The following is a 72,089-nucleotide window of genomic DNA, read 5'->3' as shown; positions in this document are numbered from 1 at the left end:
ATTTTAACCGGGTTAGAATGTTAAGAGTAACAAACTTACATTTTTCTTGTTTATACTCAAGAACATCTAATTAGTTCTTTTGCAATTACATCAGAGGAGCAGAAACAAGCACTCACAGAAGTGGTAAGTTCAGCCACTGTGTTGAAAACAATAAACCCTGTTGCAGTCAAACCAGAGAAGGGCCAAAAGGGGAGCCTGAGACCCCCTCCTCACCTGACCGTAACAGGGATTCTTCAAAAAAGGTAACGGTAGTCTGGTTTTTCTTCTTCTTCTGGCAGGTCAATATGCCAATTCCAACTTCCTCTTTTAGTCCATAAACCAGTTGCCCTTTAATAGTTCAAAATGAAACTGAACTTTTTCCAGGCAATTCCCATATTTCTCATAAATTCTGTCTTATCACAACACAACGCCCTGCCATATTTAATTGAAATCATGTGACTTCCAGTAAAAAATGTGTTCACTGGTCAACCTTTTGTTGACCTTCCTTTTGAGAAAACACCCAAAATTCAGCCTCTTCAGTTTTAAAATATAGATTCTGGATGAATCAGTGTTCATGAAATCCATTTCAGTTTCTTCAAAAAATATAGATTATCAAGTTTTAGCAAAAAATGGAAACCCACATAATACCTCCGCCCTTGGAGAAATGAAATGCCACTTTTGAATGTGTTTCATTACCACGTATGAAAATCAGAATTTGAAGACTTTTGTTAAAATACATTCTCACACTCATTCACTCCTTACTTGTAGTTAATACAGTTTTGCTTTATACCATTTTTACTCGTATAACTCAAACAAAGTTAGATTCGCGGCAAAGCATCTGCAATAACATTATTTTTACCCGCAATGTGAATAACCTCTAAGTGATAGGGCTGCAACAGTAAACTCCATCAGAATATTGTGTTTTAAATTTTTCCACAAAGTTAGCCAAATCAGCCAATTTCAACCTTCCAAACAGAGCCCACCCACCCCAGCCCCAACCCCCACCACCCCCAGTTGTTTCATGTGTTCCCTCCAAGTATCATTATAGACCAGCACACCAGCAAGGTAGACTACACAGTTGGGAACACTGGCTATCACTGGGTTCACTAGTTTCTGAGAAGTTTCTGCAGTACCCTCTAACCTGTATGGTGTCACTTGGCACTGGACAAAAGTTGATATTTCTTTAGCTCAGGGTGTTAAAGGACCTTACCAGTATGCCTTTAATAAGTCTATCTTTGTAAGAAACATGACACTGCCCACTCTGTCAATACAGTCTTCCAAGCGAGGGATTGGGTAGGAGTCTGCTTTTATTACTGCATTAATTTTTCTGTAGTCTATGCAAAGTCTAGTTGAACTGTCTGGTATAGGCTCTAATACCAACGGTGAACTCCAGCTGCTTTGACTGGGTTCAATTAGGTGGTTTTCCAGCATATATTGGATTTCTGCTTTTACTTGGGCCTGTTTGTCTGGATTTAAGTGATAAGAATGCTGTTTTACAGGAACGGATGCTAAGACCCGAACATTTCAACCAGGGAATGAAGTGTTGGTATTAATTCCCCTACGTCCATATCATGGGCTGAATTTTACCTGATTCTTTTATTTTTCCTTTTTTAATTATGATTATCCCACTTACAATTGAACGTTGTCGGCGTTGGGTTTAAAATCCCAGACGAGCCCCCAATTAATATGTTATGATCAAGGCAGGAGGAGATGACTGTTAATTCAGTTCCACTTCTCCACAGGTTAAAGCCTATCAGTAAATTTTACCACCTACTGTAACAGTCAATTAGATATTCTATTTGTCCCCAGAATAAAGCACAACAAAGTTTCTTTAGTAAACAAAAAAAAATTATCCATTTATTATAAACCCAGTCTCAACCAATAATGAGGTATACATGTGAATTTTAATATTAAAGCCCCTTATTTTTCCTAGCCCTCGCACACACACTCAATTACATGAACGGTTAACCAGGAAAAAAAGGAATTTTCAGTTACAGCTGTTACAAAGAAATAGAAGGTATTTTTTAAAATGACTTTGATGGAATAAAAGATATGGAAGTCCTTTGATTTGGCGAAGTGTTCCAAAGCCGAATAGGTGGCTGCCATTAGGAGTCTTTCCAGGTGATGGTGATGAACAGTCTGCTTGGGTAGGCATTCAGAGAAATTCAACTACAGAAGGCTTCCCCTCTGTCTCTCTCTCTCAAACACAGTAGCAGCTTAAGCCTTGAGGCAGAGCAGCTCTTCAGTTTTCTGGTATCAGAGAAGCAAGTCAGAAATTGTGTACTGGACCCCAGCGAGAACTCCAAAACTGTTACTGCAATTGAGGACAATGTATCAAGGACATGACCATCCAGGAACTGAATTCTATATATTGCCAACCCTACTTCAACCATTCCCCTAATTCTTTCTTCCCCTCTATATCGATTTGTGTGTGTGTTTCTCTCGTGTGTATGCTAGCGTGGTTTTGTCGCGTGTTTTAGTAATTTTTAACCAAGTTAGAGTGATAAGACTGATAAACCTACATCTTTCTTGTTTAAATGTAAGAAAACCTGTCTGATTGGTTCATTTGCAATTACTATTAGAGTGCAGTGAGCAAAGGACTCACTGAGGGGAAAAGCTAAAATCTCTTGTGTTTTAAAAGTTAAACCCTGTTACGGCCAAACCAGGAAGGGGCAAGAGGGGAACATGAGACCCCCTCCTCACCTAGTCATAACAACTGTATTTAAATTCCATTTATTCTGGACTGTAATTCAACCACCAAATCTGTTTTATTTCTGTAATTTATTTGTGTGAATGTGTGTCTTTCGTGTGAATGTGTGCATGACTGAATAGCATATTTTTAGTATTTTAACCGGGTTAGAATGTTAAGAGTAACAAACTTACATTTTTCTTGTTTATACTCAAGAACATCTAATTAGTTCTTTTGCAATTACATCAGAGGAGCAGAAACAAGCACTCACAGAATTGGTAAGTTCAGCCACTGTGTTGAAAACAATAAACCCTGTTGCAGTCAAACCAGAGAAGGGCCAAAAGGGGAGCCTGAGACCCCCTCCTCACCTGACCGTAACAGGGATTCTTCAAAAAAGGTAACGGTGGTCTGGTTTTTCTTCTTCTTCTGGCAGGTCAATATGCCAATTCCAACTTCCTCTTTTAGTCCATAAACTAGTTGCCCTTTAATAGTTCAAAATGAAACTGAACTTTTTCCAGGCAATTCCCATATTTCTCATAAATTCTGTCTTATCACAACACAACGCCCTGCCATATTTAATTGAAATCATGTGACTTCCAGTAAAAAATGTGTTCACTGGTCAACCTTTTGTTGACCTTCCTTTTGAGAAAACACCCAAAATTCAGCCTCTTCAGTTTTAAAATATAGATTCTGGATGAATCAGTGTTCATGAAATCCATTTCAGTTTCTTCAAAAAATATAGATTATCAAGTTTTAGCAAAAAATGGAAACCCACATAATACCTCCGCCCTTGGAGAAATGAAATGCCACTTTTGAATGTGTTTCATTACCACGTATGAAAATCAGAATTTGAAGACTTTTGTTAAAATACATTCTCACACTCATTCACTCCTTACTTGTAGTTAATACAGTTTTGCTTTATACCATTTTTACTCGTATAACTCAAACAAAGTTAGATTCGCGGCAAAGCATCTGCAATAACATTATTTTTACCCGCAATGTGAATAACCTCTAAGTGATAGGGCTGCAACAGTAAACTCCATCAGAATATTGGGTTTTAAATTTTTCCACAAAGTTAGCCAAATCAGCCAATTTCAACCTTCCAAACAGAGCCCACCCACCCCACCCCCGACCCCCACCACCCCCAGTTGTTTCATGTGTTCCTTCCAAGTATCATTATAGATCAGCACACCAGCAAGGTAAACTACACAGTTGGGAACACTGGCTATCACTGGGTTCACTAGTTTCTGAGAAGTTTCTGCAGTACCCTCTAACCTGTATGGTATCACTTGGCACTGGACAAAAGTTGATATTTCTTTAGCTCAGGGTGTTAAAGGACCTTACCAGTATGCCTTTAAAAGTCTATCTTTGTAAGAAACATGACACTGCCCACTCTGTCAATACAGTCTTCCAAGCGAGGGATTGGGTAGGAGTCTGCTTTTGTTACTGCATTAATTTTTCTGTAGTCTATGCAAAGTCTAGTTGAACTGTCTGGTATAGGCTCTAATACCAACGGTGAACTCCAGCTGCTTTGACTGGGTTCAATTAGGTGGTTTTCCAGCATATATTGGATTTCTGCTTTTACTTGGGCCTGTTTGTCTGGATTTAAGTGATAAGAATGCTGTTTTACAGGAACGGATGCTAAGACCCGAACATTTCAACCAGGGAATGAAGTGTTGGTATTAATTCCCCTACGTCCATATCATGGGCTGAATTTTACCTGATTCTTTTATTTTTCCTTTTTTAATTATGATTATCCCACTTACAATTGAACGTTGTCGGCGTTGGGTTTAAAATCCCAGACGAGCCCCCAATTAATATGTTATGATCAAGGCAGGAGGAGATGACTGTTAATTCAGTTCCACTTCTCCACAGGTTAAAGCCTATCAGTAAATTTTACCACCTACTGTAACAGTCAATTAGATATTCTATTTGTCCCCAGAATAAAGCACAACAAAGTTTCTTTAGTAAACAAAAAAAATTATCCATTTATTATAAACCCAGTCTCAACCAATAATGAGGTAAATATACATGTGAATTTTAATATTAAAGCCCCTTATTTTTCCTAGCCCTCGCACACACACTCAATTACATGAACGGTTAACCAGGAAAAAAAGGAATTTTCAGTTACAGCTGTTACAAAGAAATAGAAGGTATTTTTTAAAATGACTTTGATGGAATAAAAGATATGGAAGTCCTTTGATTTGGCGAAGTGTTCCAAAGGCGAATAGGTGGCTGCCATTAGGAGTCTTTCCAGGTGATGGTGATGAACAGTCTGCTTGGGTAGGCATTCAGAGAAATTCAACTACAGAAGGCTTCCCCTCTGTCTCTCTCTCTCAAACAAAGTCCCAGGGACCCACAGTAGCAGCTTAAGCCTTGAGGCAGAGCAGCTCTTCAGTTTTCTGGTATCAGAGAAGCAAGTCAGAAATTGTGTACTGGACCCCAGCGAGAACTCCAAAACTGTTACTGCAATTGAGGACAATGTATCAAGGACATGACCATCCAGGAACTGAATTCTATATATTGCCAACCCTACTTCAACCATTCCCCTAATTCTTTCTTCCCCTCTATATCGATTTGTGTGTGTGTTTCTCTCGTGTGTATGCTAGTGTGGTTTTGTCGCGTGTTTTAGTAATTTTTAACCAAGTTAGAGTGATAAGACTGATAAACCTACATCTTTCTTGTTTAAATGTAAGAAAACCTGTCTGATTGGTTCATTTGCAATTACTATTAGAGTGCAGTGAGCAAAGGACTCACTGAGGGGAAAAGCTAAAATCTCTTGTGTTTTAAAAGTTAAACCCTGTTACGGCCAAACCAGGAAGGGGCAAGAGGGGAACATGAGACCCCCTCCTCACCTCGTCATAACAACTGTATTTAAATTCCATTTATTCTGGACTGTAATTCAACCACCAAATCTGTTTTATTTCTGTAATTTATTTGTGTGAATGTGTGTCTTTCGTGTGAATGTGTGCATGACTGAATAGCATATTTTTAGTATTTTAACCGGGTTAGAATGTTAAGAGTAACAAACTTACATTTTTCTTGTTTATACTCAAGAACATCTAATTAGTTCTTTTGCAATTACATCAGAGGAGCAGAAACAAGCACTCACAGAAGTGGTAAGTTCAGCCACTGTGTTGAAAACAATAAACCCTGTTGCAGTCAAACCAGAGAAGGGCCAAAAGGGGAGCCTGAGACCCCCTCCTCACCTGACCGTAACAGGGATTCTTCAAAAAAGGTAACGGTAGTCTGGTTTTTCTTCTTCTTCTGGCAGGTCAATATGCCAATTCCAACTTCCTCTTTTAGTCCATAAACCAGTTGCCCTTTAATAGTTCAAAATGAAACTGAACTTTTTCCAGGCAATTCCCATATTTCTCATAAATTCTGTCTTATCACAACACAACGCCCTGCCATATTTAATTGAAATCATGTGACTTCCAGTAAAAAATGTGTTCACTGGTCAACCTTTTGTTGACCTTCCTTTTGAGAAAACACCCAAAATTCAGCCTCTTCAGTTTTAAAATATAGATTCTGGATGAATCAGTGTTCATGAAATCCATTTCAGTTTCTTCAAAAAATATAGATTATCAAGTTTTAGCAAAAAATGGAAACCCACATAATACCTCCGCCCTTGGAGAAATGAAATGCCACTTTTGAATGTGTTTCATTACCACGTATGAAAATCAGAATTTGAAGACTTTTGTTAAAATACATTCTCACACTCATTCACTCCTTACTTGTAGTTAATACAGTTTTGCTTTATACCATTTTTACTCGTATAACTCAAACAAAGTTAGATTCGCGGCAAAGCATCTGCAATAACATTATTTTTACCCGCAATGTGAATAACCTCTAAGTGATAGGGCTGCAACAGTAAACTCCATCAGAATATTGGGTTTTAAATTTTTCCACAAAGTTAGCCAAATCAGCCAATTTCAACCTTCCAAACAGAGCCCACCCACCCCACCCCCAACCCCCGCCACCCCCAGTTGTTTCATGTGTTCCTTCCAAGTATCATTATAGACCAGCACACCAGCAAGGTAAACTACACAGTTGGGAACACTGGCTATCACTGGGTTCACTAGTTTCTGAGAAGTTTCTGCAGTACCCTCTAACCTGTATGGTATCACTTGGCACTGGACAAAAGTTGATATTTCTTTAGCTCAGGGTGTTAAAGGACCTTACCAGTATGCCTTTAATAAGTCTATCTTTGTAAGAAACATGACACTGCCCACTCTGTCAATACAGTCTTCCAAGCGAGGGATTGGGTAGGAGTCTGCTTTTGTTACTGCATTAATTTTTCTGTAGTCTATGCAAAGTCTAGTTGAACTGTCTGGTATAGGCTCTAATACCAACGGTGAATTCCAGCTGCTTTGACTGGGTTCAATTAGGTGGTTTTCCAGCATATATTGGATTTCTGCTTTTACTTGGGCCTGTTTGTCTGGATTTAAGTGATAAGAATGCTGTTTTACAGGAACGGATGCTAAGACCCGAACATTTCAACCAGGGAATGAAGTGTTGGTATTAATTCCCCTACGTCCATATCATGGGCTGAATTTTACCTGATTCTTTTATTTTTCCTTTTTTAATTATGATTATCCCACTTACAATTGAACGTTGTCGGCGTTGGGTTTAAAATCCCAGACGAGCCCCCAATTAATATGTTATGATCAAGGCAGGAGGAGATGACTGTTAATTCAGTTCCACTTCTCCACAGGTTAAAGCCTATCAGTAAATTTTACCACCTACTGTAACAGTCAATTAGATATTCTATTTGTCCCCAGAATAAAGCACAACAAAGTTTCTTTAGTAAACAAAAAAAAATTATCCATTTATTATAAACCCAGTCTCAACCAATAATGAGGTATACATGTGAATTTTAATATTAAAGCCCCTTATTTTTCCTAGCCCTCGCACACACACTCAATTACATGAACGGTTAACCAGGAAAAAAAGGAATTTTCAGTTACAGCTGTTACAAAGAAATAGAAGGTATTTTTTAAAATGACTTTGATGGAATAAAAGATATGGAAGTCCTTTGATTTGGCGAAGTGTTCCAAAGCCGAATAGGTGGCTGCCATTAGGAGTCTTTCCAGGTGATGGTGATGAACAGTCTGCTTGGGTAGGCATTCAGAGAAATTCAACTACAGAAGGCTTCCCCTCTGTCTCTCTCTCTCAAACAAAGTCCCAGGGACCCACAGTAGCAGCTTAAGCCTTGAGGCAGAGCAGCTCTTCAGTTTTCTGGTATCAGAGAAGCAAGTCAGAAATTGTGTACTGGACCCCAGCGAGAACTCCAAAACTGTTACTGCAATTGAGGACAATGTATCAAGGACATGACCATCCAGGAACTGAATTCTATATATTGCCAACCCTACTTCAACCATTCCCCTAATTCTTTCTTCCCCTCTATATCGATTTGTGTGTGTGTTTCTCTCGTGTGTATGCTAGTGTGGTTTTGTCGCGTGTTTTAGTAATTTTTAACCAAGTTAGAGTGATAAGACTGATAAACCTACATCTTTCTTGTTTAAATGTAAGAAAACCTGTCTGATTGGTTCATTTGCAATTACTATTAGAGTGCAGTGAGCAAAGGACTCACTGAGGGGAAAAGCTAAAATCTCTTGTGTTTTAAAAGTTAAACCCTGTTACGGCCAAACCAGGAAGGGGCAAGAGGGGAACATGAGACCCCCTCCTCACCTAGTCATAACAACTGTTTTTAAATTCCATTTATTCTGGACTGTAATTCAACCACCAAATCTGTTTTATTTCTGTAATTTATTTGTGTGAATGTGTGTCTTTCGTGTGAATGTGTGCATGACTGAATAGCATATTTTTAGTATTTTAACCGGGTTAGAATGTTAAGAGTAACAAACTTACATTTTTCTTGTTTATACTCAAGAACATCTAATTAGTTCTTTTGCAATTACATCAGAGGAGCAGAAACAAGCACTCACAGAAGTGGTAAGTTCAGCCACTGTGTTGAAAACAATAAACCCTGTTGCAGTCAAACCAGAGAAGGGCCAAAAGGGGAGCCTGAGACCCCCTCCTCACCTGACCGTAACAGGGATTCTTCAAAAAAGGTAACGGTAGTCTGGTTTTTCTTCTTCTTCTGGCAGGTCAATATGCCAATTCCAACTTCCTCTTTTAGTCCATAAACCAGTTGCCCTTTAATAGTTCAAAATGAAACTGAACTTTTTCCAGGCAATTCCCATATTTCTCATAAATTCTGTCTTATCACAACACAACGCCCTGCCATATTTAATTGAAATCATGTGACTTCCAGTAAAAAATGTGTTCACTGGTCAACCTTTTGTTGACCTTCCTTTTGAGAAAACACCCAAAATTCAGCCTCTTCAGTTTTAAAATATAGATTCTGGATGAATCAGTGTTCATGAAATCCATTTCAGTTTCTTCAAAAAATATAGATTATCAAGTTTTAGCAAAAAATGGAAACCCACATAATACCTCCGCCCTTGGAGAAATGAAATGCCACTTTTGAATGTGTTTCATTACCACGTATGAAAATCAGAATTTGAAGACTTTTGTTAAAATATATTCTCACACTCATTCACTCCTTACTTGTAGTTAATACAGTTTTGCTTTATACCATTTTTACTCGTATAACTCAAACAAAGTTAGATTCGCGGCAAAGCATCTGCAATAACATTATTTTTACCCGCAATGTGAATAACCTCTAAGTGATAGGGCTGCAACAGTAAACTCCATCAGAATATTGGGTTTTAAATTTTTCCACAAAGTTAGCCAAATCAGCCAATTTCAACCTTCCAAACAGAGCCCACCCACCCCACCCCCAACCCCCGCCACCCCCAGTTGTTTCATGTGTTCCTTCCAAGTATCATTATAGACCAGCACACCAGCAAGGTAAACTACACAGTTGGGAACACTGGCTATCACTGGGTTCACTAGTTTCTGAGAAGTTTCTGCAGTACCCTCTAACCTGTATGGTATCACTTGGCACTGGACAAAAGTTGATATTTCTTTAGCTCAGGGTGTTAAAGGACCTTACCAGTATGCCTTTAATAAGTCTATCTTTGTAAGAAACATGACACTGCCCACTCTGTCAATACAGTCTTCCAAGCGAGGGATTGGGTAGGAGTCTGCTTTTGTTACTGCATTAATTTTTCTGTAGTCTATGCAAAGTCTAGTTGAACTGTCTGGTATAGGCTCTAATACCAACGGTGAACTCCAGCTGCTTTGACTGGGTTCAATTAGGTGGTTTTCCAGCATATATTGGATTTCTGCTTTTACTTGGGCCTGTTTGTCTGGATTTAAGTGATAAGAATGCTGTTTTACAGGAACGGATGCTAAGACCCGAACATTTCAACCAGGGAATGAAGTGTTGGTATTAATTCCCCTACGTCCATATCATGGGCTGAATTTTACCTGATTCTTTTATTTTTCCTTTTTTAATTATGATTATCCCACTTACAATTGAACGTTGTCGGCGTTGAGTTTAAAATCCCAGACGAGCCCCCAATTAATATGTTATGATCAAGGCAGGAGGAGATGACTGTTAATTCAGTTCCACTTCTCCACAGGTTAAAGCCTATCAGTAAATTTTACCACCTACTGAAACAGTCAATTAGATATTCTATTTGTCCCCAGAATAAAGCACAACAAAGTTTCTTTAGTAAACAAAAAAAATTATCCATTTATTATAAACCCAGTCTCAACCAATAATGAGGTAAATATACATGTGAATTTTAATATTAAAGCCCCTTATTTTTCCTAGCCCTCGCACACACACTCAATTACATGAACAGTTAACCAGGAAAAAAAGGAATTTTCAGTTACAGCTGTTACAAAGAAATAGAAGGTATTTTTTAAAATGACTTTGATGGAATAAAAGATATGGAAGTCCTTTGATTTGGCGAAGTGTTCCAAAGGCGAATAGGTGGCTGCCATTAGGAGTCTTTCCAGGTGATGGTGATGAACAGTCTGCTTGGGTAGGCATTCAGAGAAATTCAACTACAGAAGGCTTCACATAGGTCTTCCATCAGTTATCAGCAACAAGGATCTTCTTAGGTCTTACAGCAGCAGTATAACAGTAAAGGTTTCTTCAGATACAGGAGGAAATATGGCAACACACTTGACATGCAGACTTACTTCAAACACAGGAGGCAACGGTACAATTTCATACAGGATTTGCTTTTCAAGAGCAGTGTCATGAAAATCCTAAATGTCACAGGGGAAATATTAATTTCATTGGTGGGAACCTTACACTAAACTTTTAATGGAACGTCTTAGAAGTAACTTTTTTTTAAAAAAATGGCAGCCAAGATGTCCACTGCAATTTGCATTTGAAACACCAGGAGATCAAACTGGAGATGAACAGACTCACCAAGCCTGGCTAGAGCAATAGCTTGCTCTCTGATTGAATTGCCTAGAATTGCTTTATCAACATTGGCTATCTGCACCCATTGACTTTCGGGAGGCAACCCCCTCCAGGTATGTCTCGACATCTTGAGACGTATAGCACCTTCAGTCTCAAAGAAGATTCCAGGAACCTTGTTTAAAAACAAAGGGGCTTGAAAGTCATGTGATTGGCTGCACAGCTCAGGGGAGACTGTGGACTTTGTCACACACAAAGCAGAAACAGTAACAGACAAAGCCAGCAGCAAAGCAGGTTCTCCCTCTCACTCTCCCCTGAAAGTATCAAGAGAAGAAGAGAAGATCTAACTGTAACTGGGAACTCGCTCAAGCCTAAAGACCGCCACAGCCAACAACCAGGGGATGAGAAGCAACTCCCTCTTCTGCCTCAAGGAGCCCTGAACAAAGCAACTCCACCAATGTCCACATGGCCCAGCAAGGACTTCAGGAAAATAGAATTTCAGCTGAGGACTTAGTTTAGTTTAGTTTAGTTTCGAGATACAGCACTGAAACAGGCCCTTCGGCCCACCGAGTCTGTGCCGACCATCAACCACCCATATATACTAATCCGACACTAATTCCATATTCCTACCACATCCCCACCTGTCCCTATATTTCCCTACCACCTACCTATACTAGGGGCAATTTATAATGGCCAATTTACCAACCAACCTGCAAGTCTTTTGGCTTGTGGGAGGAAACTGGAGCACCCGGAGAAAACCCACGCAGACACAGGGAGAACTTGCAAACTCCACACAGGCAGTACCCAGAATTGAACCCGGGTCGCTGGAGCTGTGAGGCTGCGCTGCTAACCACTGCGCCACTGTGCCGCCCCATTAAACGCAAAATTGTATTTAAATTCCCTTTATTCTGGACCACCGTCTAAGAGCGAAGTCCAAAGTACGGAAAGTCCTCATCAGGGAACTCCTCTTCGCTGACGATGCTGCTTTAACATCTCACACTGAAGAGTGCCTGCAGAGTCTCATCGACAGGTTTGCGGCTGCCTGCAATGAATTTGGCATTACCATCAGCCTCAAGAAAACGAACATCATGGGGCAGGACGTCAGAAATGCTCCATCCATCAATATTGGCGACCACGTTCTGGAAGTGGTTCAAGAGTTCACCTACCTAGGCTCAACTATCACCAGTAACCTGTCTCTAGATGCAGAAATCAAAATCAACAAGCGCATGGGAAAGGCTTCCACTGCAATGTCCAGACTGGCCAAGAGAGTGTGGGAAAATGGCGCACTGACACGGAACACAAAAGTCCAAGTGTATCAGGCCTTTGTCCTCAGTACCTTGCTCTATGGCAGCGAGGCCTGGACAACGTATGTCAGCCAAGAGCGACGTCTCAATTCATTCCATCTTCGCTGCCTCCAGAGAATACTTGGCATCAGGTGACAGGATCGTATCTCCAACACAGAAGTCCTCGAGGCGGCCAACATCCCCAGCTTATACACACTACTGAGTCAGCGGCGCTTGAGATGGCTTGGCCATGTGAGCCGCATGGAAGATGGCAGGATCCCCAAAGACACATTGTACAGCGAGCTCGCCACGGGTATCAGACCCACCGGCCGTCCATGTCCCCGCTTTAAAGACATCTGCAAACGCGACATGAAATCCTGTGACATTGATCACAAGTCGTCGGAGTCAGTTGCCATCGTTCAAAGAACAAAGAAAATTACAGCACAGGAACAGGCCCTTCGGCCCTCCAAGCCTGCGCCGATCCAGATCCTCTATCTAAACATGTCGCCTATTTTCTAAGGGTCTGTATCTCTTTGCTTCCTGCCCATTCATGTATCTGTCTAGATACATCTTAAAAGACGCTATCCTGCCCGCGTCTACCACCTCCGCTGGCAACGCGTTCCAGGCACCCACCACCCTCTGCGTAAAGAACTTTCCACGCATATCCCCCCTAAACTTTTCCCCTCTCACTTTGAACTCATGACCCTCAGTAATTGAATCTCCCACTCTGGGAAAAAGCTTCTTGCTATCCACCCTGTCTATACCTCTCATGATTTTGTACACCTCAATCAGGTCCCCCCTCAACCTCCGTCTTTCTAATGAAAATAATCCTAATCTGCTCAACCTCTCTTCATAGCTAGCACCCTCCACACCAGGCAACATCCTGGTGAACCTCCTCTGCACCCTCTCCAAAGCATCTACATCCTTTTGGTAATGTGGCGACCAGAACTGCACGCAGTATTCCAAATGTGGCCGAACCAAAGTCTTATACAACTGTAACATGACCTGCCAACCCTTGTACTCAAAACCCCATCCGATGAAGGAAAGCATGCCGTATGCCTTCTTGACCACTCTATTGACCTGCGTTGCCACCTTCAGGGAACAATGGACCTGAACACCCAAATCTCTCTGTACATCAATTTTCCCCAGGACTTTTCCATTTACTGTATAGTTCACTCTTGAATTGGATCTTCCAAAATGCATCACCTCGCATTTGCCCTGCTTGAACTCCATCTGCCATTTCTCTGCCCAACTCTCCAATCTATCTATATTCTGCTGTATTCTCTGACAGTCCCCTTCACTATCTGCTACTCCACCAATCTTAGTGTCGTCTGCAAACTTGTTAATCAGACCACCTATACTTTCCTCCAAATCATTTATGTATATCACAAACAACAGTGGTCCCAGCACAGATCCCTGTGGAACACCACTGGTCACACGTCTCCATTTTGAGAAACTCCCTTCCACTGCTACTCTCTGTCTCCTGTTGCCCAGCCAGTTATTTCTCCATCGAGCTAGTACACCCTGGACCCCATGCGACTTCACTTTCTCCATCAGCCTACATGGGGAACCTTATCAAACGCCTTACTGAAGTCCATGTATATGACATCGACAGCCCTTCCCTCATCAATCAACTTTGTCACTTCCTCAAAGAATTCTATTAAGTTGGTAAGACATGACCTTCCCTGCACAAAACCATGTTGCCTATCATTGATCAGCCCATTTTCTTCCAAATGGGAATAGATCCTATCCCTCAGTATCTTCTCCAGCAGCTTCCCTACCACTGACGTCAGGCTCACCGGTCTGTAATTACCTGGATTTTCCCTGCTACCCTTCTTAAACAAGGGGACAACATTAGCAATTCTCCAGTCCTCCGGGACATCACCATTGTTTAAGGATGCTGCAAAGATATCTGTTAAGGCCCCAGCTATTTCCTCTCTTGCTTCCCTCAGTAACCTGGGATAGATCCCATCCGGACCTGGGGACTTGTCCACCTTAATGCCTTTTAGAATACCCAACACTTCCTCCCTCCTTATGCCGACTTGACCTAGAGTAATCAAACATCTGTTCCTAACCTCAACATCCGTCATGTCCCTCTCCTCGGTGAATACCGATGCAAAGTACTCGTTTAAAATCTCACCCATTTTCTCTGACTCCACGCATAACTTTCCTCCTTTGTCCTTGAGTGGGCCAATCCTTTCTCTAGTTACCCTCTTGCTCCTTATATATGAATAAAAGGCTTTGGGATTTTCCTTAACCCTGTTTGCTAAAGATATTTCATGACCCCTTTTAGCCCTCTTAATTCCTCGTTTCAGATTGGTCCTACATTCCCGATATTCTTTCAAAGCTTCGTCTTTCATCAGCCGCCTAGACCTTATGTATGCTTCCTTTTTCCTCTTAGCTAGTCTCACAATTTCACCTGCCATCCATGGTTCCCTAATCTTGCCATTTCTATCCCTCATTTTCACAGGAACATGTCTCTGCACGCTAATCAACCTCTCTTTAAAAGCCTCCCACATATCAAATGTGGATTTACCTTCAAACAGCAGCTCCCAATCGACATTCTCCAGCTCCTGCCGAATTTTGGTATAGTTGGCCTTCCCCCAATTTAGCACTCTTCCTTTGGGACCACTCTCGTCTTTGTCCATGAGTATTCTAAAACTTACGGAATTGTGATCACTATTCCCAAAGTAGTCCCCTACTGAAACTTCAACCACCTGGCCGGGCTCATTCCCCAACACCAGGTCCAGTATGGCCCCTTCCCGAGTTGGACTATTTACATACTGCTCTCGAAAACCCTCCTGGATGCTCCTTACAAATTCTGCTCCATCTAGACCTCTAACACTAAGTGAATCCCAGTCAATGTTGGGAAAATTAAAATCTCCTATCACCACCACCCTGTTGCTCCTACATCTTTCCATAATCTGTTTACATATTTGTACTTCTATCTCACGCTCGCTGTTGGGAGGCCTGTAGTACAGCCCCAACATTGTTACAGCACCCTTCCTATTTCTGAGTTCTGCCCATATTGCCTCACTGCTCGAGTCCTCCATAGTGCCCTCCTTCAGCACAGCTGTGATCTCCTCTTTGACCAGTACTGCAACTCCTCCACCCCTTTTACCTCCCTCTCTATCCCGCCGGAAGCATCGATATCCTGGGATATTTAGTTGCCAATCATGCCCTTCCCTCAACCAAGTCTCAGTAATAGCAATAACATCATACTCCCAGGCACTAATCCAAGCCCTAAGTTCATCTGCCTTACCTACTTCACTTATTGCATTAAAACAAATGCACCTCAGACCACCAGTCCCTTTGCGTTCATCAACTGCTCCCTGTCTCCTCTTTCCCTTAGTCACGCTGACTTCATTATCTAGTTCCTTACAGGCTTTAGTTACTACCTCCTTACTGTCCACTGACCTCATTTGGTTCCCATCCCCCTGCCACATTAGTTTAAACCCTCCCCAACAGCGTTAGCAAAAGCACCCCCAAGGACATTGGTTCCAGTCCGGCCCAGGTGTAGACCGTCCAATTTGTAATAGTCCCACCTCCCCCAGAACCGGTCCCAATGTCCCAAAAATCTGAACCCCTCCCTCCTGCACCATCTCTCAAGCCACGCATTCATCCTGACTATTCTTTCATTTCTACTCTGACTATCACGTGGCACTGGTAGCAATCCTGAGATTACTACCTCTGAGGTCCTACTTTTTAACTTGGCTCCTAACTCACTAAATTCTGCTTGTAGGACCTCATCCCGTTTTTTACCTATATCATTGGTGCCTATGTGCACAACGACAACTGGCTGTTCACCCTCCCCTTTCAGAATGTTCTGCAGCCGATCTGAGACATCCCTGACCCGTGCACCTGGGAAGCAACATACCATTCGGGAGTCTCGTTTTCGACCACAGAACCGCCTATCTACTCCCCTTACAATCGAATCCCCGATGACTATAGCCCTTCCACTCTTTTTCCCGCCCTTCCGAACAGCAGAGCCAGCCACGGTGCCATGAACCTGGCTACTGCTGCCTTCCCCTGGTGAGCCATCTCCCTCAACAGTATCCAAAACGGCATACCTGTTTTGGGGGGAGATGACCGCACGGGACACCTGCGCTGCCTTCCTGCTCTTTCTCTGCCTTTTGGTCACCCATTCCCTTTCACCCTCAGCAATCCTAATCTGCGGTGTGACCAATTCGCTAAACGTGCGATCCACGACCTCCTCAGCATCGCGGATGCTCCAAAGTGAGTCCATCCGCAGCTCCAGAGCCGTCATGCGGTCCAACAAGAGCTGCAGCTGGACACACTTCCAGCACGTGAAGGAGTCAGGGACATCAGCAGTGTTCCTGAGCTCCCACATTGAGCAAGAGGAGCATAACATGGGTCTGAGATCTCCTGCCATTTTCAATCTTAAGCTTAAGTTAGTCTTAACTTAGATAAATGAAAAAGGAACGAAAAGTTTTTCCCAATCACACGAAAAAAAAAGAAATAGAAAAAGCCTTACCTTATCTGCACACCACCGAGTCCTTTTTTTTTGGTTAGAGGAGGAGGGCGGGTGGGAGACACTACAGGTGTAGTGTCTCGGGTTCAGTCGCTGCCCAAATATATAGGACTTACTTACCCAGCTGCCACCTCGCTCTCCCTGTCGCCGCTGCAAAAAGAAACCGCCAAAACAAAAAGGTAAGTTTCTATAAGTTGTAAACTCACTTACCCAGCTGCCACCTCGCCAGAGCTGGCGGGCAGCCATAAAGACAGGGCTAAAGTGTGGCGAGTCGAAGAGACTTAGTAGTTGGCAGGAAAAAAGACAGAGGCGCAAGGGGAGAGCCAACTGTGTAACAGCCCCGACAAACAAATTTCTCTGCAGCACCTGTGGAAGGGCCTGTCACTCTAGAATTGGCCTTTATAACCACTCCAGGCGCTGCTTCACAAACCACTGACCACCTCCAGGCACTTATCCATTGTCTCTCGAGATAAGGAGGCCAAAGAAGAATCCAACCACCAAATCTGTTTTCCCTCTGTCATCTATTTGTGTGTGTGTGACTCTCGTGTGAATGTGTGCATGACTGAGTAGTGTATTTTTGTTATTTTAACCAGGTTAGAAAGTTAAGAATAATAAACTTACATTTTCCTTGTTTAAACTCAAGAAAACCTGAATGACTTGTTCTTTTGTAATTACATTAGAGGAACAGGAGCAAGCATTCACAGAAGTGGTAAGTTCAACCTCTGCGTTAAAAAGGATAAACCCTGTTGCAGTCAAACCAGAGAAGGTGCGAAAGGGGAGCCTGAGACCCCTCCTCACCTGACCACAACAGCAGGGATTCTTCAGGAGGGACAGGGAAAATGGCAAAGGGGGTGGAGTAGCCTTACTGATTAGAAATAGTATCGCCTCATTGGTGAGGGAGGATATAATGAGGGGAAAGCATCCAGTGGAGACCTTTTGGGTGGAATTGAGGAACAGAAAAGGATCTAAAACTGTAATAGGTGTTGTGTATAGACCCCCTGGTAGCAGTTCTGAGGTGTTAGATTGTATAGATGCACAAATTATGCAAGTGTGTAACAAAGGCAGAGTAGTATTAATGGGGGATTGTAACTTACACATAGATTGGGAGAGGCAGACTGGCACCTGTCAGAAAGGTAGTGAATTTCTGGAATGTGTCTGGGATAGTTTCCTACAGCAATATGTCCTAGATGTAACAAGGGGACAGGCAATATTAGATTTAGTTATGAGTAATGAGCCAAATTTAATTAGTAGCCTAACTATGCGTGAACATTTATCAAAAAATGATCACAACATGATCGAATTCAAGGTAGCGTTTGAAAGTGAAAAGCATGAATCAGCTACTAGAATCTTAGACTTGGGTAAGACTGACTTTACCGGGATGAGACAGAGACTGTCCATGGTAAACTGGGTAGATCTGTTAATGGGTCAAACGACTGAAGAACAGTGGAGAATATTTAAAGAAACATTTAACGAAATACAGAGCGAGTATATACCCCTGAGAGGAAAAAGCTCTACTTCACAGAAAAAACAGCCATGGACAACTAAAGAGACCAGGGATAGCATAAAACAAAAAGAAATGGCTTACAAAAGTGCTAAACGCAGCACAGATCCGGCCGAATGGGATCGAAACAAAGACCAGCAAAGAGTCACAAAGCAGCCTGTAAGAGCTACTAAAAGAGATTATGAAAGGAAACTTGCAAGCGACATCAAAATCAATAGAAGAAATTTTATCATTACATAAAGGGAAAGCGGGTGGTCAAGAGCAATGTAGGCCCACTAAAAGCTGAAACTGGAGATATTGTCATTGATAATGGGGAAATGTTGAACAATTACTTTGCATCAGTATTTACAATTGAAAAGGAGGATCACTTGCTGGAGGTCACGAAAAAATTAATAGCCGATCGGGGACAGGGACTTAATACAATTAACGTAAGTAAATCATCAGTAACAAGGAAATTAATGGAACTAAAGAGTGAGAAATCCCCAGGACCTGACAGTTTCCATCCGAGGGTGTTAAAGGAAGTAGGAGAGCACATTGTAGATACCCTAATTATAGTCTTTCAGAGTTCCCTAGATTCAGGAGAGGTCCCTCTGGATTGGAAAATTGCACATGTCACTCCACTTTTTAAGAAGGGTGAAAGGGGGAACCAAGGAAATTACAGACCAGTTAGCCTGACATCTGTGGTGGGCAAGTTGCTGGAGTCTATTATCAAGGATAGGGTGACTGAACACCTAGAAAAATTTCAGTTAATCAGGGACAGCCAGCATGGATTCATGACGGGAAGGTCATGCCTGATAAATCTCATTGAATTTTTTGAAGAGGTGACTAAGGTAGTGGACAGGGGAGTGTCTATGGATGTTATTTATATGGACTTCCAGAAGGCATTTGACAAAGTCCCACATAAGGGATTGTTAACTAAGGTAGAAGCCCATGGAGTTGAGGGCAAATTATTGACATGGTTAGAAAGTTGGTTGAGTGGTAGGCGACAGAGAGTGGGGATAATGGGCAAGTACTCCGATTGGCAGGATGTAACTAGTGGTGTCCCGCAGGGATCTGTGTTGGGGCCTCAATTATTCACATTATTCATTCATGAGTTGGATGATGGCATAGTAAGTCATATATCCAAATTTGCAGATGATAGACAGTCTAGATGAAAATTGCAAAGAGATATTGATAGACTAGGTGAGTGGGCAAAACTGTGGCAGATGGATTTCAATGCGGGCAAGTGTGAGGTTATCCATTTTGGACCAAAAAAGGATAGAGCAGGGTACTTTCTAAATGGGAAGAGGTTAAGCATAGTGGATGTCCAAAGAGACTTGGGGGTTCAGGTGCATAGATCTTTAAAATGCCACGAGCAAGTGCAGAAAATAATCAAAAAGGCTAATGGAATGCTAGCCTTTATATCTAGAGGATTGGAGTATAAAGACACAGAGGTTATGCTGCAGCTGTACAAAACCCTGGTAAGACCCCACTTGGAGTACTGTGAGTACTGGGCACCACACTTTAGGAAGGATATATTGGCCTTGGAGGGAGTGCAACGTAGGTTTACAAGAATGACACCTGGACTACAGGGGTTAAGTTACGAGGAGAGATTACACAAATTAGGTCTGTTTTCATTAGAATTTAGAAGGTTAAGGGGTGATCTGATTGAAGTCTTCAAAATATTAACAGGAAAAGACAGGCTAGATAAAGATAAACTATTTCCACTGGTTGGAGATTCTAAAACTCGGGGACATAGTCTAAAAATTAAGAGCAGACTGTTCAGGAGAGATGTTAGGAAGCACTTCTTCACGCAAAGGGTGGTAGAGGTTTGGAACTCTCTCCCACAAACAGCAGTTGAAGCTAGAACAGTTGTTAATTTTAAATCTGAGATAGATAGATTTTTGTTAAGCGAAGATATTAAGCGATATGGGCCAAAAGCAGGTATATGGTGTTAGGCTGTGGATCAGCCATGATCTCATTGAATGGTGGGACAGGCTCGAGGGGCTGAATGGCCTACTCCTGTTCCTACCTTCCTATGTTCCTATGTTCAAAGAGAGGTAACCGTGGTCTGGTTTTTCTTCTTCTCCTGGCAGCTCAGTATGCCATTTCCAACTTTCTCTTTTAGTTCAGAAAACAGCTGACTTTTAACAATACAAAATGAAACTAACCTTTTTCCAGGCAAATCCCCTGATAATCATAAATTTAGTCTTGTCACTGCATAATGCCTTGTTTGAAATCACGTGCCTTCCAGTAAAAACCTTGTTTACTTGCCAACCTTTTGCTGACCTTCCTTTTAAGAAAACACCCAAAGTTCACCCTCTTCAGTTTTAAAATAAAGATTCCAGATGAATCAGTGTCCATGAAATCTGTTTAAGTTTTTTCAAAAAATATTGTTTCTCAAGTTTTTGCAAAAACCTTTAGCAAAGTCCCGTCTTCACATTGATGATACCCACCATCATGTTGTGTGACGCTACCACCATGCTAAATGGGACAGAGTTTGAACACATCTAACAACTCAAAACTGGGCATCTATGAGGTGCTGTGGGACATCAGCAGCAGAATTATATTCAACCACAATCTGTAACCTCATGGCCTGGCATATCCCCCACTCTACCATTACCACCAACCCTGGTTCAATGAAGAGTGCAGGAGGGAATGCCAAGAGCAGCAACAGGCGTGCCTAAAAATGAAGTGTCAACCTGGTGAAGCTACAACACAGGAAGACTTGCATGCCAAACAGCACGCAATAGGCAGGGCTAAGCGATGCCACAACCAACGGATCAGATCTAAGATCTGCAGTCCTGTCACATCCAGTCATGAATGGTGGTGGACAATTAAACAACTAACAGGAGGCAGAGGCTCCACAAATACCCCCATCCTCAATAAAAAAAAAAGAAATGCTGGAAATTCTCAGCAGGTCTGGCAGCATCTGTGGAGAGACAAGCAGAGTTAACATTTCAGGTCAGTGACCCTTCTTCAGAAATTCTTCAGGTCACTGACCTGAAACATTAACTCTGCTTGTCTCTCCACAGATGCTGCCAGACCTGTTGAGTATTTCCAGCATTTCTTGTTTTTATTTCAGATTTCCAGCATCCACAGTATTTTGCTTTTATCCCCATCCTCAATGATGGGGGAACCCAGCAGACCAGTGCAAAAGACAAGGCTCAAGCATTTGCATCCATCTTCAGCCAGAAGTGCCGAGTGGATGATCCTTCTTCGGCCTCCTCCTGAGGTCCCCAGCATCACAGATGCCAGTCTTCAGCCAATCCGATTCACTCCACATGATATCAAGAAACGACTGAAGGCACTGGATATTGCAAAGCTATGGGCTCAAACAATATTCTAGCAATAGTACTGAAGACCTGTGCTCCAGAACTAGCCACTTCCCTAGCCAAGCTGTTCCAGTACAGTTACAACACTGGCATCTACCCAGAAATGTGTACATTTGCCCAGTTATGTCCTGTCCACAAAAAGCAGGACAAATCCAACCCAGCCAATTACCATCCTATCAGTCTATTCTCGATCATCAGCAAAGTGACGGAAGGGGTCGGCGACAGGGCTATCAAGCGGCACTTGCTCAGCAATAACCTGCTCACTGATGCTCAGTTTGGGTTCCGCCAGGGTCACTCAACTCCTGACCTCATTATAGCCTTGGTCCAAACATGGACAAAAGAGCTTAACTCCAAAGGTGAGGTGAGAATGATTGCCCTTGACATCAAGGCAGCATTTGACAGAGTATGGCATCAAGTAGCCCTAGCATAACTGGAGTCAATGGGAATCAAGGGGGAAAATTCTCCACTGGTTGGAGTTATACCTAGCACAAAGGAAGATGGTTGTGGTTGTTGGAGGTCAATCATCTTGCAGTGATGACTCTATGACTCTATCTCAGTCCCAGGACATCACTGCAAGTGTTCCTCAGAGTAATGTCCTAGGCCCAACCATCTTCAGCTGCTTCATTGATGACCTTACTTCCCTTCATCATAAGGTCAGAAGTGAAATGTCTGCTCATGATTAGACTATATTCAGCACCATTTGTGACTCCTCAGATACTGAAGCAGCGCATGTCCAGATGCAGCAAGACCTGGACAACATCCAGGCTTGGGCTGATAAGTAGCAAGTAACAGTCATGCTACACAAGTGCCAGGCAATGGCCATCTCAAACAAGATAGAATCTAACCATCTCTCCTTGATGTTCAATGGCATTACCATCACTGAATCCCCCACTATTAACATCTTGGGGGTTACCATTGACCAGAAAGTGAACTGAACCAGCCACATAAATGCTGTGGCTACAAGAGCAGTTCAGAGGCTAGGAATCCTGTGGCGAGTAACTCACCTCCTGTCTCCCCAGTGCCTGTCCACCATCTACAAGGCACAAGTCAGGAGTGTGATGTAATACTCTCCACTTGCCTGGATGGGTGCAGCTCCAACAACACTCAAGAAACTCAACACCATCCAGCACACAGCAGCCCGCTTGATTGGCATCCCATCCACAAACATTCACTCCCTCCACCACCGATGCACAGTGGCAGCTGTGTGTACCATCTACAAGATGCACTGCAGCAACTCACCAAGGCTCCTTATACAGCACCTTCCAAACATGCGGCCTCTACCACCCAGCAAGAATTGGGCAGCAGTGCATGGGAAAGCCACTACCCGCAACTTCCCCTGCAAGCCACACAACATCTTAACTTTGAACTATATTGCCATTCCTTCACTGTTGCTTGCTGTTCAATTTGCAATTAGAACAATTCTTCAGTGCTTTTGGTGAAATTTTACAGATGGTTCACATTTCTTTAGATTCTTGAAATGTATGATGATGCATGGGATAGTTGCACAATGTAGGGAGGTCCCTTCTTAGCAGCAGTTTGGGTGTACCTACACATCAAGGACTGTAGCGGTTCAGGAAGGCATCTCACCACCACCTTCCCGAGGGCAATTAGTTAATATATGCTGGTCTAGCCAGCGACACCCACATTCCATGAATGAATAATAGAAAAAAATTGGAGGCTGGGTTTCCATTGATTTTTGTTCAGAGACACACAGATTGGACACCCAAACCCCTGACAATTGCCGCTCTGTTTTAGTTGGGAGAAAGTCAATATATGAGAGTGTGCTGCTGTCCTTCTGAATCAATCAATGAGATACAGAAATCCCGCAAGCCTTCAACAGTAAATAGTAGATGTAAAATGACTTCAGTAGTGTGGCAAGACTGTCGTGTGCATCCCCATACATTTCAAGAATCCAAAGAAATGTGAAACATCTCTAAAATTTCACCAAAGCCCTTGAAGACTTGTTCTAACTGCAAGTTGAACAACAACAAAAATTCCAAAGCACTAAGCAGAATTCGAGATTAGCTTGATACAAAATATTAAATTGTGGGCATCCAGACGCTTGGATATTTTGAGTCACCAGTTCAGAACGCAGGGATCATTGGTCAGCTGTTGCCAGTAATAATGTATTGATAAAGTCGTGTTACTTTAATCCACTGAAGCTCCGCCCTCTGTTGCGAAGACCGCCCACAGTTTTTCCAGGCTTCTTATAAGCTTTGCTGCCGTGTCAATATCACCTTTGTTTCCTTCTGCCGTTCATTCGTGTCTTTAAAAACAATCATGGAAAGCCTAAGAAATAAGATGGATCAGACACCGCTCCAAGTGCCAGCGACTTTAGACGATCTGATTAGACAACTTCATGAGATTTTCTCCAGTGATAAAATCAACGTGGAAGAAGTGTGTGCTCTGATGGAATCTTATAAAAGCAACCCTGCAGATTGGAGCAAATTCGCAAAATTCGACAAACACAGGTAACCATTTAAATCCGCAGCAGTGAGATTAACGGCAGATTACAACCCGTTGCTATGAGCAGTGTCTAAACAAATCGTACCTGTATGGAACTTTTGACATTGCATAAATACTTAAACTGTATTAAATTTTTAAAAAAAAGAAAGATTAAATAGTACAAAGGAAGAAAGATAGCTTCAGAGACTTGTGGGACATTTGCTAACGAGAGGTTCAATTGATGCGTTTTAAATGTTAACACGGTTAAATTGTTGCAATAAGTTTTAATAATGTTGCAAGGTTTTGATCTAAGTGCAGCAACATTTTTCAATAGCTAGGGGTAGAGAGTTTGGAACTTTTAAGATCAAACACTTAGAGATGTTTTCTATTTAGTTCCCCCAAGTGAATTTGTTTTCCCCTGTAAAATATTCTTTACCTTGACCTATTATTGCATTAATGAATGGATTAATTGATTAATGCGTTATAGTGTGACTGATTCCATGGACAACTTCACAATGTATACAATTGACAATTGACAACGTTGTTTCCTTCTAGGAATTGATATAGTTTGGATGCCTGTGAGTTAGCGATCTAGCTATGCTTGGCCACTTTGACCGCATCAGTTGTTGCAAACTGATGGATTTCAGTATGTTTATGAGCAGCCTGCAACACTCGCTCTGCACGTGTAAATGTATTAATTTGGTTCAAGTGCGGGGAAGCTGGTACCTTTCCTCAACGCCTTCAGGAAGAAAAGGTTTTTTTTCTTTGAGAGGTCTCAAGATCTGAAAGGAGCGCTGTTTTGGTGGGGAAATGTTTGACACATTTTATTGTTTTAAGTGTTTTTTTTTGTTGGGAGTAAGCGAAAAGATTTACTAGATGTGTGTTCATAACTTTATCTCCGAGCTAAGTAACTAATTCAATTTACATTTCTTCAAAAGATAACAACGAGCTGAGGCTCACATTAAAATAGCATTTATTAACTTGAACATTAAAAAAAAATTGACTTTGGGATTCTCAATCTGAAACTGCTCCCCCATCCACCTGCAACATTCTTTAAAAACTAACTCTCCTAAACACAAACTTGTGTAACGACTGACATTCTGTTCGTGTAGTTAACATGCTCAGCGGTAGATATGTTTAGTTAGTAACTAAGCAACTTCCCTGATAATTCACGGTTTTAAAGTCATGTCGCTGTACTCGGTAACGCAACATCACCAATATGAAGGCAGTAATTTGTGTTTGTTCTGTGCATAAATCTTGTTAATAAGTAACGAAATTCTGTATTGTCGCCTAAAGGACTTGCATTTATCTGGTTGAAATGTCCTTTTACATAAACAAATGCAGCAAGACCGTACAGATGAAATGCCAGTTAATCACTTCTGGCGTAACGCTGCTTGATGAAGGAATGTTGGCCACTTGCCTATCAGTACTCGAAATGCTAACATTTTCTGATAATCTCACACCCTGGGGCACTCTTCCTACTGCTGAGCACACGAACCTCTGAGTCAGAAGGTTGAAGTCCCACTCCAAAGACTTGAGTAACAAATCTAGGTTGAGACTCGAGTGCAATTCTGCCCATGTGCTGCATTCGGAGAGGTGAAGTCTTCCCGGACGAGCTGTTAAACTGAGGTTAAAAACAAGAAATGCTGGAACCACTCAGCAGGTCTGGCAGCATCTGAAAAGAGAAGCAGAGTTAACGTTTCAAGTCAGTGACCCTCCTTCGGAACTCAAGGATTCGTTAACTCTGCTTCTCTTTTCACAGACGCTGCCAGACCTGCTGAGTGGTTCCAGCACTTCTTGTTTTTATTTCAGATTTCCAGCATCCGCAGTATTTTGCTTTTATTTTACTGTTAAACTGAGGCCCGTCTGCCCTTGCAGCTTGACGTAAAAGATGCTATAGTACTATTTTGAAGAGCAGCGGATTCTCCTTGGCATCCTTAGCAATACTTACCCTTTTAGAAACACATTGCTGTTTGTGGGACTTTGCGATGCACAAACTGGCTGCTGTCTTTTGTTCATTACATCAGTGCCTACACTTGGAAACAGTACTCCATTGGCCGCAATAGGCTTCGGAACAACCTGAGGATTCGACGAGCACAAGTTCGCTCTTCCTTTCTGTAGATTCAGTGACCCAATCGTTATCTCTTACGTCTCTTCAACTTCTGTATGTAGTGACCCGACATTTTTAGTACAGAGCCTCACTAGACAGGAATTCAAGTCCAACAAAGATCCACAACAATTCTGTCGGGCGAGTCTGCATGTGGGAAGGCAGAATCACTCGGTAAATCTTAATGTCTTGGGGTCAGGCATCCCCAGTTGCCCATTTGAATCAACTGTGATTTGCTAGACTACTTCACAGGGCAGTTAATCAAAAACATTGTTGTGGAACTGGAATCACATGAGAATGCTGGGGTTTCTTCCATAAAGGGAATTAATGATCTAGTTGGATTTCTTAAAACAATCTGACAACTATATAGTCACTTTTACTGATACTAGCATTTTAAAATTTTAACTTGAATTCTCAAATTGCAATAATAGGATTTGAACTCACAACCCTGGGTTATTCATCCAGGCCTCTGGATTACTAGTCCAGTAACATAAACCCTATATTACTGCACCCAATCTAATATGTACAGTGTTATTTTCATGAATTAAGATGAGGGAGGAAATAGTTGTTGTATGGTTGTCAAATTGAAATTATATCTGAATTTGTTATTAAGACTAAGTAGAACGAGATTTGAATGTTGAGATTTTCCTCAGGGTTCCTCTTGGCCACCTCGAAAATCAGCAACATCCTGGAAACAGGGCTTCCTCTGAAGTGATGTCGGACAAATGGGAGAAACCTGGAGATAATTCAGTGAAAGACATAAAGCTAAAGCTAAAACTAAAAAGTAGCACTTTTGGAACAAATGTTGGAAAATTAAACATTTAGTTTACGGTTCTATTCAAGCCTCAGTTTTATTATTTTTCAACACTTATGTTCTTGTATTGTGTGATGATTAAAACAACCACCTAGAAGGACAAGGGCAGCAGACACATGGGAACACCACCACCTGCAAGCTCCCCTCCAAGCCATACATCATCCTGACATGGAACTATAAGCGCTGTTCCTTCACTGTCGCTGGGTCAAAATCCTTGACCTTTCCTAACAGCATTGTGGGTTTACTTACATCACATGGGCTGTAGTGGTTCAAGAAGGCAGCTCACCATCACTTTCTCAAGGGCAATTAGGGATGGGCAATAAATGCTGGCCTAGCCAGCGACACTTATCCTGTGAACAAACTTTTTTTAAATTGGACAATTCTCCAAGCATAAATTTGGTAACAGTTTCTGAAGAGACTGGAACAAAAAAAAGGAAACTAAAAACAGAAGCCTGGATTTGATCTTGGTGGGAGTTGAGCTGATGGGGGTAGAGGTGAGAAATAGACCAGCCAGCCCCTTGCAGTGGGAGGCCCGGGAGGATTGACAGAGTGGTGGTGGGAAGGCCTTGTATCGTGGGTGTGGTATTTTGAGCAGCAGAAGGCTGTCATCGGAGACCTAAGGAAACAGTGCCGGCACAAAGTTAGGAGGTTGGTTGGGGATGGTGGGGTGCCAGGGAAGGAAGGTTCTGGAAGGAATCGCAGGTAGGGGAGAGCATGTCTGAGGTTTCCTTGTGAGGCTGGAAATGTTCTCCTACCACTCCTGGCCAACAAGAAAACAATGATTTTACACAAGAAATTATTGACTATCCTGTGCCTCACCCCAATCCTGCTTGTCACCAAGTTTAACTAGTGGGACGACACTCTGCAATTGAGTTAAAATGGCAATGGGGTGCTTATTGTGCCCTAAACTCTCAATTTTTTGAATATTAATGAGACCCACTCTTGCCTGGTGAGCAGTGCCTTTCCTAAAAGCAGAAACTACGCATAACATGATGGTGGACAGCGGTGGGAAGAGTGTGACTGTCATTTTAACCACCACCACCCCCCATCTTGCCCCATTCCCATCAGACAAGCAAGTCAGGTTTGGCTATTATGTTAGCACTGCAGCCTCATAGCTCCAGCGACCCGGGTTTGACTCTGGGTACTGCCTGTGCAGAGTTTGCAAGTTTTCCCTGTGACCGCATGGGTTTCCACCGGGTGCTCCGGTTTCCTCCCACAGCCAAAGACTTGCAGGTTGATAGGTAAATTGGCCATTGTAAATTGCCCTAGTGTAGGTAGGTGGTAGGAGAATTGAGGGAAGGTGGGGATGTGGTAGGGAATATGGGATTAATGTAGGATTAGTATAAATGGGTGGGTGTTGGTTGGCACAGACTTGAGTCAGAGGGCTTGTTTCAATGCTGTATCTCTAAAAATAATTTTTTTTTTTAAAAAATAGTTTCATAAAACTAACACTAAAAATTTACAGTCCAGTGATGCAAATTCTGACTAAAGCACTGATCGCCAGCCAAGAAGTTGTCTTCTGCAAAATGCCTTGCACTCCTAGCAAACTCAAAATGTAAAGGATTTTCAGAAAAAGTCCAGTACAGCATCACTGGAACAATTACTGTTTAAAAACACAGGGTCAGTGGTATAACCCATTCACATGCTTTTGTTTCTCTAACTCCACCTTCCTGTGCATTGCCAAAGACATTTGGTTGTAAAGTTTTTAGCCTCAGTCCTGCACTCAGGAATTTCCTCACTCCACGTCTACCTTTTTTTTTTTAAAAAACCTCCAAACCCACCACTGACTAAGCTTTTGGTCACCTCTCCTAATTTCTCCCTTCCTATCATGGCATGTTTTCCTTAAACCTATGTGACATACCTTGGAATGTTTCTTAACTTGCATTTATATAGCACCTTTGTCATCACTTAGAACATACATACAAATTAGGAGCAGGAGTAGGCCGCTCGGCCCTTCAAGCCTGCTCTGCCATTCAATAAGTTCATGGCTGAACTGATTACTCCACATTTCCACCGACCCCCAATCACCTTTCACTATGTATCTATGTTACAACCAAGGCAGGGGTAATGCACTGTTAATTCAGCCCCACTACTCCACAGGTCATAGAATATTAATAAAGTTTCCCACCTACTAGAAAATAGCCAAATTAAAAACTCTATTTGTCCCCCAGAATAAAGCACACCAAACCAGGTTTCTTTTTTAAAAAAGAAACAAAATTAACTAACATATTAATAAACTAAGTCTTAAACAGTATTGAGATAACTCTAAATGCGAACGGATTCTTTTCAAACTTTTTATTCTCCTAGCTCTCACGTGCATGCACACACACAACAATGGTTAACTGGAAAAAAAGATGTTTTCAGATTACAACAGTTTCTTAGGAATAATAAAATAATTAGGTTGTCATGTTCTGGTAGGATATTTCTGGATTGGTGAGATGTCCTAGAGTTGAATAGTCAGATGCCACTCAGTCTCCAGTTGAGGTTGATGAACAATCTGATGGGTAGGCATTCACGGCTCTTGGTCTGCAGCAGGCATCACGCAGATCTTTCAGCAAAGGGTATAGCAATAGGTCTACTTGGGTTTTGAAATAGCAGTCTAGCAATAGATGTTTTCTTGAGCTTTCTGGATCTTCCAAAACATAAGAGGCTACAGGAATCATTCCAGAGGCAGAGATTTTTCAGAGACTGGAGGCAATAGGAAACTGCTACCTTTTTTAAAATGTAGGGTTTCCTCTCGGCAAAGGAGCCTTTCTCCACAGAGCAGCGACTCACCTTTTTTCCTGGGTCTTTTCCTCTCCAGGTCTTTACTCTCTCCAGGCAGTTCACAGCCACCACCTCAAATGTAGAATTTCTTTTTCCAAGAGAGGCAAGCTGCCTTTTTCAAGGAGAGGTCTTTTTTCTGGTCTGCAAAATAACAAGTCCCAGCCAGTTTGTTCCACCTCCTGCCTCTTCCAGCTTACTGGTCTCCACAATGCAAAAGAAAAACTGAAACTCTAACAATCAAGTCATGTCATTTCCCTTGCTGTTTGGAACAGGTGTCTTGCAGTCTGTCCCACTCAGTTCAAACACCAAGTTTCAGCATTCAATGTTCACAGTAAATCCTTTTTTCCCTCAGTTTTCAAAACACAGAACTCCAAGCTTTCAAATAAAAACTAAACTCTTGTGACAACTAGCACTTCATTGTTTAGCGACATCTTTCTGTCTATCACGAGAGTAACCTCACTGTCAAGTTACAGCTATGTGTGTGCATTGTTCCAAAGTAATCTTTGTTGAAAATCAGACAGAGTGGAGACAGTAAGGTTCACAGGATGTCTGCAGGCTCCATTTCACAATCTCAAAATTGTTACAGTGCAGAAGGAGGCCATTCACCCCATGTCTGCACTGGCTCTCCAAATAAGCAATTCACCTAGCACCGTTTCCCTCACCTCCTCCCCGTAACCCTGCATATTCTTCCCTTTCAGATAACCGTCCAATTCCCTTTGGAATGCTTCAATTGAACCTGCCTCCACCACATTCTCAGGCAACGCATTCCAGACCTTAACCACTCACTTTTTCCTCATGTTGTTTTTGCTTCCTTTACCAAATACTTTAAATCTGTGCCCCCTCCTTCTCGATCCTTTCACAAGTGGAAACAGTTTCTCCCTATCTACTCTGTCTAGACCCCTCATGATTTTGAGTGCCTCTATTAAATCTCCTCTCTGCCGCCTTTTCTCCAAGGCAAACAGTCCTAACTTCTCCAATCTATCATAACTGAAGTTCCTCATCCCTGGAAACATTCATGTGAATCTCTTTTTTTTTCTGCAAAAGGGAATGAAACAAAAAGTGAATATTGCCAGTGTTTTTCTCTCCATAAAGGAGAGATATTGGGTTACAGTCCCATGGATTCTGCCAGCCCTCTGGTATCTACTGAAATCATTGGCCCTGATGTTAAAGGGGTAGGGGCAGTTACTGTGTGCTTCAGCCACAAAGTGGACAATGAACCCAAGGTGGGTGGTGTGAAGGCCTGGACAATCTTAACAGCCAGACCTTGTTACAAAAGCAAAATACTGCAGCTTCTGGCAATCTGAAGTAAAAACATAAAATGCTGGAAATACTCAGCAAGTCAGGCAGAGTTGGTGGAGTGAGCAAAACAGTTAATGTTTCTGATTGATAGGATACTGACCTGAAATGTTAATTCTCTTTCTCTCCCCACAGATGCTACCAGACCTGCTGTGTATTTCCGGCACTTTGTTTTTATTTCAGACCTTTTTAACCATAGCTTTCCCGACCACACCTGGCTAGATGCACTTAACCAGGAGCAGATCGGTTGCAAGAGGGCAGACTGGAGAGTGCTCACTGCTGTCCCACTCGTACCTCAGACTGAAATATCAGATCATCAGCACATTGGGCCAGGTGTGCTTCTTGCCTGCTGAAAAGCAAGTTAATAATCAGACTGGTTTGGCAGTCAGCATCTAAAGGGATAAGACATTTCCCTCACTTTAATTGCCCCTTCCCACCTCAGTTTTTCTCAGGCAGGAGAGTTAAAATTGGGTCCATTCTCTGAGCATTGTTGAGTGCTGAGTAGCCTGGGGTAACCGTTCGTGTGATTTTGTCTCTGTCTCTCCTGACCTGAACTGCACTCTACTTTTCCCCACCTGTGACCTCAAGGAAACCAATATTGGGAGTAACACAGTGAAGGGGAAATCACAAGCACAAGTACATATTCCACGGCTCAGTGATACTGAGGATCCCAGATGATCTTCTAAGATGTGTACCTAAATGCTGGTTAACTTTCTCTTTCTGTAATCTTTCTTGTCTAAAAACAAACCATTGAGATCAGAAGATCTCAACTCCCACTTCTGCTGAAATTAATGTCTGTTGTTTAATGATCCACAGGGTTTAACCATAATGATGTAAAGTTCCAATTAATCCCAAGGCAAAGTGCAGATTGGAGCAATAGATGCTAGGGGTGAGAGCAGGGGAATATTTGGACCCGCTCCATTGCTGTAACTTTGCTGCAGGTTCAGAAGAAAGCTTACTTACCTACAAAATTGGGGATTTGTCAAACTTGCATCAAAGTTACAGCAGCAGACCATGAGAAGCCTCCAGGCATTTCCCAGTGAAGATTGCTTGTGTTTTGACGCAGATAGAAGACACCAACTGTGTGCAGGAAATTCTTTAGGTAGGAGAGATGTGACCTCATTTGTACAGACAAAATTGAAGTTGCATTGAACATGTGTTGAACTTGGTTTTGTTATATTTTACACCTGAATTTGTGTATCTGTTCCTCTGAATCTATTTCAAGCCCAGTATCAGGATAGCTGCAGAAGAGGACTTTGGATTTGTGCTGAATTATTTGCACTTATTAACCTAGAACTTATTGGTGTCGATCTTGACTTTGTGTGATGGTATAAAACAAGTGATGGTGAGTTGGCAGCTTGTTTACATCCCTCTAATTTTTGTTTCCAGAATGGAAGTAAAATTCGAGAGGTGTAAAATGGCCTGCTGATTGATTTTATCAGACAAGGTCGAGAAATACACTGGCATGGACTCGATGGGCCGAATGCCTCCTTCTGTGCCATTATGACTAACACCAATGGTTTGTTTTTCCATCTAAACTGCATAGATGCATGATTATACTGCAATCTGGAATGCACTGTACAGTGCAACAAACAGGCCGTGCACAACAAAACCGAATTAAAGGGAACATTGCCCCACAGTGTGCACTGTTTTCTCAATGCAATTATATGACTATGCTTTGGCTGCTATTTTTAACAAGCATGTTAAATGTTTCTTTCATTTAAACCAGTTAAAACCTTCATATATTAACACAAGAAATAGGAGCAAGATAAGTCCATTCGCCCCCTCAAGCCTTCTCCACCATTTAATAAGGTCATGGCTGAACTGGTCATGTCCTCAATTCCATTTTCCTGTCTGTCCCCATAACCTTGACTCTCTTGTGGATCAAAAATCTGTCTAACTCAGCCTTGAATATATTCAATGACGCAGTCTCCACTCCTCTCTGGGGAAGAGAATCCCAAAGATTAATGACCCTCCTGAGAAGAAATTCCTCCTCATTTTTGTCTTAAATGGAAGACTCCTTTATTCTGAAACTATGCCCCCTAGTTCTAGATTCCCTCACAAGGGGAAACATCCTCTCAGCATTTACCCATTCAAGCCCCCCTCAACATCTTCTATGTTTCAATAAGATCACCTCGCATTCTTTTAAATTGCACTGAGTATTGACCCAGTCTGCTGAATCATTCTTCTTAAGACCACCCCTTCTTCTGAGGAATCAACCTAGTGAAACTTCTGAGCTACCTCAAATGCAAATATATCTTTCCTTAAATAGAGTCCAAAACTGGACGTACCTACTGTAGTGTAGATGTCGTCCCACCAATGCTCTGTACAGTTGTAGCAAGGCATCCCCTTGCAATAAAGGTCAACATTACATTTGTCTTCCTAATTACTTACTGTATCTGCATGCTAACTTTGAGAGTCATGTATAGAACACCCAAATCCCTCTATATTGTAGCATTCTGTAGTTTCTCGCTATTTAAATAATCTGCTTTTCTATTCTTCGTACCAAAGTGGATAACTTCACATTTTCCCACATTATACTCATCTGCTAAATTTTTGCCCACTCACTTAACCTATCTATATCCCTTTGCAGACTGAGTCATCCTCAAAACTTGCTTTCCCACCTATCTTTGTACCATCAGCAAATTTGGCTACAATACACTCTGTCCCTTTATCTTAGTCAATAATATAGATTGTAAATAGTTGAGGCTGTTGTAGGAGAAACAAGTCTCGACAATGTCTTGATTCAGAGTATACCTTTTATTTTTTTTTTATTTCCAAAATATACTTTATTCATAAAAATCTGTAAAAATTACATTCCCAAACAGTTTAAAACAGCATCAAGTCAAAAAATACAAACAGTGCAAAGGTGATCAGTTTCCTTCTATACAATTGGGTTGCCTCACAACCCTTCCATTTCACATTTGTCCTGCCAGTTACATTTTTACATTATACAGGAGACAGAAATTTTCCCGATACAGTTCGAGGGGTTTCCCATGGATCCAGCCCCTCAGTTCAGCTTGGTGGGGGGACTTTACACTGTGGTCTTTCCCCATTGAGCCTTTGCGGCTGCCCCAAGCTTTAGTGCGTCCCTCAGCACGTAGTCCTGGACCTTGGAATGTGCCAGTCTGCAACATTCGGTGGTGGACAACTCTTTGCGCTGGAAGACCAGCAAGTTTCGGGCAGACCAAAGGGCGTCTTTCACCGAATTGATAGTCCTCCAGCAGCAGTTGATGTTTGTCTTGGTGTGCGTCCCTGGGAACAGCCCGTAGAGCACAGACACCTGTGTTACAGAGCTGCTTGGGATGAACCTTGACAAAAACCACTGCATCTCTTTCCACACCTGCTTTGCAAAGACCCATTCCAGGAGGAGGTGGGCAACTGCCTCTTCCCCACCATTGCCACTGCGGGGGCATTGTGCGGAGGGGGCGAGACTTCGGGTGTGCATGAAGGATCTGACGGGGAGGGCCCTTCTCACCACCAGCCAAGCTACGTCTTGGTGCTTGTTTGAGAGTTCTGGTGAGGCATTCCGCCAAATGACTTTGATGGTCTGCTCAGGGAACCATCCGACAGGATCCACTGTCTCCTTTTCCCGTAGGGCCTTGAGGACATTCCGTGCAGACCACTGCCTGATGGACTGGTGGTCAAAGGTGTTTTCCCGCAGAAACTGCTCCACGAAGGATAGGTGGTACGGCTCGGCCAAACTGCATGGAGCGTTCCGCGGCAATGTGACCAGGCCCATCCTTCGCAACACCGGGGACAGATAAAACCTCAGCACGTAGTGACACTTGGAGTTTGCATACTGGAGGTCTACACACCGCTTGATGCAGCCGCACACGAAGGTGGTCATCAGGATGAGGGCCACGTTGGGTACATTTTCCCTGCCCTTGTCCAGAGATTTGAACATCGTGTCCCTCCGGACACGGTCCATTTTAGATCCCCAGATGAAGTGGAAAATGGCTCGGGTGACTGCCGCAGCGCAGGAGTGGGGTATGGGCCAGACCTGCGCCACGTACAGCAACAACGTGAGCGCCTCGCACCTGATGACCAGGTTCTTCTCCACAATGGAGAGAGATTGCTGCCCCCACATGCTCAACTTTTGTTGTACCTTGGCTACTCGCTCCTCCCAGGTTTTGGTGCACGCCCCGGCCCTTCCGAACCATATCCCCAGCACCTTCAGGTAGTCTGACCTGACAGTGAAGGGGACAAAGGATCGGTCAGCCCAGTTCCCAAAGAACATGGCCTCGCTCTTGCCGTGGTTAACTTTGGCTCCCGAGGCCAGTTCGAACAGAGTATACCTTTTATCACCTGAGGGAACTACGTAGAGTCCCGCTCGTTCTACCCCATCCGCAATCTTACAATTATTTATACATTCTGCTAATCACATGACTTCAAGTTAACCCAGTCTGGCAGCTGTTTTCTGTTGAATGGATTTCAAGCTGACTCAGCTGGTGTGTTTGCACTAGCTACCTAATAGCTACCAGCTTGTGGTTTCACACTGAAGCATGAGCTACATTTTGTTCGCTAGCGCAGAAGTGGCGTTTGCCTCTCAGCAGGTTCTAATGACCTACTTTCAATTGACCTACTTCTAGCTCACATGCCCCTCTTCAATTCCCCCTTTTGGCCCCTCTGGTTCCCTAACCCTCGGGCCAGCAATTTCAGCATGGGGCATTCCCACCCCTACATGTGGTGATCAGCCACCTGGTTAGGGAGCCTCCCATTAGAGAATGCCCTCGATATCCCAGCAAGTGTGTTCTCGCAGTATTTGTTGAGCTAGCCGTTTCCTACAGCGTTGATGGCATACAATTCCAGCCAATATGATTACCATGACGTCTTGGACCACCACTAATACATGAGATATAATTCTAATCCAGGGATGTATGTTTATCTTCAGTCCCCACTTCCATATTCTCTTGTAACATGGCTCTTCCTGGAGGCTGGTCTCCACTTCATGTTGGTTTCTCAGTTGGGTGTGGATCTGGTGGTACCTCTTGATGCTCTGTTTTAGGGAGTTTTTCATGCCATCAAATTCCTCTGGTACATGAGGAATTTGTGGGGGCGCCCACAGGCGGTCAGATTGTCTTTTATTGGATCTTGTACTTGGACAAAAGTTTGTTTCCGCCTATGGATTATTACTGGGCAGCACTTCCTTCCCTTTGCCCCAGGCAGGGGTTCGGTAAAGTCGATCTGTCGATCTGTATATTTTCCCATGGTCCCCTTGACCTAGGTTGGTTACTCATTTTTAATGAGTTTCCCTGGATAGTATATGGCCCACGTTACACAGCGCCGACAATACGTCACTACGTCTGTCCCCATTCCTTTCCACCTTCCAACCTTTGGTAATCAGGGCGGTCATACCTTCTCGACATATCTGACATAATCCATGGTATGTTTCTAAAATCGTTATTGTGTTCTGGGAAGCCATTACTCCATCCCCGGATCTCCATACGTCCCTTCCCTAGCACCTGCTGTATTCCCATTCTTTTCCTCATCACTTACATCCTTGTGTAATTGCCCCATGTCTATATTGCTGACTTCGTTAATCCCCACGATGTCAACCTCACTTTGATGTCCCCCATTTGTAGCTATCTCTGCTTCCTGGGCAGCCGCATCAGCTGCAGCATTCCCTCTTTGAATATTTGTGACCAGCTTCTGGTGGGCGTTGATTTTAACCACCGCCGCCTCGAGGTGCTTGGGCGACCTAATTTAGATCACGGTTACGTTGTTCCTGCTTAATATCATCTTCCCCCCGCGGCGGTAACGTATCCTCGCCGCGACCAGGATGTCATGTAGTCAAGGACTACTCCAAAAGCATAAGGACTATCTGTATAGATGGTAACTCTTACTCTTAATTACTTGGAGGGTCCTTGTTAGTGCCACCAGTTCAGCGACTTGGGCTGACTGGGACCTGTCCGGAGATCATGGTCCACATACTGCCCAACCCTCCATCAGGAAAGACAGCATTTTACATTAAAGCCCAATTGTTACCAAACTTTTAGCATCTTTTGTAAGAGGTTTCTAATCCAAGGACTTTTTTTTTATACAACGAAGATAATTCCAATTCATGGCAATAAACAATTAAAAATCAAAATGTTATATGAACGAATCTTATCTTATGTCTGGAATTAAAGACTCCCCCAAAACTTGACAAACTTGAAAGTTCATTGTGGCCACAAATGAAATTTCCAGTTTTCTCAACTTAACAGGTCAGTTAACCTTAATAGTATAAACTTAACTCACTCATTAACTACACACACAACAGAATAGCACGTGCTTATTTTTAAAGATAGGTAAATTGTCATTTTTCTTGTTCTTTTCTTCAGGCACCTTTTCAAATGACTGTAATAAAACCAAAAGCTAAAGAAAAAGTTATTTAACATTCTTAAAACAGAAGATTTAACACCAACTTCTTAAACTTTAAATAGACAGAATCTTTACCATATCTATTTGAGAATTCGCCAGTATTGGCATGTTTTTCTTTATGTTCTGGCAGTTCCTTAAGCATTGTTTCTCTAGGGGAATGAAAGGATAGTATCTAGTCTGCACAACATTATCCCCGGACATGATGGTCCGTAAAGGGGCCATACATGGACCTTCACCCTCATCCCCAGTAAGGTCGGGTGCTGATGGTTTAGTATCTTTGTATCGACCCGCAGGCCGCTATGCCATCCGATACCTGATTCTGCCAACTACACCAATTGTTGTAGGAGAAATAAGTCTCGACAATGTCTTGATTCAGAGTATACCTTTATTTATACCTTCGAAGGGAGAAGCAAGAGGGCACTATGCAGAGTCCTGCTCGTTCTATCCCATCCACAGTCTTAAGAGTACTTATACATTCTGCTAATCACATGACTACTTCAAACTGACCCAGTCTGGCAGCTGCCTCCTGTTAAAGGATTTCAAGCTGACCCAGCTGGTGCGTTTGCGCTAGCTACCTAACAGATGCAGCTTGTGGTTTCATACTAAAGCATGAACTACATTTTGTTCGCTGGCGCAGAAGCAGCGTTGCCTGTCAACAGGTTCTAATCACCTATTTCCAAGTGACTGACTTCTAGTTCCCTTGCCCCTCTGCCCCTCTTCAAGGCCCCAGCACTGATCCCTCAGGCACCCCACTAGCTACAGTTTACCAACCTGAAAATGACCTATTTATCCTGACTCTCTATTTCCTGTTGGCCAATCCTCTATCCATGCTAATATATAACCCCCAACACCATGAGCTTTTATCTTGTGCAGTAAACTTTTATGTGGCACCTTATTGAACTTTTGGAAATCCAAATACAGCACACCTACTGGTTCCCCTTAACCCGACTAGTTCACCCTACTTGTTACATCCTCAAAGAACTCTAATTAATTAATTAGTCAAACATTATTTCCCTTTCATAAAATCATGTTGACTGACTTTGATTTGTATTATGATTTTCTAAATGTCCTGCTACCCCTTCCTTAATAAAGGATTCCAGCATTTTCCCAATGGCAGTCATTGGGCTAACTGGCCTATAGTTTGCTCCTGCTTTCTGTCTCTGCCCTTTCTTGATTAGGGGTGTTACCTTTTGGGGTTTTCCAAATCACTGGTATCCTTCCAGAATCTAGGGAATTTTGGAAGATTACAACCAATGCAGCCATTTCTTTTAAGATCCTGGAATGCAGGCCACCAGGTTCAGGAGACCTGTCAGCCTTTAGTCCCATTAGTTTTCCTCATACTTGTTCTCCTAGTGATAGGGATTTGTTTATTGTTGAGATACAGCACTGAAACAAGCCCTTCGGCCCATCGAGTCTGTGCTGACCATCAACCACCCATTTATACTAATCCTACATTAATCCCATAGTCCTACCACATCCCCACCTGTCCCTATATTTCCCTACCACCTACCTACACTAGGGACAATTTACAACAGCCAATTTACCTGTCAACCTGCAAGTCTTTGGCTGTGGGAGGAAACCGGAGCACCTGGCGGAAACCCACGCGGTCACAGGGAGAACTTGCAAACTTCGCACAAGCAGTACCCAGAATCGAACCAGGGTCACTGGAGCTGTGAGGCTGTGGCCCTTTTGCCCCTTAATTTTCTACTATTCTTTTGATGCTTTCATTATCTTCTATCGTGGAGACAGATACATGTACAAAGTCTCTGTCATTTCCTTGTTTTCCATTTATTAATTCCTCAGTCTCCTCCTCGAAGGGACCACTATTTACTTGAGCTGCTCTTTTTTTTTTCCTTTTTTTTTATATATATATATATATATATATATATACTTGTAGAAATTCTTGCTAGTTTACTTTTACATTCTAATTTCTCCTTTTTTAAAGTCATCCTTTGCTGGTTTCTAAAATCTTGCCAATATTCTGGCCTACCACTAATTTTTGCAGCATTGTATGCCTCTTCTTTCAATTTGATACCATCCTTAACTTCCTTAGTTAGCTACAGATGGTTCATCCTTCTCGGAGAGTCTTTCTTGATGGAATATATCTGAGCATTATGAATTATCTCCTTAAATGTCTGCCACTGCTAATGTCTTACCTTTTCACCTATTTTCCCAGTCAGCTTCAGCTAACTCTGTCTTCATACCCTTGTTATGGACAGGTGGTAAGGGGCATGGTGGTTCTCACTGTTCACCTCCCAACTGACTGCAATTGAATTAGTTCTTTAAATGATGAGTTAGCACTTGAGTGTTTTACTTGCCAAATAAATAAACAATGACAGGTTTTCTTGCAGGCTTAAAACATGAGATTAATTATTTGAACAATATTTATTCACAATACCAATCACGCATGCCTTCATTCTCACATGCACTCTCTCGATAGATAGAAGGTAAAAGTTCAAGGTGTGGTAGATCTTCATGGTTTATGGTAAGTGTGTGGAATCCTCTAAGTAGAACAGTCTCTTTTAAAGATGCAGTCCTGGGTTGTTTGTAGTCTTGACGTTGAGGTATTGTAGATTTCCGGTGGTTAAAATTTCAGACTGGAGGTAGCAGTCACTTTCAGTTCTCTGATACACCAAGTTGAAGTGTAGAATTAGCAGTAGGGCTCCTTCCTTGTTTTGGCTGGATGTCTTTCCATAGCCTCTCACTGGACTACTTTTCGGTGATGTTGCTGTGATCTCTGTCACCCTCTCTAGAGGGTTACCTTCTAAGGTCACAACTCATCATTAGCATTTCAGATACCTGACACATGATTTTATTTTTCTCCCCTGGACCAGTATGTGGAATCCATGGCCAGTCATTAATGTCTGGATGAGTATAATCCTGTTATGATAGGGCTACTTCACACCTTCTTTATTTCAGAAGAACCTAATTCAATTCAGGAATGTGTCTTGATGATTTCAGGATGGGTGTAATTGACACCTCTGAGCCAGGAATGTATCCTTTTGTCCTTAACAGACAATGAGGCAATGTTCGGAAAAGCAGGCCAGGTTGTCTGACCTTTGTCCATCTTTTGAAGCATTGCCCACTTTATATAAAAAAAAGGTAAAGTCAATTTTAAAGAGTCCACCTTGAATAAAGTTTGTATCTTAAAAGTAGGACTAGAATATTGGGAATGACACTTTAAGTAAACCAAGCAATATCATACGAACGTGTTAAATGTGTGAGTATGGCCTATGGTAATTTTAAGGCTGTATCAGTAATAAGCAAAAGCCTCCAAAGAAAATTTTTAAAAACTACAATTTTCTTAATGCCATTTTCTGCTGTGTTGCTTGTGGCAGCTTCCTGGAGATTAATTTTTAATTGCTGGACAATCCTGGTGGGTTTTCAACCCTAAGCTCTCCCAAGATCTGGTTACTGTACAAATTGTTTTCAGCATATTTGTGTTCTTGCTTTATATTAACTGTCATAACTTTACAGTAAGTAATTTTCCCACTGTACACTATGCCAGGGGACTAGAGGGGCAAATGTTACTCCAGTTTTTTTTTAAAAGGTAGGAAAGGTGACCCGGGAAACTGAAGATGAGTGCCCCCTCTAAATTATTTTCATTGTGCTCTGCCTATTTATTTGAATGCACAGTACCTTTTTTTTTTTACACAGCCAAGCACCTGCAGTATCTCGGGAATGACTTGTGGGAGGTTTGCACATGCGCACGCCTTACAGGGACTGCAGACCAGTGAGTTTGGCATCCACTGTGGGTAAAGTTGTGCAAATTTTTAATTAAAGTCTGGATAGAAATAAAATCATAAAATAGCCAGAATAGAATCATTTGATGTGGGTGGGGGAGGGGAGAGGGAGGAGGGTCTTGCCAATCTAGTATCCCAGTTTTATTTTGAGGGTGTGACAAAGGAGCATGATAGGGGTAAGGTAGGTGGATATGGTGTACTTGGATTTGAGTAAGGCCCTTGATCTGGAAAGGCTGGTACTGAAAATAAAGTATGTGGGAATCAGTGGAAATATTTTACAATGGATATGTAATTGGTTGACCAAAAGAACCTAGAGGGTAATGGCCACATATTGTCATCAGCGTGATTAGTCAAAAAATCAATTTCTTCTCCTCCTCCTCCTCCTCCTCCTTCCCCTTCTCCTATGGGTAAGCGCCTGGAGTGGCTATAAAGGCCAATTGTAGAGTGACAGACTCTTCCACAGGTGCTGCAGATAAAATTGGTTGTCGGGGCTGTTACACAGTTGGCTCTCCCCTTGCACTTTTGTCTTTTTTTTCCTGCCAACTGCTAAGTCTCCAACTCGCCACACCTTAGCCCTGCCTTTATGGCTGCCTGCCAGCTCTGGCAATCACTGGCAACTGACTCCCACGACTTGTGATCAATGTCACAGGACTTCATGTCGTGTTTGCAGACATCTTTAAAGTGGAGACATGGACACCCGGTGGGTCTGATACCAATGACGAGCTCACTGTACAAGGTGGGGATCCTGCCACCTTCCATGCGGCTCACATGGCCAAGCCATCTCAAGTGCTGCTGGCTCAGTAGGGTGTATATGCTGGGGATGTTGGCGACCTCGAGGACTTCTGTGTTGGACATACAGTCCTGCGACCTGATGCCAAGGATTCTCCGAAGGCAGCAAAGATGGAATGAATTGAGACGTCGCTCTTGGCTGACGTACCTTGTCCAGGCCTCGCTGCCGTAGAGCAAGGTACTGAGGACACAGGCTTGATACACTCGGACTTTTGTGTCCCGTGTCAGTGCACCATTTTCCCACACTCTCTTGGCCAGTCTGGACATAGCAGTGGAAGCCTTTCCCATGCATTTGTTGATTTCTGCATCGAGAGACAGGTTACTGGTGATAGTTGAGCCTAGGTAGGTGAACTCTTGAACCACTCCCAGAGTGTGGTCACCGATATTGATGGATGGAGCATTTCTGACGTCCTGTCCCATGATGTTTGTTTTCTTGAGGCTGATGATTAGGCCAAATTTGTTGCAGGCAGCCGCAATCCTGTTGATGAGTCTCTGCAGACATTCTTCAGTGTGAGATGTTAATGCAGCATTGTCAGCAAAGAGGAGTTCCCTGATGACTTTCTGTATTTTGGTCTTCGCTCTTAGATGGGCAAGGTTGAACAACCTGCTACCTGACTGTGTGCGGAGGAAAATTCCTTCTTCTGAAGTCCTGACTGCATGTGAGAGCAGTAGTCTGAAGAAGATCCCAAACAGTGTAGATGTGAGAACACAGCCCTGTTTCACGCCACTCCGGATAGGAAAGGGGTCTGATGAGATGCCGCTATGCTGCATTGTGCCTTTCATATCCTCATGGAATGAGGTGATCCTTTGGACATCCGACCTTTGCTAGTGGTCTGAAGAGACCACGTCTGCTGATGAAGTCAAAGGCTTTGGTGAGATCAATGAACATAACGTAGAGGGGCATCTGTTGTTCACGGCATTTCTCCTGTAGCTAGCGAAGGGAGAGCAACATGTCAGTGGTTGATCTCTCTCTGCTCGAAAGCCACACTGTGCCTCAGGGTAGACACACTCAGCCATCTTCTGGAGCCTGTTTAAAGTGACTCAAGCAAAGACATTCTGCACTATGGTCAGCAGGGAGATTCCACAGTAGTTGTTGCAGTCACCGCGGTCACCTTTGTTCTTATTGAGGGTGATGATATTGGCATCGCGCATGTCCTGTGGTACTGCTCCCTCGTCCCAGCACAGGCCAAGCAGTTCATGGATTGCTGAGAGTATAGCAGGCTTGGCACTCTTGATTATTTCGGTGTAATGCTGTCCTTCCCAGGGGCTTTTCCGCTGGCTAGAGAATCAATGGTATCACTGAGTTCAGATTTTGTTGGCTGTATGTCCAGTTCATCCATGACTGGCAGAGACTGGGCTGTATTGAGGGCGGTCTCAGTGACAACATTTTCCCTGGAGTACAGTTCTAGGTCGTGCTCCACCCAGCGGTCCATTTGCTTGCATTGGTCAGTGATTGTGTCCCCTGATTTAGATTTGAGGGGGGCGATCTTCCTGATGGTTGGCCCAAAATCTCTCAATGCCATCATACATTCCTCTGATATTTCCGGTGTCCAAGGCCAGCTGAATATGACTGCATAGGTGTTGCCAGTAGTCATTTGTGCAGCGCTTCTGGCTGCTTTAAGTGCTACGGATGTTAACTCGCTGGGGGCTTTCTTGTAATTCAACAGTGCAATGCGCTTAGCGGCTATGACAGGTTCCAGCTTTGCAAAGTGAGATTGAAAGCAGTCTTCTGCCTTTCTCTCTGCCTTTCTCTCTGCCTTTCTCTCTGCCTTTCTCTCTGCCTTTCTCTCGATACAGCACTGAAACAGGCCCTTCGGTCTGTGCCGACCAAGAACCACCCATTTATACTTTCTTTCCTTTTTTTTCTTTTGGGCCTCCTTATCTCGAGAGACAATGGATACGCGCCTGGAGGTGGTCAGTGGTTTGTGAAGCAGCGCCTGGAGTGGCTATAAAGGCCAATTCTGGAGTGACAGGCTCTTCCACAGGTGCTGCAGAGAAATTTGTTTGTTGGGGCTGTTGCACAGTTGGCTCTCCCCTTGCGCCTCTGTCTTTTTTCCTGCCAACTACTAAGTCTCTTCGACTCGCCACAATTTAGCCCTGTCTTTATGGCTGCCCGCCAGCTCTGGCGAATGCTGGCAACTGACTCCCACGACTTGTGATCAATGTCACACGATTTCATGTCGCGTTTGCAGACGTCTTTATAACGGAGACATGGACGGCCGGTGGGTCTGATTTATACTAACCCTACAGTAATCCCATATTCCCTACCATCTACACTAGGGGCAATTTACAATGGCCAATTTACCTATCACCTGCAAGTCTTTGGCGGTGGGAGGAAACCGGAGCACCCGGCGAAAACCCACGCGGTCACAGGGAGAACTTGCAAACTCCGCACAGGCAGTACCCAGAATTGAACCCGTGTCCCTGGAGCTGTGAGGCTGCAGTGCTAACCACTGTGCCTCCCCAGTGCTTCACACCTTTGCCATAGATGGCGTCTGAGGGCCCACTTGGTCTCTGCATCCCCTGTGGGAGTGTTTTGAAGGGCTTTTTCAAGCGAATTTAGAAACTTATGTAACAGCTGTGGATAAGAAATTCTGCTAGTGTTGATGCGCAGGCGGCCCTTCTGCTTGTACAACTACCAGGATAATAAAGATGTACTGGATAAACTTGGTCATTTATTGTCGAACAATTCCTATGTTTCTATCTAGAAGGGGAAGACACTGGTGATTTCATGTGAGTTATTCTGCAAAAGGAGTGGCTCCCAGATCGGGTTGTATCCAGTTCCCAATGCTCAATATAGTGACTAAGAAGGAAAACTTGTATTTAAATATTTATTTATCAGTATGTCTCATTGTGCTGCTCAACCAATGAATTGCCTTTGCGCAGTGACTATTGTTATGCAGACAAATGCAGCAGCCAATTGCATGCAACAAATTCCCACAAACAGCAAATGAGATGAATGGTCAGGTAATATTTTGGTGGTGTTCGAAGGAGGAATATTAGCCAAGACACTGGTAGAATTCCCTATTTTGCAAATTGTGCTATGGGATTTTTTTTTCATGCTTGAACAAGCAAACAGAGCCTCAGTTTAATGTCTCATCCAAATAAAACCACACCTCCAACAATGCAGCTGCCCTTGGATCAAGGCAAGCCAGGGTGCCATGCTGGCATCTTTTTTCTTCACTTCCCTCTCCCGAACTCAGTGGCTGCGATGCAGTTTCACCAGCATTTACAGTAGCTGCTTTGTGCTTCTATTAAGATCTGCATAGAGATGTCAAGCCCAATGACAAATACCTCATGTAAAAGCCAATGCAAATCCAACCGTTCCAAATGAGGCTTTTCTAACTTGTTGGAACCTCTGACGTTTGCATGGGTTGCTGTTTGTTAGGTTGTTCATCACTATACAGACCTTGGTAGAAATGTAAAGCAGCCTAACGAAGCTTTTCCAGCTGTAGGCATCTCTGAAATGTGCATCCTTAGCTCCAGCAGGAGATTTTATACAGTGCTAAAAATGTAGGTTACTGTGTTGGAATACTGAACATTCAGGGCCCAAAATTCTGATGACTTGGTCGGGCACGCATCCTACAGATCTGATCAGACTCCGGATCTGCCAGGGATGCACCCTGTCTGCACCATATTTGTTGATTCCCCTGAAGTGAGGGCTGAAGGAAAAAGCGTCTGCTTTCTAACTTGTGCAACCAACACAAATAATGGGTTTAGGAATAGGATGACCTCATTCGTCCTACTTGCCATCATTTGCACCTTCCAGTCCATCCAGTAATGAATGTCTGTTTTGTAGCAGGCTCTGATGTACAGGGAAGTTGTTTCTTAATGTGGACTACAGGTACAGCTTCTGTTGTCTTAATGCTAGCATGCAGAAAGCTGCCTTGAGCTCTTTTATCCTGAGGCAGTCTAGTAACTCTGCTCTTTTCAGTCTCCAGGCCAAGTCACAATTTGGCAACGTGGTGGCAAGGGTTACCCAATACTATCCTGGTTCTGTACAACCAGTGTAACCAGGAGCAGCATAGTGAAACTCAAATCCAATTTCATGTGATTGAGAAACCAATTGGTATGTTGAAAGGAAGATTCATATGCCTGCACAGTTCAACTGTCTCACTGCAGCATGCTCCTAGCAGGCTACAACCAATATAGAGACAGTGCTAAGTCCTGCAGAATTATTGTCCGCAATTTCGGAGGAAAACTCGTTCACCTATCACCCCTATGCTCACTGATCTACGTTGGCTCCGGTTTAAGCAATGCCTCAATTTCGAAATTCTGAAAAAATGTTGGTTAGATTTCCATAGCCATCCTTTTTTAGTATTTACAGCGATTTTACTGTCAGACGGAGACCAGTAAAGCTTTGCAGGTAAAAGTCGAGCATGCTGTGCGAAATTTCTGGTTAATTATAAATCAAATGTCATTAAGATTGGCAACATAAGGATGCATGAGATGATGGAAATTGTTTGGTGAGCAGCCTGTCAAGTCCAAAAAACAATATTTGTTTTTGCACTTGTTTTCCTTCACGTTTAAAATTGGACATTTTACTATTGCTGTTCTTGGGGAACCCTGAGTATCCCTGCATACTGATCTTCCATTTATTATAATTAAATCAATTAATTAATACTATCCTGTTTGCAAAGCACTTTTTAAAAAAAAAATCTAATGAAGCAGGGTTGCAAGTATTCCTCTGGTTGCTGTGTTGACAGAGGGGAGGTTTCCTCTCATCACTCCCTAGCAAAATCATCAACCCATTCTTTTTGAATTCATTAATATATAAATTGCTTAGCCTGCATTGTAATTGGATTGATGAGTTTCACGCCGAGTTGTTTGAGGCCTTGGAAGGGTTGAGAATGGAAACAACACCAGCTCTCAGCAAGTGTGACTGTAACCTAAAGAACGTGGAATAACCAGAAATCCCAAAATAGCCTGGGGAAAAACTCCAAACACAGACAAAAGCGGACTGCAAGTAAAGAGAGTGGAAAGAACACTTAGTATCCAATATATTGTAAATAGGAGTGGAAACCCCATAGATCTGGGTTCTGTACTCTTTGTGCCTCTCAAACTCTCAGGAGTTTCAGGCTGTATGTCACTGCATAAAGGAAGAAGTCTTCCAAAAACAGAACATTAAGAAAGAACTTGCATTTAAACTGCAGATTACATTCTCAGGATAACTCAAACTGCTTTACAGTCAATTAATTATTTTTGAAGTGCTATTACTGTTTTGTCAGCAAATATGCCACAGCAAGGTTTGCCCCACCCCCACCTCACTTGCTTATAACCTGTGACATTTTTAATATTCTTCAGTTCCGAAGAAGGGTCACTGACCCGAAATGTTAACTCTGCTTCTCTTTCCACAGATGCTGCCAGACCTGCTGAGTGGTTCCAGCATTTCTTGTTTTTAATTTAAGGTTTCACCAGCTATGGGAATTGATGAGCAGTTGATTTTGTTTTGGAATTTGTCAAGGGATAAATGATGACAATTCTGCCATGCTCCCTTCTCCAATATTGCTGTGATTTTTTTTTACATCAGAGATGCTGGCTTTCACGAGACAATGTAGCAAAGTATCAGCTCAGATTATGTATTTTAGTCCTACTGCGGGGTTTGAACCCACATCATTCTGACTTCAGTGATGAGAAGGATACCACTGAGCTGACATTATATTGCATCTTTTTTCTTCATTCTAACTCCCTAAGTCCAATAATCTGTGGAGAGAGAAGTCGAGTTAACGTTTCGGGTCAGTGACCCTTCTTTGGAACTCCGAAGCTCCGAACTCTGGATTCCGAAGAAGGATCACTGACCCGAAACATTAACTCTGCTTTTCTCTCCACAGATGCTGCCAGACCTGCTGAGTATTTCCAGCATTTCTTGTTTTTATTTCAGATTTCCAGCATCCGCAGTATTTTGCTTTTGTATTACTGTGTATGGGAGTCTGGCTAGACTCCGAATCCTAGAACTAAGAGTCTCCACTTCAGTGGGTATACTCATCTTGCACACTTTTTTTTGTTGCAAATTTTGTGACTGTTGCCAAAAGTTCAGCATACATGTCACGATGGTCTCTTTCTTCGTTTTACTGCATAGTGACCTCGCAAACAAAGCCCTTTTTCTTGCCAGTACATTCCATTCTTGTAGCTGTGTTAGTGTTGTGAAATGTTCATGATGATGGATAAAGTCAGCAAAAGCGCCTATAAAGAATGGGTCAATTGAAAACCACACTATCATTTTCTTGGTCTCTGTTCCCTCCTCCACCACCCTGCCCTCCACCCCACCCCCACAACCAACTCTCATCATCATTCCATCCTGCCTATGTCATCACCTGTTGTAACCAAATTTGTCCTTGAGCTCTACTGTCATCTGACTTTCAGTAAGGCCATTTATGGCAACTCAAGATCAAGGGTAGATCATGGACATTAGGACCTTGCTACAGCTGCCCCTTTTTTTTTTTACACTGCTAACAGAACACACTGACCTTTTTAAGGAGCCCAACCTGTTTGAGCAGTGGATGGAAGGCAGGTGGTATGGAATTTATGTGTCTACATTGTGCTTGGTCAATGAGTGCGATCAGTGATGTAATAAAACCTTCCTATACAACTTGTTGCACCAGCCAGCCAAGCATCTATTGAAATCCCTCCACACCTTGTCCAATGTTAATTAAACATCAATAGTGGCACTAATGAATTGTTGCTTTGAAATAGTCCTTGGTTTCTCAGCCACTAAAAGTAATTTATTTTGTGCTGTCCCTCCGCTCCCTGCAAAAAAAAATTAAACCGTATCAGGCCCACGTATTATAAGAACATCTAAGCACTGACCATTACCATTTGGAGGATAATAGCTTATATACCAATTATACATACTGGTTAAGAGTTGGTACAGTTAACTAAAATGCCAAATGTACCCTTGTTCCCTTTAAAAACTTTAATGACTATAGCCCACCTCCCTCCAAATGAATTGGAGTGATCAATGCAATATTGCACTACTTATGTCTATCATTGTTGTACGCACTGTCAAAGGAACAGAACCAGGCTCACCATATTAGAACTTTTTTTTTAAGTACATGCATATATTTTATTTTGTCCTCTATTCAAACACTAACTACTCCTGGACCCTCCTGAGTAGATGGATAGCAAGAGTGACAGGTGAATGATTTTTTTTTCTCAAAAGGATTATGGCTTCGTCGCTGTGGGAATTCCATGGGTTGGGGAACATGATTCCACTCAGTATCAGGATTATGTATTATGAGGTCAGACTCAGATTAAAGTTCACCTTAACCTGCACCAATGGACATTAGCTCCATATTGGGTGGGACCCAGTAGCATTCAAGGATCATCCTTTGCGAGTTTCCTGCAGGTTCCTAACAGGAGGGACTTGGCAAGATTTCTGCATTGAGTACTATGTAGCAAAGAAGTGGAGCCTACACATGGGTTTCCAAGCATAAGTCATGAACTGGAAAATCTCAGAAGGTTGAATCTGGCAGCATTTAATTTGGTGCCCTGCTTAGAGACTGATCCAAGAGTTTCTAATACCTCTTAGCTAGTTTTGCTGCTTTATCTGAATACAGCTTCCTGGCTGTCTTAGATCTGCTCCCCCACTCCCCAGTGGGTGCCCAAGATGTACCAGTACTGGCACAGGCACTTGCCTTATTTACCTAAATTCCTAGACCCCAGAAATTGTGCAAGCACATTCAGCCCCTGCTCTTAGTGGCACATCATAATTTCCACTCTGCCACAGACCAGTAAGGTGAATGGTCAGGTCCCTGTTCTATACCCAATAATGGGAATCTGGACACAGACCAGTCTGACTATATTATCATTATTAATTTAAAAACAACGTGAATTGTTAGATCAGATAGATGTTCTTAATAAAAGATAAAATGCATAAGAATAGAAATTAGATCACTGTGGAGGAGATGGGGGGAGGGGTGGTTGAAAGTGCAGGAGTTGTTTTATACACAATGGGTGGTGCTGCACATAATTTATCTGCCCCTGGTCCAGACTTGCTCTCCTGTCTATTCTGTATTTTCTATTTTACTCACCTCTCTTTGGTTCCTGGTCTCCAACTTGCCTTTCTCCAGTTCCCACTTTCTTCACTCTGAACCCTGAGCTCCTGCTTACAGCTCTCCTGGTCTCCTGCTCCCTGACTGCACAGTGGTGGCTGCAAATGGAACAGTCAGCAGTGCTTTTCAAATCAAATTTACCAAATGGGGAGAGGGAAGAGCTTAAATGAAACCAGAGATGTACCAGTATGTTACTATGGAGCCTACAATGTCATACAGGGTTCAGATAGCTCTGACATGCATTGGGTGTGGCCTTCTGCACACCCATTGCACTTGGTGCAGAATAATGCAGTGCAGAAGTGCCTGTGATGCTCAGGACCTGTGGACAAGGCTCATTAAAATACTAGCTGCACAATGTGGTCTCAGGACCTGAACAGTGATGCTGGATCTCCACATGATGGCTTACCTGTTTCTTAAGAGTTTCTGGTTGGTAGCTGCATCAAGTAGCTTTATGTTGATCCAGTGATTTCAATGTTTATTTTGTGGTGCCCTTGGATTTCACTACTGTACATATAGAAACATAGCAAATAGGAGCAGGAGTAGGTTATTCGGCCCTTCAGGCCTGCTCCGCCATTCAAAAAGATCATGGCTGATCGTCTAATTCAGTACTCTGTTCCTGCTTTCTTCCCATATCCCTTGATCCCTTTGGCATTAAGAAAGCTATCTATCTCCTTCTTGAATATATTTAATAACTTGGCCTCCACTGCCTTCTGCAGTAGAGAATTCCACAGGTTCACCACCCTCTGAGTGAAGAAATTTCTTCTCTTCTCCGTTCTAAATGGCATACCCCGTATCCTGAGACTGTGACCCCTGGTTCTGGACTCCCCAGCCATCGGGAACATCCTCCCTGCGTCTAGCCTGTTAGAATTTTATAGGTTTCTGAGATCCCCTCTCATTCTTCTAAACTCTAGTGAATATAGGCCTAGTAAACCCAATCTCTCCTCATATGTCAATTCTGCCATCCCAGGAATCAGCCTAGTAAATCTTCTTTGCACTCCCTCCATGGCAAGAACATCCTTCCTCAGATAAGGTGAGCAAAACTGAACACAGTACTCCAGATGTGGTCTCACCAAGGCCCTGTATAACTGCAGTAAGACATCCTTGCTCCTGTACTCATCCTCTTGCAATGAAGGCCAACATACCATTCGCCTTCCTAACTGCTTGCTGCACCTGAATGCTTGCTTTTAGCAACTGGTGTACAAGGACACCCAGGTCTCATTGCACCTCCCCCTTTCCCAATCTATCACCATTCAGATAATCTGCCTTTCTGTTTTTACAACCAAAGTGGATAAACTCACATTTATCCACGTTATACTGCATCTGCCATGCATTTGCCCACTCACCCAACTTGTCCAAATCACATTGGAGCCTCTTTGCATCCTCCTCACGGCTCACATTCCCCCCAGCTTTATGTTGTCTGCAAACTTGGAAATGTTACATTTAGTTCCCTCACCCAAGTCATTAATATATATTGTGAAAGCTGGGGCCCATGCACGCCATCAGTTATCTGTGGGTGTTAGCTAAAGGACTATTATTACGTGCTACAATTAATGGTAATCCAAATCTATCTTCTGGTACAGGAGTAAGGGAAGGATCATCGAATGCATGCAGGGTATCAACTACAAGTTTCAGTCTACTTTGGGTCTTTTCCAGGGTTCTGTGATGTTGGTCACTCCCATATGCAGTCTCCACATCTTGTATTCAAGAATATCTCAGTGCTTCCCAATATCCAATTGTAAAATAACTTTACCTCAGGACAGAAAAAGTACTGAGATACAAGGGTAAATAAAACGCTCCCAACAGACTCAAAGAAAGTTTGGATTAAACAGTAGATACCACCCTATCTCCAACTCGCTTCCTTTAAATAAGGCTTTCCACCAGGAGCACAGGATCACTTAACTGAACATGGATCCCTTCCCACTTGAACGGCATCAGATAGTGAGTAGAGGACAGCAGTTGGTCAAATCATAAATGTTAGATGGTGTGTGCTTTTTGTTTGAAAGTTCTCAGTTTATATTCTGTGGCTATAGCTTGATCTTGTATGCTTGCAGGTACACTCGAAACCTCGTGGATGAAGGAAATGGAAAGTTTAACCTAATGATTCTGTGCTGGGGAGAAGGACATGGCAGGTAAGGGAAACCACCGAGGAGAATGATACTGAAATACAGATTTTTTTTTTTAACCATTTTCTCTTTTGGAGTCAATAACACTTAGTAGGTATAATTCCACAGGTGCCAGGCACCCTTTGCCCAAATATCCATTTTCCATGTGTGACTGTTTGGTTAGTTATTCGCTGTGACCACATCATAGCCCAATAACATTTCCACTGAATATCCACTCCTGTGGGTTCCCAACTGCAGCCTCCTGCTCCTATTTTTCCCAGCTGCCTGCCAGCCAAGCTGTCCATTTAACCAGCTTCTGGGCAGGATGCAGCCCAACGATATTGTGAAGAGGCCCTGCCATTAAGATTGGCAGGCCTCCACATCCCCGACCTTGTTGGATTTGATAGGCTAATAACATGCTCCTCCGCACTCTCCCCGAGGCTATAGGGCCCAATTTTAACTCTGCAAGTGGATGGGTTTTGAATGGGTTAAAATCAGAACCATAATATCTGGTATGAATCTCTTGTCCCTCTGCCACACTTAAGTGTCGAAATGCAAATTTCTGCATCAGACTTTTTAAAAAAAAATTAAAGAAAGGATCATTTGGAATATACAATGTCAACTGTATTAGCTCAAATGTATTTTTATTTTATGAATGATGTAAATTGCTATGTATAATTAGCTCTACTCTCATTCAGATAATTGAACTATTACCATGGGTTGGGGGCACATCACACACAGAAATAATGGCCCCAATATTTACTAGGAGGCAGGAAGGGGCAAATGAGTCTTTAAATTAGCTGACGATTCCAGCGAGACCACCAACATGGAAACCCAGCCGTATGTATCTTGTGGGTCAGCCTCCCAACTAACAACTGGCTAAATTAATAACCTCTTATCATAGACAGGCAGTTAAAATCAGGGCAGTGATAAACCTTTACCACTGTGGGTCTACTTCCCTGTTAACAATAAGCAACATCGAGTGCCGAAGGGCCTGTACTGCGCTGTAATATTCTAATATTGTTTACGCTCAATATTTCAGTAACAACATTACCCAGAAAGCTGGATGGTGTCTTTACACTGGGAAATCATGTGACCAATTATCATGGACTAAGGACAATGTCTAATCTAACTGGAGTAGTGCTTATTGATTCTCTGCTCCATTACAGAAAATCACCTGGTTTATATGATTGCTATGAGAGATATGAACTCAAGGCAGAATGAAACTGAGAGCTAATCTGATGAGTCAAGTTGACCATGGTTGCTTTTGCTTTCAATCAGAAAGGAAAAATGGACCTGAATTCATGAACTGTTTGTCCATTGTCAGTAGGCAACAGTACTGATGCTTATCTGCCAAGTCAAACGATAAATAAACCCATTTTTTAAATACAATTTATGTCCTGAAACAACATGACTTGTGTCCATCGGACCTTGTGAGGAATCAACATTTTTTTCTTCCCCTCTTCCCTTTTTAAAATTCCCATTGTGCCAAATGTTTCGATTATGACATGGCAATGTTTTAACATAGCACACATTCTTGATTGACATTGCTCTGGGAACACAGCTGACTCTCCTCATTCAAAAGAACCGAGTTGGACTCCTGACTCCCCAGAGCTTGTCCACCATTTACAAGGCACAAGTCAGGAGTGTGATGGAATACTGTCCACTTGCCTGGATGGGTGCAGCTCCAACAACACTCGAAGCTCGACACCATCCATGACAAAGCAGCCCACTTGACTGGCATCCCATTTACTACCTTCAACATTCACTCCCTCCACCACCGACACTTAGTGGCTGCAGTATGTACCATATACAAGATGCACTGCAGCAACTTACCAAGGCTCTTTCAACAGCACCTTCCAAACCCGTGATCTCTTCCTCCTAGAAGGACAAGGACAGCAGATGCATGGGAACACCACCACCTGCACGTTCCCCTCCAAGTCACACTACATCCTGACTTGAAAATATATTGCTGTTCCTTCACTGTTGCTGGGTCAAAATCCTGAACTCCCTTCCTAACAGCACTGTGGGCATACCCATACCAGATGGACTGCAGCAGTTCAAGAAGACAGCTCACCACCACCTACTCGAGATCAATTAGTGATGGGCAACTAATGCTGGCCTTGCCAGTGCCTCCCACATCCCATGTGTCATGCTCCTGTAGGTTTTTTTTTCAGGAATATGCGGTTTGCCTTTCAGGTTTGCAAGGGATCAGTATTGCTTTAAGAACCAGCAAACCTCAGGAGTTATAGGAAGGTGCATTTTCATTGCCTTAGAAACAGCTATTTGGAGACTGGAATTCAAAGGGTGCATTCTCGTTACCATAGATACAACCACTGGGAGTGGTTGTTACAATTCAGTTTTGATTTGGCTTTTAGTTGAAGGCAGTTTGTTCTAACACAGACACAGAGGTCATAACTGTGTTTAGCACCTGAAAAAGAGCGCTCAACCATTTAAATTGAAGGAATAGGATTTTAGTCTATTTATTATTATCTCTCAAAATTCTAAGAAAAAGTCAAGCCAAAACACACACCTCTGGTAATTTAAATTGAAGAAAGTAAAGTTAGACTGTGACAATCTTTTATCCCTCAAAAACTCTAAAGTCAGCTTGATTCCATTGAAAGAGTTTGCAAGTCGTTAATTGTTGAAATTCGCTGGAGAAGGAAAGCAACATTCAATGAGGACTTCAAGCAACATTGGAGTCAAAATTTGCAAGGACTCTATTTTTTTCCTATTAAATGTTGTTTATCGTCATAGTGTTTAATTAGAGGAACTAAATTCTTAGAGTTAATTTGTTGATTTAAAGACACCTGGTTTGGTTAGCCTCATTCAGGAGTTAATAGATGGTACAATTTGGCTGGGTCTTTAATTTGGAAAGTTTTTTAAAATATATTAGCCGATGTGTGAAGCGACAGGATTAAATTAACAGTGCACTGGTTCCACCACAATCAGAATCATATCATATATTTTGATTTGGGGGCTTTGACAGGAGTGGTCAGTCATAACACATGAAAGAATTAAAAAGAAAAAAGCTGGACTCTCAAGTTTACAAGGCTTTGCAGCAGTTTTTTTTTACCTCGCGTGTTCTGACTACCACTTTATCCGGGGGGAAAAAGTACTAAAATTAACATGTCTCCATATTGTGCCCTTCACAAGGTATTGTATTCTCTTCTGTTTTACTTCCCCAATTTTTCCTCCTTTTCTCTCCTGGAGACACAGATTTTTCATGGGGACAGTTAATTTGGGCTGTGAGTAACATTGAAAAGGTCACAGGAGCTGATGGGCCTTTTCCTTGTAGTGACTGCTTCCACAAGAGTTAGGAAAAACATTGACACAGGCAACAAGAATTTTTATATAGTGCCTTTAATGTTTTTTAAAAAAAAAATCCGAAAGTGCTTCACAGACAGCAAGTCAATAAAGGAAAAGTTAGGAGGGATGATAAGTTTGGTCAGAGGTCCGATTTAACAACATCAGAAATAGGACCAGGTGTAGACAGACCATCAAGCCCCTCGAGCCTGCTCCACAATTCAATAAGATTATGGCTGTTCGACTGAATTCCATTTTCCTGCCTGATTCCCATATCACTTGGAGTCCAAAAATCTATCGATCTCAGCCTTGAATATACTCAATGTCTGAGTATCCACAGCCCTTTTGAGGTACAGAATTTCAAAGATTCATAACCAACTGAGTAAAGAAATTTCTCCTCCTCTCAGCCCTAAATGACTGAGACTATGAACTCTAATTCTAGACTCTTCACCAGAAGAAACAGCCTCTCCACATGTACCCTGTTAAATCATAGTGTCATCAAGTCATTTACGCCACTGAAGGAGGCCATTCGGTCCATCGAGTCAGCTCTCCATGGAGATATTCAGCCAGTCCTCCTCCTCCGCTCAATTCCTGCAAGTCTTTTCAAGTGGCCATTCAATTTCCTTTTGAAATCATTGATTGTTTTCACTTCCACCACCCTTGTGGGCAGCGAGTTCCAGGTCATTATCACTTGCTGTGTTTTTTTTAAAAAAGTTCTTCCTCATATTCCCCTTGCATCTCTTGCCCAAAATCTTCAATCTGTGTCCCTTAGTCCTTGTGCCATTTGTTAATAGGAACAGTTTTTGTTTTCTTGTCTAACTTAGCTAATCCTGTCATAATCTTATATGCTTCTATTAAATCTCCCCTCAATCTCCTTTCGTTCTAAGGAACACATCCTCCGTTTTCCAACCTAACCTTGTAACTAAAATCCCCAATCCCTGAAGCCGTTCTGGTAAATCTCCTCTGGACTCTTACATCCTTCCTGAAGTGTGTTGACCAGAATTGGACACAATACTCCAATTGGGGCCTAACCAGATCTTTGTAAAGGTTCAGCTTAACTTCCTTGGTTTTGTACCCAATGCTTCTGCTGATGAAGCCCAAGATCCCATATGCTTTACTAACCACTCTCTCAATATGGCCTGCCACCTTCAAAAATCTAAGCACATGCACCACCAGGTCCCTCTGTTCCTGCACACTTTTTAGTACTGTGCTACTAAGTAGATGTTGCCACTCTCTATTCCGTCTGCCAAAATGCATCACCTCATACCTTTCAGTATTAAATTCCATCTGCCACCTCTGCCTATTCTGCTAGCCTATCTATGTCCTGTTGCAGGCGTTTCATATCATTCTCAGGTTGACCACCCTCTGAGTGAAGAAATTTCTCCTCATCTCAGTTCTAAATGGCATACCTGTATCCTGAGATTGTGACCCCTGGTTCTGGACTTCCCAGCCATCAGCAACGTCCTCCCTGCATCTAGCCTGTCTAGTCCTGTTAGAATTTTATAGGTTTCTGAGATCCCTTCTCATTCTCCTAAACTCTAGTGAATATAGGCCTAGTCGACCCAATCTCTCCTCATACGTCAATCCTGCCATCCCAGGAATCAGCCTAGTAAATCTTTGCACTCCCTCCATGGCAAGAACATCCTTCCTCCAATAAGGAGACCAAAACTGCACACAATACTCCAGATGTGGTCTCACCAAGGCCCTGTATAACTGCAGTAAGACATCCTTGCTCCTGTACTCAAATCTTCTTGCAATGAAGGCCAATGTACCATTTGCCTTCCTAATTGCTTGCTGCACCTGAATGCTTGCTTTCAGCGACTGGTGTACAAGTACACACAGGTCTCATTGCACCTCCCCCTTTCCCAATCTATCGCAATTCAGATAATCTGCCTTTCTGATTTTACAACCAAAGTGGATAACCTCACATTTATCCATGTTATACTGCATTTGCCCACTCACCCAACTTGTCCAAATCACATTGGAGCCTCTTTGCATCCTCCTCACAGCTCACTTTCTGGGAGGTTATTTGTGTCCTCCTTTGTGAAAACAGAACCAAAGTATGTGTTTAATTGTTCTGCCATTTCTTTGTTTCCCCCTTATAATTTCCCCTGTTTGACTGTAAGGGACCAACATTTGTCTTCACTAATCTTTTTCTCTTGCTATGACTCACTGTTTTCTGTCCTTAAGCCAATATTTTTATCCAATTGGACACTGACCCTCATATTCCATGAGCCTCTTTTTTTTTTGACCAGACTTTTAAGTGGTTCCTTTATCAAACATCTTCTTAAAATCTATACAAACAACATCCAAAGCATTTCCTTTCATCAACCTTCTCTGTTACTTCATCAAAAAATTCAATTTGATTAGTCAAGCATGATCTGCCTTTTACAAATCCATGCTGGCTATCCTTAATTAACTCAAACCTCTTCAAGTGTGTATTGATTCTTTTCCTGATTATTGTTTTTTTTAAAACCTTACCCACCACTGATGTTCTGATGAAGGGTCACTGACCTGAAACGTTAACTCTGCTTCTCTCTCCACAGATGCTGCCAGACCTGCTGAGCATTTCCAGCATTTCTTGTTTTTATTTCAGATTTCCAGCATCTGCAGTATTTTGCTTTTATATTTGATAAACTAACTGGCCTGTACTTACTAGGACTGTCCTTATACCCTTTCCTGAATAAGGGTCTCACATATGCCATTCTGCAATCCTCTAGCACATTCCCAGCTTCAGTGAAGATTGGAAGATTATGGCAAGCCCTTCCATTATTTCCAGCCCCACTTCTTTTAGCAACCTGGGATGCAAGCCATCTGGAGCAGGTGAATTATCTAGCCTTTTTTTAAAAAGGCTACCAGAGAACTCCAAATCTGTCCAAAGTTGGGAAATTGCTTTTACCAATGCTAGCACTTGTCAGCTGTGAAACTCAGCATGATTTTTTTTTTAAACTGACCAACCACAAAGCTGCTGTGCTGAGCGCTCCTGCTCTCTGCAATGAGGGAGAGAGGGGGAACACAGAGCAAGGATGACAGAGGGGGGAACACAGGGAGAGAGAGTAATCAAGATCACTCCTGACAAATGGATATCTGTCTGGGATACTCACTGTTGCTGCAACAAGTATGCAGGCAGACATTGACTACTTGTGTAAGCAAAATAATGCTAAGTATCTCTCTAAATCAGTGTCCAACATAGTGATGTGAAAATAAGTCAATAAATTAATCTCATTTAAAGCCTCTTCACAAATACACATTTGTTGTTTTGATTAATAGTAAGATAAATTTTTAATGCCTTTTATCTTTCCAAGCCAGCCACCTATGTAGGACAAAAATTGTAAATAAAGGGTCTCCCATTTAACAGAGCTGAGGAGGAATTTCCTCTGAGGATTGTTAATCTTTGGAATTCTCTTCAAGACAGCAGTGGAGGCTGGGTCATTGAATATATTCAATGCTGAGTTCAACAATTATTTGGTCTACAAGGAAGTCTAGGGCTATGTGGGGGGCAGGCAGGAGGCAAGGCCACAATCTGATCAGCCAAGGTCTTATTGAATGGTGGAGCAGGCTTGAGGGGCCAAATGGCCTACTCCTGCTCCTATTTCTCATGATCTTTCGATAAGGTGCCACACAAGATGTTGTCTCACAAGATAAGAACAATATACAAGTATGCCGAGAGATTGGTTAAAAGGACAGAAAACAAAGTGTAGGAATTAACAGGTCATTTTCAGCTTGGCAGACTGTTACTAATGGGTTGCTACAGGGATCAATGCTGGGGCTTAGCTATTTATAATTTTTTTTTATTGACTTGGATCAGGGTTGTCCAACCTTTTTGAAGTGCTGTAACCGGCAAGGCTATTGACCAGGTGCTGGAAGGTGGGATTAGATTGGGCGGCTAGTTTTTTTTCAGCTGGCACAGACACAACAGGCTGAATAGCCTCCTTTCTGTGCTGTAATTTTTCTATGGTTCTAACCTCACCTGTGGCTTGAGTTATGGACTTTAAAATTTAAAGGGATGGAAATGGGGTGGGTTTCGAAACTCTCTCCTGCCCATCTTGGGGAGGGGGTGGGGGTGGTTGGTGAAGGTTGTTCTAATTGAAGCCAATGATCCCTTACTAAAATGATAATCCCAAACTCCTGGGGAATATCATATAATAGAGATTTGAAATAATTAAATGCTCTCAATCATCATCAGACCAAATGAATTAAAAAAATCAATAGAGGGATGAAATGAAGAGAAAAATATAATTAAAAGTAGAAGGTTGCCATTTCTCCCGCCATTTCTCCTTTTAACTATTGTAACACTCAATGCTGTTGACATTGCTGAAATATTATCTAGAAAGAGATGGGTGGTGATTTTACAATGGGAAATTAGGTGATTAATTATCAGTAAGTGGGGAAAGTCTAAGAACATTGTTTAATAACTGGAATATTTTGTGATTGATTTCCTGCTCCATTACAGAAAATCACCAGGTTAATGTGATTATTATGAAAGGTATGGACCCACAGGGCAGAATGAAAGTCCTAGGGCAATGGGTGGTAGTTTTACAGTGGGAAATTAGGTGATTAATTATCAGTAAGTGGGGAAAGTCTAAGAACATTGTTTAATAACTGGAATATTTTGTGATTGATTTCCTGCTCCATTACAGAAAATCACCAGGTTAACGTGAATCATATGAAAGATAAGAACCCATTTGGCAGAATGAAACTCTGTAGGAGACAATCTGATATGTCAATTTGACCATGGTTACTTTGCTTTCAATCCGAAAGGAAAATGGACCTGAATTCATGAATTGTTCTACAGCCATTGTTCTGGTCTAACAGTACTGAAGCATCTGTCAAATCAAATGACAAACAAACCTATTGTATAATTCCATTTTGTCCTGAAACATCATGACTTGTGTCCATCCAATTTTGTGAGGAATCAAACTCTTGCTTTTTTTTTTTCTTCCCCTCTTTTGTAAATTTGCAATGTACCGAATGCTCCCTTGTGTCATGGCAGCATTTTGACTTGCATTGCTCTGGGATCACAGCTGGACTCCAAACCAGATTTTTACCATCACCTAGCATGTCCTGACCATCTCTTTATCCTGGGGAATTGATACTAAAATTAACAGATGTCTCCATGGTATGCCATTCAGTGTTTGTTTTTTTTTTATCCTCATTTGTATTTCATCTACAAGTTTCTCCCTTCTCTGCTGGAGAACTGTAAGTGTCAGCAGGCTTTTAGAATATGCAGGATATAAGATCTGACACCAAAGTCCACATGAGCAGCGTTTCCAGACTCACTAAGGCCAGATGTAGCAAATTCACTGTTCATTTTTGTTTTGATCAGCACAAACCAGGAATAGTCCCCAGGACCTTTTGTACTGATGTGGCTCAGTGCTACCCTGGGCATTGCCTTTACTTACTAGCATTTGGGGAGCTCCTTGTTCTCATTTGAAACTTGAGCATCTCAGACAAAGCTAGGGTTCTCTGATCTGTGCTTTATATCAACTCTTTCATTTGTTACCATTTGTTTGAGTGTCTTTTGTCTGGTTGCTCCGCAGCAGTATCCATGACCACTCCAATTCACATTGCTTCCTGAAACTACTACAGGGGCAGCTGAAAGAAACACAGTTTAACTGGCCAGATGTTAATCACAAGAACCAGGAGCTGACCAAGAAATGGGAGAAAACATTTGATGAAAATCAGTGCACCTACATCCATGGTGAGGTTCTCTTTAACAATAAGGCTGCATTTTAAGTTGGATTAAAGCTGCCAGATACTATACACTGGGCGTTCTGACAGCCGGTTGGTAATAAACTTTCTTACTACTTTTAGTGTTTGATTGGACTGGTCTAGGTGTGTGTGCAGCACTATAGAAACTCCAAAGGAATACCCATCTAAAGCACTTTGCAGCTGTAATTACGTTGCAAACAATCAACAATACTGGAGATAATACTTCTTTAAAAAAATATTTAAGATGCAGAAATTGCATAAGAAATTAACACTGAGTTAAATGAAACTAAACACCAATGATTGTTCCAAACAAACCCTTACAGATGCAATAATAGGTTTCGGTTGAATAAGTCATCCCTCTAAATATTCAACTTTAGGAGGTCAGATCTGTGGATTGTCACATGACCCTTTATTTATTTTGGTAAAATGATTACCATAAGTAGATTTCACTGGAAGAATTGTGTGTTTATGTGCTCATTAAGGTGGTGAACAATCATTCTATTGAAGTATTAGCCTTGAAATGATTGGTGGAAGAACACTTAAAGCTTTCATATGACATTCCTTTCTGCATTATTTTTGATATCTTTAACATGATAGTTTGACCTGTTAATTACTTCTGGAACATTGAGCTTTACTCCAAAAGGCACTTTTAAGTTGTTATTCCAAATCAGGAGCCAATGGCATTATTGGGTCCCCCAAGGTGAGGCACTCTGTAAATCATATTTGGCAGGAGCTCCCTGACAATAACTCTAAATGTTTTTGAGCAAGCTAGATGAAGGTGAATAGTGCAGGACTCCACCTCGGTTCAAAGCAGAAGCAGAGAAGGTAAAGAATGTTGAGAAGCTGCACTCTGCAACATCTCCTACACTTGATGATGATATCAATGAGTCTCCATTTGGATTCAGGGAGGAAGAAAAGAATGTAGTTAATTGTAGCATGATAAAGAATGAAGGAGAACATTTCAACGAAGGAATGATTATGGTACTATTGATGAAATAGAAGAAAGGTTATAATGGAGGAGTTAGGAAGTTAAGTATGTTTATATTAATTAAATGAATTGGAAATAATTATATGAAGGATTCTCATGTTTGACTAATCTCAGTGTTACCAACACCTACAATTCTATTGCAAAATTTGCATTTTTTCACTTTAAAGGCTACTTGCAAGTACCAGATATTTCCTTATAAAGACTGTAGTGATATTTATACATAGGTTGTAAAATGAAAATTTAGGGCTGAATGACAGGAAATATTTCTTCACAAAGAGTGATCGATACCTGGAAGCAAAATATAAAGAGCTAGTTGAGTGCTAGAATAGGGATAATGCAGGTTTCTATGAGCTTAATGGTCTCCGAACTTTAGGACTGACCTTTGAAGATTTTGAGGGGCTTTTTCCTACTTTTCCAATCAATTTCAGGTCAATTCATTATTCTTTCAGCAATATCCTACCTAGTTTCTTTCATTCTCTTTCTCCCCCCACCCCCACTCTCCCAGCACCTGTGGCCCTTGCAGTTTTTCTCCCCACACTCCAATAACCTATGGTCCCTGTGACTCTACTCCCCAATCTCTCTCCCCTTGCAGATCTATTCCCCAATTTCCCAGCTTCCGCAGAGCCTGTCTGTTCTATTCCCAATTGCACAACACACACAGCCCTGCTGGTTCTATTCCCTATTCTCCGTATTCCCACGACCCCTGCCGGTTCTACTCCTTTCTCTCAAAGTCCAATAAATTGTTGAGTTTGTTTTAAGTAGGGAGGAACATGTTTTCGACCCTGAGACTGTGTTTTACAAATATCAGATATGAAACTATAAAACATTTATATGACACAAAACCAAATTACTGCTGGAAACTTGAAATAAAAAACAAAGTGCTGGAAATATTCAGCAGGTCTGGCAGCATCTGTGGAGAGAGAAGCAGAGTTAACGTTTCAGGTTGATGACCTTTCGTCTAGACCATTCGTTTGCTATTTGTGGGACCTGGCTGTGTGCCACATTTTCCCACCTGATGACTGTAAATGCAGTTCACAAGTAATTTGTTGGTTGTAAAGATCTTTGAAATGTCATTGACCTGAAATGTTAACTCTTTCTCTCTAAACATTCATCTAAAATTCCTTTCTCTGCTATTTTAATGGATGTGTTAAAATGGATAATGCCTTGAAGAAAGGGAATGGAGGGAATTTCAATATCTTGGTTTTTTATTGTGGATGTTAATAAGATATGAGATTATTCTGACAATTGTTCAATGGCAGTGGTTCAAAAGCACCATCTGAGCTACACACAGGTTGGTAACTGCAACCGCTTTGCCTTTTTAAAGCAAGGAACTTGTATTTTTACATAGCTTTCTCATGATCGCAGCACATTCCAAAGTGCTTCTGATGTAAGGTCACAGACCTGAAACGTTAACTCTCTGCTTCTCTCTCCACAGATATTGCCAGACCTGAGTATTTCCAGCACTTTGTTTTTATTTCAGATTTACAGCATCTGTGGTATTTTGCTTTTGAAATCGATTATTTAGAACTGCATTTCCTGTCATAACGTGGGCACACAGTTGGGCTCCACAAATAGTAAATGAATGACAAGATATTTTTGGTAATATTAACTGAGAAATGTTGGCCTGGAAGCACAGTTCAAAATAAAAGGGGAAAATACTTGATCGATACCAAAGGTATCAAATTCACTGGCCAGTCAGTGGTGAGCTATATAACCAAGCCAGGCTAATCGAGGTGTTCCAAATGGCTAAAGTGCCCATGGGCTTCGGAGAGGAAAGATGAGTCAGGGTTAGCACACCTGATCACTAACCAGTAACCCCTGCTGCTTTGTGCAAGTACATGGGCATCAGGTGATTGACAATATTTCATTCAGCTATGATTGTTCCTTGCAATGGAACTGCTGAATGTCACTCCTGATCAATGCCACATACATGAGGTGCCAAAGGGCAGTGGCTGCTCATATCCCTGTGCTGAGAGGAGACAAAATAATTGGAAAGTTAGAAAGTTACTCCAATGAACTAACTGATGCATGCTCCCTCTCCCAAACCACAGATAGCATTGGCCTGCACCGGGTGGAAAACGTGAGCCACACAGAATCTGCAGTCAGCCTTCACCTGTACATTCCACCATTCAACACCTGTCATAGTTTCGATGAAAGAACAGGCCACAAGAATGAAGTCAAAATGACTTTCTGGAGCAGATTTGGTGAAAGAACACCTTTTGTAAGTGTTGAAAAAAGGCATCTGGATAAAACACCTAGAAATAAGGCCACAATAGCTGTGGTGTGTGGTACTTGAGGTTCTCTGCAACCCTGTACTTGGGCATTGGATGCCCAATGTTTAGTGGTTTCATTTTGTCCCAGATCTCTCTCTTGTTTAGAAATGTGATATAAACTGGATAACCAGCATGTCACTATCTCCCTGGTGGCTCAGTGGATAAATGCATTACCCAGTGTGATACTAAAGTGGGCAGAATAAAAAGGTACAGTCCCTAGACTGTTGTACACAGCCAAGGCAGTGATATATGTTGTACAATTGCCCTCAATACCCTCAACAGATGGGAAGAAAATTTGGCCATGGTTCCCACTCTTGTTCATCATCCAATGTGTCTTACTGGAAAGTGCACTGTATGGTGAGGACAGGATAAGGCATAACTGTGATGTCCTCCAAGCTTTCGTAGTCTGTTGGCATTCACGTTTTAAGCCACTTGGACAAATTGTTAGAAGGAGGCCCACACTCATGAAACCATAATTCTGCAAGAGTCAGCACACTCAGGAGAGGAGGGAAAATAATTGGAGCATATGTATTACAAAAAAAATGAGTTGCCAGTAAATGTCTTGTGTTATTTATTTCTGAAATTGTGTGGGAGATCCAGAACTGTCCACGATCTTTCCACTGTCCTTCTGACATTTTTCCCAATCACTGAGCCTCTGTGGGGTACTGCCTGACCTTTTGACTGGCAGGTCCCTGCAGGGTACAGCAAAAAGCAGGAACTCAGTGAATGGGAATCGCATTGAAAAAGAGAGCTCCTGGAGGCATTCTATGCCATGGTACAATGCTTTAAATGCCACAGTGCATTATTCCACCATGCTACAATGCAGTGGTGCTCCTGATGCCAGTGACCTCTGTGCCACTGTGCACGGGCCCACATTCAGCCATTTATGAATTCAATGCACTGCTGTTTCTCCTACCTGGATACACAGCCAGCCACATCAAACTGTTAATTGTTAATATGAAGGTGCAGCCTCTTAGCATTTTCAAAAAATGTGATAACATAATATCAGTCATTTACATATAATGTATTTAAATACAGAGAACTAGAATCTATGCTTCATTATCAGGCAATCTGAGTTTCTTATTTCTGCAGACACAATAACTGTCAGGCTGTAGCAGGACCAGGGTGAGCATGGCCACAAGGAGAATTGCATGGGTGCAGCTGGAGCATGCAGTGTAGCATAGTTGGAGCTGGATGCTACCACTTGGCTTCAGTGTAGTTTGGAGGTGCCATACCAAAGGACATGACCATGTATAGCACAACAGCAAGGGGCCTAGGTATGGCCACATGGAACATTGTTTGAGTGTATCACATCTGTCAGAGGGGAGACTTGCTTGGGTAATGAGGGATTTATTTTTTTTGCATACTGGGAATGATTGTGGTAGAACTATGATCAATGGTCATTGCTGATGTAGCATACCTCCTAGAGGAGGGAGGGATTCTGTCATGTGGGACATTTAATGCTATAACACCTTTTATAAGGGGTTCATATGCTATAGCTTAGCCAGAAGGTTGCAGTGTAGCTGAAGAGTGCAATGACACAGTGAGAACCGTTCCGATGTATTGTAACCAGAGAGGCAGAACAAAAGCACAGCTGTAGGGGTAAAGGGAAGAAACTATGCTTGAATATAGAAGTGACGGAATGTTTCTATCTCTCAAAGGAAACCTCAGTATCAAAAGAAAACAACTGAACCAGACAGTGGACCAAGAGAAGCTGAGAAACATAATGGCTACTCTTATTGTCATGATCAAGATGTCGACGGATAGTCTAAAGAACATTTTTTTTTTTGGTGAATTGCTTTCCCAGTGAGGATTTCTCTTTAAATGAACGCTTAATCACCAGATTCTATTTTTGCATGATTTTTAAGCACAAAAAGTAGTTTGAAAATGTTCTTGTATTTTCACTTTAAACCAAGAACTTTCTTTGCCTTGTATCTTTCCACTTTCCTTTCACATGGGTTCCTTCTAGTTCCTGTGTCTATGCTCATCAGCGGGTTATGAACTGCTTTCCCCAAGCAAGAAGATAAAGAATTGGATGTTTAATTTGGGTGTGTTCTCTGTGTGCTGTTTGCTCAGTGCAAGTAGCCAGACAGACAAAACGCTCCCCAATTCCTTGTAGACCACACCTTATTCTGGGACACACCACTGCATTATCAGGGAAAGGCAGTGACAATCCCAGACTATAGGCTTGAAATTATTGCTTGAGATATTAATGGATGAATACTTTTTAGGTTTATGCATCTAGGATAAGGGAAAACCATTTGGCTCTTGAATCTTGGCTCCATCAAATTTCACCATCCCTTCCTCTCCACTCCTGAGATGGTAAGAGACAAATGCCTATAACCAGTTCAGGAGTATTCTGTTAAACATTCCTCTCCAACTCCTCGTGGGCATTCAGGCTATCCCAAAAGGGTCTCAACCCACTCATTATTTCCTAGAATAATCAGTCTTGCCTTCTAAATGATGTGACCACCTCGTTTTCCAAAATTCTGTCTTATAACCACTTGGATGGTTGTAAGGAATCGGTCATACTGGTATGATATTTCCCCGTGTCCTATTTCAACAGAGTCAATGAACCATTTACAATAAACAGGCCAAGACCTCACTACAACAATGGGCAAGGAGCATTGCACCAACATGTCAAGCATTTATCCACAAATATCTCAAACAATTTCTATATTCATAAGAGGCGATTTGATATCCCATCGTAAAACTTCACAATGTTCATGATTCTTATTACAAGATTGATTACTAAAAGTGAACAATAAAATGTATAACTTTTGTCAGACTTTGTAAGTGTTTTTGTTGTGTTATCAGTGTCTCTACAGCACAGTGCCACAAATGAGGCAGGGTTATGGGGACAGAGTGGGGTAATGGGACTAATTGGATAGTTGTTTCAAAGAGTGAGCACAGGTACAATGAGCTGAATGTTCTTGTTCTGTGGTGTTAAATGTTATGATACTGCATGCTCTAAAGCTTAATCAATTTGTCAACATATTCCAGAGAGTTTTGCTAATTTTCATGGGCTGTTTTAACATCATTTCCAAACCTGAACCTGTCTTCTCCTGACTACTTTCCAACGAGGTTTATTGCACAGTAAGGGAGAACGCTGGCTGATATTGATCTTATTTGGTCTCAGAATGTGGATGACACTGGTATGGCTGGATTCATTCTGCCCTGACAACCTAGTGATTTGCTAGGCCACCTTAGAGTCAAGAGCCAACCACATAGTGGGCTAGATTTTGCGTTGGAGGCAGGGCTCTAGCACCGGGCCGAAAAGGCAGGGGAAAGCCTGCCTCTGTCTTTTTTTTTGTGCCTCCTGAAGCGATCCTCTGGTCTCTTTTTTTTTTTTTAAATCAAAGTTTCAGGAACCAGGATCCCCATTCCTTTAAAGATAGGGATCCTGCCTCCAAGAGTTGCCAGCCAATCTGAGGGCCAGCAGCACCACCAGGCGTGGTAGCCATCACCAGTATTGCAGAGGCCTCAGACCCTAGCCCAGCGCTGAAACCCCAGACCCAAGGTGAGTGAGGTGGGGTTGCCAGGGCCAGTCCAGAAGGTCCTGGTGAGGGGGGTGGTTGTGTAATCCAGGGAGAGGAGTGTCCTGGGGATAAACTGGTTCCCGGCAGGGGTCCTCCATGGGCCACAGATTGCCCAAGAAGGAAAGGCAGCTCATTTTACAAGGAGACCTCCCCGTGTGACCCATTAATAGGTCACTTAAGGGCCTCAATTGGCCTCTGAGCAGGAAGGCCATCATTGGCCTATCCCGCCCCGGGGAGATTGCTTGGTGACGGAGGCAATGGGCCCTCCAAATCTGTGCCCCCCCACCCCCACCCCCACCCTGCTTCTCGGGGGCCACATAAAATCCCAGTCAGTGTGTGACTAGAGTCACCTATTGGCCTATAGACCAGACTATCTAGAGATGATGGGTTCCCTTTGCTGAAGCATATTCATGAACCAGCTGAGTTTTACAACAATTAGCAGCTTTCAAAGTCACTTTTTATAATGCCAACCCACAAATTAGAAGATTCATTAAATTCAATTTCAGATCATGTCATGGTGTATTTGGAACTTATGACATTTTGAGATGCTTGTCTAGTACCATATCATGACATAACTGCAGTATTACTACAGCTACTCTGACTGAGAAGTTTATCTAGTCTCCTGATGGTTGTTAATAAATGCACTGTACAGTGTGGTCTATGCTGAGTTAGCTCATCTCAGCTAACAGTAGGGACAATACATTTAGCCTCTGACCCTGGGCTAGGAAAGGGAAAATCAGTCAGGGTTGCTTCTCCTGATCCCCATTGAAAAGAGAATATGTACAGACATCAAGCGAGGACAGAAAGTGATGGTCCTCATACTATCTAGGCTAGCACAATAAGAATGGCCCTGTGGATAAGATGACACATGCTTGGGTGTCCCTCGGCACTAGCACAACATGAAACATCATTATAAAAGCAGCTCTTCAAAAGAAGTACTGTTGGTGATATCTGTTGATTTACAGGGTATATGGTACCTGGGGGTGGAGATTCTTGTGATCTTGCTCTATAGCAGCATCATAATGTGTGCGGTAAGGGGCCCTCTGTTATTTCTATGAAAATAGTGCAGGAGTTCTTTTAAAAATTCTATTGTAAAGCACCAGATGGAGGAAATGTTCACAAATTCACTTGCACATAGAAGCCAGGTGAATTCTTCCTTCCATCACCATATAGGACAAGTATAAGTTTTGCTATTGTAATCTGTCTTTTTCATCTACCTACACTTGTATGGTGAGTGAGTTGGTCTGAAGCTTACTCAGTTTAAGCTCTTGAAACAGGCATATGCATGATGGGAAGGAGGTTAAATACAAAAAAAGCTATACTTATATAGCACCGAAATAGGCCATTTGCCCCAACTGAACAAAAGAACATAAGGAATAGGAGCTGGAGTAGGGCACAGCCCTTCAAACCTATTCTGCCATTGAACAAGATCATAGCTGATCATTTACCTCAACTCCACCTTCTGTGTTATGTCCCTATCCCTTAATTCCCTCAGTACCCAAAAATCTAGCTAACTCTGTCTTGAATATACTCAACATCTGAGCATCCACAGTTCTCTCGGCTGGCGAATTCCAATGATTCACAACCTTTTGAGTGAAGAAATTTCTCATCTCTGTACCAGATGGCTGACTCTTTATTCTGAGACTCTGACCCTGTGTTCTAGATTCCTCAGCCAGGGGAATATAGGCCTCGGCTACTCAATCTCTCCTCATTAGACAATCCCCCTCATCCCAGGAACCAGTCTATTGAACCTTCGTTGCACTCCTTCTAGGAGAATTATGTCCTTCCTAGGGTAAGGAGACCAAAATGGCACACAGTGCTCCAGGTGTGGCCTCACCAATGCCACATATAATTGTAAGACTTCTTTACTTTTATACTCCAATCCCTTTGTAACAAAAGTTAATATACCATTGGCCTTCCTAATTTCTTGCTGTACCCCTGCATGTTAACTTTGTGATTCATGTACAAGGATACCCAGGTTTCTCAGAACGCATACATTTCCCAGTCTTTCAAAAATATTCTGTTTTTTTATTTTTCCTACCAAAAGTGGATAACTTCACACTTCACCACATGGTATTCCATTTGCCAAGTTCTTGCCCACTCTTTCTCTCCCTCTGCAGCCTCTTTGTGTCCTCCTCATTGTTTACTTTCCCACCTAACTTTGTATAGTCAGCAAACTTGGATACGTTACACTCCATTCCCTCATCTGTCATTAACATAGATTCTAATCGTTGAGGCCCAAGTACTAATCCTTATGGGACCCAGCTAGTTACAGCCCAATCCAAAAAATGTCCCATTTATTCTTACACTGTTTTTGATCCATTAGCCAATCCTTGATCCATGCTAATATATTACCCCCAATCCCATGAGTCCTAATTTTGATTAATAACCTCTTATTTGGCACCTTATGCTTTTTGAAAATCCAAATATACTACATCCACTGGTTACCCTTAGCCATCCTACAGCTACAGCCGCTTAAAAACTTCATTAGATTTGTCAAACACTATTTCCCTTTTATAAATCCATGTTGACACTGCTCCACATATGCCTTCTCCCACTTTGCTTCATCTAACCCTATCAGCATATCCCTCTATTTCTTTCTCTCTCCTGTATTTACCTAGCCATTCTTTAAACGTATTGATGCTATTAAAAGAGAAGACTTGCACTTATGTAGCCCCTTTCATAACCTCAGGACATCCCTAAGAACTTTATAGCCAATGAAGTATTTTTGAAGTGTAGTCTCTTACAATATAGGAAACACAGCAGCCAATTTGCATAGAGCAATATTCCCCAAACATCAATATACAAATGAATAGGTAATTTCTTTTTTAAGTGATGTTGATTAAGGGCTAAATATTTGCCAAGACGTGGGGAATCATTACCTTATTCGCCTCAACTATTCCAGGTGGTAATAAGTTCCACATTCTAAATGGGAATGATGGGAAGCTATATCCACCTGCCTCTTCAATTATTCCAGAATTTTTCCTCCAATGACTCATTGGGATTTCCAGTCATTGATCATGTTTTGCATGAAGAAATGCTTTCTGACATTGATCATGTTATTAGCTTGAATTTACATCCCTTTACTTATCTTGAAATAGTGCTGTAGATTAACCTTTCCTTATTCCCTCCCCCTTTCTCTATCACCCTTTATTCTATATTTATCACTCACATCCCTCTTTCAATATCTCTGCCCTTTCACTTGTTCTTTGTGTTGGTTCAGTATTGTTGCAGAAAGTTGCTAATGTAACCGTATTCTGGACACAAGGACACCTTAATATGTATAATAGCACATGGGAGTCATTCTGCAAAATGGTTCCCTATAATTCATCTGCATTTTCAGTCATTGTCTGTTACACTGTAACTTCATAACTTTAATGAAAGGTCATCAACCTGAAATATTGGGCAGAATTTTCCTGGCCCTCGTGGTTACAGAGCTGGAGGCAGGGGGACTGGGAAAATAGGCATGAATTGAGAGATTTTTTGAGCTCAACAGCATTTTGCCAGCGGCAGAGCAGCTCCCTGCCATGTGGGCAGGTTGCCAGCTCAAGTGAAGCAGGCTGGGGGCCATTGAAGCCAGAGGCTGCATGCCCCACTGATGGGACTGCAGAAGGGAAAGGCTGCCCCTACAACCTCAATGATTTCCCCCCCCCGGAGGGCTTTCCCCTCCCCGCCCCTCAAAAATATTTAACTATTTTTACCCCTCCGAGGGCGCCTCCATGTTGAGGCGCCCTCATGTTCTCAGATCTGCCTCAACAGCGCGCACCTCTCTCGGTAGGGTTGCCAAGGCTATGGAACTGCCGGCCCTGTAGTTGGGCTAGCAGCATCGGAAGACAACCCACTGTCCTTTTAAGGATGGCAAGTGCAGAGGCGGCCAATTAGGAGACCCCCTCCAGGAAAATAACTCTGCCAGTCTGGCTCCTGGCAAGTGTGGGCTCGGGACCCCCTTTTTTGCAGGGTGGGGGAGGCGGCAACCTGAAGGCTGTGGGCAAATCCTGCCCCTTAACTGTTTCTCTCTCCACAGATGCAGAGTCTTTCCAGCATTTTCTGTTTTTCTATTAAACATGGGATCTTCTTGGTCTATGTGGTTCCGTACCACACTGGGGAGTGTATTTGCCCCAAAGTCATTCAGAGATCTATGATTTCTCTGCAGCTTCTCTAAGTGAGAAGGCTGGATTTTCCTCCCA

At 42.4% G+C, this 72,089-nt stretch overlaps 1 protein-coding gene across 1 annotated transcript; it reads left to right on the top strand.

Annotated features, from left to right (window-relative positions):
- Nucleotides 1-23,826: 23,826 nt before the first annotated feature.
- Nucleotides 23,827-67,149, top strand: LOC137351766 (cysteine dioxygenase type 1-like). The gene is made up of 5 exons (XM_068016576.1): nt 23,827-24,079; nt 52,034-52,111; nt 60,931-61,091; nt 64,142-64,311; nt 66,025-67,149. Exons 1-5 carry the CDS (start codon nt 23,889-23,891, stop codon nt 66,052-66,054), a joined length of 630 nt encoding a protein of 209 aa, XP_067872677.1. The 5' UTR covers nt 23,827-23,888; the 3' UTR covers nt 66,055-67,149.
- The last annotated feature ends 4,940 nt before the right edge of the window (nt 67,150-72,089 follow it).

The sequence above is a fragment of the Heterodontus francisci genome, chromosome 36 (assembly GCF_036365525.1).
Source record: "Heterodontus francisci isolate sHetFra1 chromosome 36, sHetFra1.hap1, whole genome shotgun sequence".
In the NCBI taxonomy this organism is placed as follows: Eukaryota; Metazoa; Chordata; class Chondrichthyes; order Heterodontiformes; family Heterodontidae; genus Heterodontus; species Heterodontus francisci.
This window is presented reverse-complemented; position numbering and strand designations above follow the sequence as displayed.

Coding starts and splice junctions, on each gene's coding strand:
- LOC137351766 (XM_068016576.1), top strand. CDS start 23,889: ATGGAAAGCCTAAGAAATAAGATGGATCAGACACCGCTCCAAGTGCCA. Junction 24,080..52,033: donor GCAAAATTCGACAAACACAG/GTAACCATTTAA, acceptor GTATGCTTGCAG/GTACACTCGAAACCTCGTGG. Junction 64,312..66,024: donor TTGGTGAAAGAACACCTTTT/GTAAGTGTTGAA, acceptor TATCTCTCAAAG/GAAACCTCAGTATCAAAAGA.